This window comes from Acomys minous (assembly GCF_964271855.1).
Source record: "Acomys minous genome assembly, chromosome: 9".
NCBI lineage: Eukaryota > Metazoa > Chordata > Mammalia > Rodentia > Muridae > Acomys > Acomys minous.
Window position 1 is genome coordinate 70,103,037 of NC_140490.1, and position 72,089 is coordinate 70,175,125.

General features: G+C 40.1%; 5 protein-coding genes across 5 annotated transcripts; all 5 read left to right on the forward strand.

Annotated features, from left to right (window-relative positions):
- Nucleotides 1-9,201: 9,201 nt before the first annotated feature.
- On the forward strand, nt 9,202-10,206 carry LOC311605884 (olfactory receptor 2B2-like; the record flags this gene model as incomplete). Its single annotated transcript, XM_084796732.1, has 1 exon — nt 9,202-10,206. Exon 1 carries the CDS (start codon nt 9,250-9,252, stop codon nt 10,204-10,206), a length of 957 nt encoding a protein of 318 aa, XP_084652858.1. The 5' UTR covers nt 9,202-9,249.
- Nucleotides 10,207-19,724: 9,518 nt separating this feature from the next.
- Nucleotides 19,725-20,681, forward strand: LOC311605885 (olfactory receptor 2B2-like; the record flags this gene model as incomplete). The annotated part of the gene is made up of 1 exon (XM_084796733.1): nt 19,725-20,681. One exon carries the CDS (start codon nt 19,725-19,727, stop codon nt 20,679-20,681), a length of 957 nt encoding a protein of 318 aa, XP_084652859.1.
- A 14,359-nt stretch (nt 20,682-35,040) lies between these two features.
- Nucleotides 35,041-35,994, forward strand: LOC311604710 (putative olfactory receptor 2W6; the record flags this gene model as incomplete). The annotated part of the gene is made up of 1 exon (XM_084794779.1): nt 35,041-35,994. The coding sequence occupies one exon, from the start codon at nt 35,041-35,043 to the stop codon at nt 35,992-35,994; it is 954 nt and encodes a 317-aa protein (XP_084650905.1).
- Nucleotides 35,995-45,653: 9,659 nt separating this feature from the next.
- Nucleotides 45,654-46,604, forward strand: LOC311605886 (olfactory receptor 2B6; the record flags this gene model as incomplete). The annotated part of the gene is made up of 1 exon (XM_084796734.1): nt 45,654-46,604. The coding sequence occupies one exon, from the start codon at nt 45,654-45,656 to the stop codon at nt 46,602-46,604; it is 951 nt and encodes a 316-aa protein (XP_084652860.1).
- A 9,997-nt stretch (nt 46,605-56,601) lies between these two features.
- Nucleotides 56,602-57,552, forward strand: LOC311605887 (olfactory receptor 2B6-like; the record flags this gene model as incomplete). The annotated part of the gene is made up of 1 exon (XM_084796735.1): nt 56,602-57,552. The coding sequence occupies one exon, from the start codon at nt 56,602-56,604 to the stop codon at nt 57,550-57,552; it is 951 nt and encodes a 316-aa protein (XP_084652861.1).
- Nucleotides 57,553-72,089: the final 14,537 nt, after the last annotated feature.

The following is a 72,089-nucleotide window of genomic DNA, read 5'->3' on the forward strand; positions in this document are numbered from 1 at the left end:
CCTCCTATTCCTCCCTCCCTCCCGCTTCCCCCCTACTCCCCTCCCCTATGTCTGTGACTGAGGGGGACCTCCTCCCTATCATACTGAGTGAGTTCACCCAGAAGTAAAAAGAGTTAAATGGTATACACTCACTTATATCAAGACACTAGTCCAAGGGATACGTCCCATGAAAAACTTTACTTACCAGGAAAGTGGATCAGAGGGGAGGACATCCTATTGAGACTTTAGGCGAGAGAAGCATGGGAGAATGGGGAAGTAGAAGGATCCAGAGGGTCCTGGAAACCTACAAGAGGAACTTTATGACAGGCAGATCTGGGTCCTGGGGTCCTCCTCAAACTATGGCACCAGCCAAGGAAAATATAGGCAGTAAACTTCAAACCCCTACCCAGACTAGCCGATGGACAGGACATTCTCCACCGCTGAGTGGAGAATGAGATCTGACTTTCACACGAACTCTGGTGCCCCACTTCTGACCACATCTCCTGGATGGGGAGGCCTGGTGGCACTCAGAGGAAGGATAGCAAGTTACCAAGAAGAGACTCGATATCCTAAGAGCTTTTAGACATTTTGTGACTGTAGAGGTGGCAATGATGGCCGGGCTGTGGTGGCTCACTCCTTTAATCCCAGCACTCTGGAGGCAGAGGCAGGTGGATGCCTGTGAGTTCAAGGCCAGCCTGGTCTACAATGTGAGTCCAGGATAGCCAAGGCTACACAGAGAAACCCTGTCTCAACAAGCGAAGAAAACAAACAAACAAAAGAAATAGCAATCATGTAATGTATCCTTGCAAAATATGCATTATGTGTGCAGGACAACCAGGCCATCCGACATTTCTTACCTTGTGTGTGCGGGACAATGAGGCCATCTGACATTTCTTACTTTGCATAATTCACAGTCACTCTTCAAAGGGTTTTCTTTCCATTAATTTTAAATGCGACATTAAAACCTTAAGCTCACAGTGGTTGCTTCTTGGCTGAAGTGTGATCATTTTCCCCCCTCTAAATGCTGTTCTCCTTTCCTTTATTTCAAATTACTTTATTAGAACTAGTTCCATCTTTCATTACTTCTGAAAATTGCTCAATAGTTTAGTAGTTTTAGCACAAGACAGACAGAAGCTCTTGAGGTAGACCTGAGAGTGTAAATGTAAACAGACTCAGACTCAAAACCAGAGTTAAGGAATGTATGCATCCTGCTCTAGGCGAAGGGCATCCATGCCAGGACTCTGTACGAGGGCTGAGAAGACTTCTGTTTTAGAAAGTCTCCTTTGGAGGAAAGCGAAAGACTATTGCAAGTAGTGAGACGCAAGGACTAACAAATGAAGCAGGGCACTGTGTGCACATCTGCAGTTATCCAGCACTTAAGATGCAGAGGCAGGGTGGCCCTGAGGTCCAGGAAACCTGGAGTACAGAACGAGACTCTGTCCCAAAAGTTTACTAAAGAAAAGTAATTTACTTCCTGAAAATGCCTTTCTATCAATAGGGTAGGTAACAGGCTAGGATGAGAAAGGCAGAAAGGAAGTAGACGATGGAGTTTTGAAAGGCAAGAGTCATGGTAGATTTAGCATCTTAGTGAATATAAGTACTAAGGGGGAATGATGCAAAAAATATGTGCTATTTTAAACTGTGGTGTCTTTAAAAAGCACATAGAGGCCAACGTCATTCACAGCAGTTTGAGAAAATAAAGTTCAAAGAACTACTATGTGTTTGACATCAAATGTTTTGACTACATTTGATAAAAGTACCAAGGAAAATCTCTTCTTCTATGAAAGTTCCAAGAAAACAATTTGATGAAGTTGCATAAAAGAGAATGTGATTTAATATTATTGAATTTGTGGAAATGATGACTGTCGTGGACTTTGCTTCTTCTGAAATAGTCTATAATGTCAAATTTATTATACATTAAGCCATACTGTAGCTTGCAACACTTGGGATCTTTGGGTTGTATTACATTATTTCATCCAACAGAGATTTCCACAAGCATAATATTTTAATAAGTTATAAACATGAATGAACTTGTAATGAGTTATGGGTAAGTATGGACCATGTGTGAACACAAAGAATGGATGGGAACAAAATGGAGCAAAAAACCAAAGAGTGTGTTGAGTTTTCTTCCTTGGCTAACTTTCCTCAACTTTTATTGAGTTTCTGCCCTATGAGAACCCCATGTTCATTTCTCAGAAAGGCTCATTATCTCAGATAGGAAACTCTTAAGGTCATCCAACTCTCTAGGTATTTCTGCCACCTTCCATATCTAAGCTCAGATTCAATAACACCATCCAAACACTAACTCTGTGTAAGACCCAACTCTCTGAGGGAACTATCTCAAAGTCTGCTTGTTTGCCGATGGCATGATTCTATACACTAAATACTCCACTATGAATCCACAGCAAATTAGGATACAAAATGAGCACACAAACTTTAGTAGTTACTAATTACAAATGGCAACTATGCAAGGAAAGACATCAGGAAAGCAATTTCATTCACAAGAACAGAAAAATAAACCAGAACACTTAATATAACCAGGGAAGTGAAAGACTTGTAGTATGAAAATTTAAGAAACTGAAAAGGGAAACTGAAGAAGATACTAGAAGGGAAAAACCTCCCATGCTTATGAATTGATAGGTATAACAATGTGACAGTGGCCATCCTACCAAAAACAATTTCAATGCAATTACCATAAAAGGCCAATGAAATTTCCCCACACAAATTGAAAAAATTTTAAATTTTATATGAAAACACAAAAGACCAAGGGCAGTAAAAGCAATCCTGAGCAATAAAAGAGATATTGGAGGAATCATCATCCCAGATTTCCAGTCGTGCTATAGAGTTATGAACAGCATAGTACTAGCATAAAAACATACATGTTGATCAATGGAACAGTATTGAGGACCCACACATAAACCCACCCTCCTACAGTCACATGATTTTTGACAAAGAGGCTGACAATACACACTGGAAAAAAAGATGGTATCTTCAAACATGATTCTGATCCAACTGGATAGGTACATGGAACTACATGTAAGATGAAACTGGATTCTTATTTCTAACCCTGCATAAAACTCTACACCAAATGGTCAACATAAGACCTGATACCCTGAACAGAGGAAACAGTAAGGAATATGCTTGAACTACTAGCACAGGAAATGGTTTCTGAATAGGACCCTGATTGCATATGTGTTAAGACCAAAAATTAATGAATGGGACCTTAGGAAACGAAAACTTTCTATACAGCAAATGACTGTATAGAAAAATTCACTCAAGTGAAGAAGAAATTTTCAGAATTGACCAATATCTTTACCACTTCTATGTCTCACAGAGGATTAGTAGTTAGAATATACAAAGAACTACAGAAGAACCACACTAAACATCAAGAAAATAAATAATATAATTTAAAAACAGACCATGGAACTAAACAGTTTTCAAAAGAAGGAATACAAATGGACAAGAAACTTTTTTTCTTAATTTTCAACGTCCTTATGGATCAGGGAAATGCAAATTAAACTACTTTGAGATTTCATCATACTCCAGTTAAAATAGATAAGATTCCCCTCCCCAATCAATCCCCCACAAAAATACAATGACTGGAATGGATATAGAAAAGAGAAATATGTATTCCTTGCTGGTGCAGCACTCTGGAAATCAGAGCAGAGGTTCCTCAAAAATTGAGAAGTAGGTCCACCGCCAGATCCATATGCAGAGACCTGAAGGACCCTGCACACTGTTATACAGTTAGCTGCCCATCTGTGTTCACTGCTGCTTTAGTCATAGTAGCCAGAAAATGGAAACAGCCTAGGCACCTAGAAACGATGAATGAATAATAAAAGTATGGTACATTTATATAACAAAATGTTATTCAGCTCTTAAGAAATTATGAATGCCACGTGTAAGTGATGAAGCTGGAAATCATCATTCTGAACAAGATAACTCATACACACACAAAAATTATATGCTTACATTTATGGCTGTTAGCTTTGATTCCTCAGGTATCTGTAAAGGCCAGGAAATAGGAGGTGGATTTTAAGGGTAAAGAAATAGGAAGCAAAGACATAAAGGGTTAGAAGTGAGCGATGATACAGGAAAAGTTAAGGATCAGATGAGAGAGCAAGGTAGAGGATGGAGGTGGGAGAAACTGACACCAAAGACATTTTGAAAAGGTCATATGGAAACCTGCAGAAGCTTTCTAAAATAGACACAAACACACATATAAAGAGGTTGAATAGAGTTCCCTACAGCAGAGCAGCAATGCCCCTATTAGACCACAGCGGCAAGAATGGGTTACCTCTTTTTTTGAGTTGTTAGGCAATGAGGTCCCATAACCCACCCCCCAACATTACAAGCTATTGGTGATGATCTTGGCTACTCAAAACTTGACACTTAGACCCTGTTTCTGAACACACTACACACTTGAGTCATAGAACACAGAGAAATCAAGCTAGTACATCCCTGCAAGACTCATCTCTACCGGGTAGCTTTCATGGCGATACAAAGTGCTGTGCATACTACAAGAAGAGAAAAGTAATCATTGAGCTTACTCAGCTGTGAGAGATACAACAATGGCTGTCCAGGCAGGACATCACGCCTCCATGTGCAATAGTACCTAAGCATCACGGAAGTAATCAACCATCTTCTGACTGGATTTCAGGTCTGATCCACAGGTTGAAACCCTCATCTGGCCCTGTTATCAGGGCCCAAAACTTGTAGCTAGCCAGGTCCTAGGTCCTAGGGCAGAACCTTCCATGCCTGCTGAATGGGCATAGCATTAACCCAACTTCTAATGTAGTGTATTTCTCAACCCTCATCAGAGAAGCTTCTTAAAAAAAAAAAAGTAGATGGAGACTAACATAGAGACTCACAAATCTGTCAAGGGACAAAAAAATAAGAGATTGCAGAATTCTCAGTCCTAAATGGAGCATCTATATCACATCTCATCTGCTCAAGGCTCAGGAATCAGTAAAGAAGAGGGGATTGAAATATTATAAGAACCAGAAGAAATAGTGTTTTGTGAACATAGCAGAAACGTTCTACATATGAATTCATGGCGGTATTAACTCAGGTCAGACAAAATTGCAGCATGGGGAGGGAAGGCAGGCATTAAGTCCCATCCCTAGCTAAAACTCTTTTGGCAACTGTGGCTTCTGGAAGAGGAGGAGTCAGTTTTATTTTTATTTTCCTTTTTTTTTAATAAGAGGTTTATTTATTATATACAATGTTTGCCTGCATGTGTGCTTGCCCGCCAGAAGAGAACACTACATGTGATTATAGATGGTTGTGAGCCACCACATGGTTGCTGCGGATTGAACGCAGGACCTCTGGAAGAGCAGTCAGTGCTCTTAACCTCTGAGCCCTCTCTACAGCTCTCAGTTTTCTTTGAGAGCAGATCCTCCTGTGAGTTGGCTGCCCTCTCGTGAAGGCACAGATCCAAGAATGTACCTGAAGCACACATTGGAGTTGAAAGTTTAAATAAAATGAGAGAACACAGTTGAGTGGATTAGAGAGGGGAGATGGATCTGAGAGGAGTTGGGGAGAGGGTAAATACGATTTAAAAAATATATTGTATGGAAGTATCAGACAACTGGTAAAAATGAAAAAATAAATAAAAAGAAATTTTTTCTTATGTCTCTTCAGAAAGCCTACAACACTCAGTTCTCCTTTTTAAAACTGATAAGAATACAGAGTTTTATCATTTCTTTAATAAAGGTTTCCTTGTTAATTGGATCAGTTTTCTTACATTGGCTATTTGGGTTTGGACTTCTTAAGCCTGGCCTCTTTACATCAGTCTTTTAAAAATGTGATAATTTATTGGATTTTTCCTCCAAAATTGTTAAAAGTGTAGTTTTTTAAAACAACTATAAATATGTCTTCTAAATCTATCCTTCTAAATATTAAGTTGAAGTGATCCTGCACATCATAAAAATGAAAACACAAATGCATTTCTATTCTGATTAAGCTTAATTCTGTATTGCAGATAAATTTCACACAAAATAATCCCTGTTAAAAAATAACTTTGTCTAGAGATAATGAGCCCATGAAAGAATGCTGGATATAGATATATAGGTTTCAAAAGTCTTCTCATATAAAATATATCCTAGACAAAGTTAATAAACAATTTAAAAAGATAAGTTAAAAAAGAGGTCTGTTTCCTAATATGTAAATCAAGGCATGACAGCACAATTTTAGATAGCATTTTGGGGAACAGGAAATACATTTTCTTCTTTCTAATAGGACTGTTGGCCAGATGTGGTGATGCACACCTGTAATCTCAACACCTTGAAGACTGAGGCAGGGGGATCTTAAGATTGAGGACAACCTATGCTATATATCCAGACCCTTCTCAAAAAATATGAAGAAATGAAGAAAAACAAAAAGGGCAGGGGAGAAACAAAAAGTAATTAAATGCCTTTAGAGAAATCATTAAATAATAATTTACAAGTGTAAATAAATCTCTGCTGAGCACAAAATTCAGTTTTCAGTTATTAAGGGTTTTTTTTTTTCCCTTAGTCCCCATCGCCACTGCTGTAGTGTTAGAAAGTTACGGTTTGGTCCCTGGAGAAAGTTCTATCCTGAAACAAACAAGGATGAAAGAGTGACATCTCTCCTTCTCTTCCATTGGATCAGAAGGTTGGCTGGGCCCTAATGGACACTATAAAGGAGGGAACAGAGTTGAGATTTTTACCAGAAGCCAAACAAGTATTGGCTGAAAATATATTTTCCCCCATTTTTGTAAAAGCAATCATAAAATGTCTTTTACAAATAGTGCTTAGCTCACTGAAGTGGAATCCACATGACTCCAGTGCCACACTTCCTGGGCATGACCGGTAAGTCCTTCTCACCAGCCAGGTCACTCTGACGGGAGAGCTTGGGACTCCCAGCGAGCAGAACTGAAGAATCCGATTCATTTCACCTGAGCGAGCATATGCCCTCTTAGAATGTGGGAATGGCATTCTATTTGTGCATGTTAAATTAGTTCTGTTTGAAATCTGTTTGCCAGACTTCTTGGAAGCCAAAACAAACTTTTCTGTCTCTCATGCTTAAATTAGAGGTAAGTAGAATATATAAGAAATTAATAAATAAGCTCGCAGTAGCATTTGAGCCTTAGAAGTGTGTGATCTCAGTGGGGACCGTGAGCTTCAGAGCAAGTTGGCTCTTCCTTCTGTTTCCTGCTCAGGCAGATCTGGGCTCTTAGGAAAATAACCTGAGCTAGAAGAGCATACAAACCCCCGCTTCTGTTTCCGGCTTCATCTTTTCTTAACCGTAAGTTTTACCTAAAGCCTTTTGTTATTAGCTATGTGGGGGCGGGGAGACTCTAATTGTTTATCCACATACTTCGGAAAAATATTTGAAAGATCCTTTCATAAGAATCTGAGGTGAGCTGGGCATGGTGGCTGTAATCCCAGCACTCAGGGAGGCAGAGGCAGGTGGATCTCTGTGAGTTTGAGGCCAGCCTAGTCTACAAAGCGAGCCCAGTACATCCAAAGCTACACAGGAAACCCTGTCTTGATGGGGGGCGGGGGAGAATATGGAGTGATTTGAGAAAGCATAAAATAGCAAGGTATCACAGTAAAGGAAATGTGAGTTTGAGGCCAGCCTGGGATTAATGAGACCATATCTAAAAAAAAATATGTGGAGGTACTGAGAAAATGGCTCAGCAAACAAATTCCTTATCACACAAGTTTGAGGACCAGAGTTCAAAACCACAGGAACCACATTAGGCTGACTGCTCTTGTTCTTTGGAGTCCAGTGCTTCTAGCAAGGTGAGAGACAGAGGACTAGCTCTTGAGGGCCAGCTAGTCTGCCATATATAACATGAACCACAGAAGAAAAATACTGTCTCAAACAAAGTAAAATACAACAGGAGCCAAGGTGTCCTCTGACCTTCGTATATATGCTGTAGCATGCATGTGTACAAACTAGCACACGCGAGCATGCACACAAATGTACGCACAAAATACATTGAAATGCCATTTCGTCTCTTATTTTTATGAATACCTAACAGATGAAAGACACTGTTTTACAAAGAATAGAAGAAAACAAATGGGTACTAGCAATACCAACAGCCAATATTTTAATGAATAGGGATAGAATTGAAAAAAAAATACATTCACATATGTACAAATTAAATTTTGAAACAGCTTCTTGTTTCAAATCTTGAAACAGGTTTCTTTGGGATAGACAGTTTTTAGATGTTGGGGTTGCTATATTGCTACTTCCAAGATTCTGACTCATGTCTACCCAAATCATCCCAACACTCTGAAACATGTGCTGAGCATCTGTGCTCCTGGGGACCAGTCACTGCCAACAGTTTACACAAAAGGTAACACTTTTGTCATGTGTCATACTTAGCATGTGTTTCCTTGGCCCCAGGAGTGAGGCTGACTGTTGGGGTGGTAACACAGGCAAATGTGCTGCTGACCCCTAGGAAGTGAGTGCTGTAAATGCTCCAAGTGAATCTCCTGAGCGCCTCCGTCCTTCCAGCACTCTGCTTGTTTTCACACTCCAGAGGATGGAACCAGGCTGAGTGGGGTACACTCTTGCTTCTTAACAGGCCAGAAAATTCATCTGCATCTCTATCTCACAAATGAGGAACCCGAAGCTCAGAGGACAAGAAACATTGGCAGAGCCATGGCACTAGTTACAGAAGGGAGCTGGAGCTGGATGAGCCAAGCCTGCCAGCCTCAGGTAACTACATGAGCAGACAGTCCTGTGTAGATCCTGTGACATGAGAGAAAGAGGAAAAGCCTCCTGAGACTGTGTGAAAAGTTTCTATAGATTCTATAATATCTGGATTTATTTGAGGGAAGGACAGAAATAGTGGGTAAATGAGGTTTAAATAATTTTAACAAATGCCTACAGGCAGAGACTCTCACCGATTCTGGGAAGATATTAAAGTGAATCCAAATAACAGGAGCAATATCTGTATCCCCCTGACAGTAGATGCCTGAGCAGCAAGACCCGGGGACCACACATCCACACAACAGCAAACACCAAAGGAGAAGGTCTGCGACTGCAGAAACAGATAGAGTACTGTAACCTTGAAATCACACTGTGGTAAAAACTGTTAACAACACATAAACACCCCTGAAAGGTTTAGCAGACACTGAAGCTTTTGTTAATACATTTTTCACACGAACAGGATCAGTTTGTGAATTCATGCAACTCCAGCATCGTGACGTCACAAGTGACATGTCCAATAAACATGTTCACCCACTTCCTAAACCTTTGTGTTCCAGGGACCCGGAAGCTGTACCATTTAGCATGAATCTGGCGAATGAGAGCGTCTCGCAGGAGTTCATTCTCCTAGGGTTTTCAGATCGGCCATGGCTGGAGCTGCCCCTCTTCGTGGTGTTTCTGGTGTCCTATGTCTTGACCATCTTTGGGAATATGATGATAATTCTTGTATCCCGCCTGGATTCCAAACTCCACACCCCCATGTACTTTTTCCTCACTAACCTGTCTCTGCTGGACCTGTGCTACACCACAAGCACGGTCCCCCAGATGCTTGTCAACATATGCAGCATCCGGAAGGTGATCAGCTATGGCGGCTGCGTGGCCCAGCTTTTCATTTTCCTGGCCTTGGGTTGCACCGAATGTTTTCTCCTGGGCGTCATGTCCTTTGATAGGTTTTTAGCCATCTGTCGGCCTCTCCATTACTCAGTCATCATGCACCAAAGGCGCTGCCTCCAGCTGGCAGCTTCGTGTTGGATCAGTGGCTTCAGCAACTCAGTAGTGCAGTCGACGTGGACGCTTCAGATGCCACTGTGTGGTCACAAGGAAGTAGATCATTTCCTTTGTGAGATCCCTGCCCTGCTCAAGTTGTCCTGTGTGGATACAACGGCAATTGAAGCAGAGCTGTTCTTCTTCAGTGTGCTCTTTCTTTTAATACCCGTGACTCTCATCCTCATATCATATGCTTTTATTGTCAAGGCAGTGTTGAGAATAAGGTCGGCTGAAGGTCGGCGAAAGGCATTTGGGACATGCGGCTCCCACCTAATTGTGGTGATACTTTTTTATGGTGCTGCCATCTACATGTATCTGCAGCCACCGTCCCCTGCCTCCAAGGACAGAGGCAAAATGGTGTCCCTCTTCTACGGGATCATCACACCCATGCTGAACCCCCTCATCTACACACTGAGGAATAAAGAGGTAAAGGGGGCGTTCAAGAGGTTGATGGCGAGGGTCTTCGTGATGAGAAAACAGGGGATGCGCAAATAATAGTCCTGTTAGTGTAAGTGTTGTGTACGGCCTACTAAATTATATTATTTTGTTCTATATTGAACTATTGTGTTGGTTTCCATCAAATAAAACCTTGCTGAGAGAGAACTACACAGTGTTCTGCTTCCTGGATGTACTCACTTCACAAGCCTGAGAAGTGACTGTTCAGGATCCTCCCACACTGCGAACTCTATAAGCTTCACATTTTCAAACTTTATGATATTTGTGTGTTTGGCAAGGTTTCTTAGACATTTCAGAATCTAAAAATAAATGGTTTTGAATCTTTTCTCCAGAAATAATACATTTTATTGCACACGAGTAGTCTCATATATGTGCAAAAATTAGAGTTACCTCCTATTCCTTCCTCCCTCCTGCTTCCCCCCCCCACTCCCCTCCCCTATCTCTGTGACTGAGGGGGACCTCCTTCCTATCATACTGAGTGAGTTCACAGAGAAGCAAAAAGAGTTAAATGGTATATACTCACTTATATCGAGACACTAGTCCAATGGGTACGTCCCATGAAAAACTTTACTTGCCAGGAAAATGGGTCAGAGGGAAGGACATCCTATTGAGACTTTTGGTGAGTGAAGCATGGGAGAATGGGGAGATAGAAGGATCCAGAGGGTCCTGGAAACCTACAAGAGGAACTTTATGACAGGCAGATCTGGGTCCTGGGGTCCTCCTCAAACTATGGCACCAGCCAAGGAAAATATAGGCAGTAAACTTCAAACCCCTACCCAGACTAGCCGATGGACAGGACATTCTCCACCGTTGAGTGGAGAATGAGATCTGACTTTCACACGAACTCTGGTGCCCCATTTCTGACCACGTCCCTTTAGACATTTTGTGACTGTAGAAGTGGCAATGATGGCCGGGCTGTGGTGGCTCATGCCTTTAATCCCAGCACTCTGGAGGCCGAAGCAGGTGGATCCCTGTGAGTTCGAGGTCAGTCTAGTCTACACTGTGAGTCCAGGACACCCAAGGCTAGACAGAGAAACCCTGTCTCAAAAAGTGAAGAAAACAAACAAAAGAAATAGCAATTATATAATGTATACTTGCAAAATATACATTGTGTGTAAGAAACAATGAGGCCATCCAACATTTCTTACTTTGCATAATTCACAGTCACTCTTCAAAGAGTTTTCTTTCTGTTAATTTGAAATGCGACATTAAAACTTTAAGCTCACAGTGGCTGCTTCTTGGCTGAACTTTGATCATTTTCCCCCCTCTAAATGCTGTTCTCCTTTCCTTTATTTCAAATTACTTTATTAGAACTAGTTCCATCTTTCATTACTTCTAAAAATTGCTCAATAGTTTAGTAACTTTGCACAAGACAGACAGAAGCTCTTGAGGTAGACCTGAGAGTGCAAATGTAAACAGACTCGGACTCAAAACCAGAGTTAAAGAATGTGTGCATCCTGCTCTAGGCAAAGGGCGTCCACATCCTGCTATAGGCGAAGGGTTTCCACGTCCTGCTCTAGGCGAAGGGTGTCCATGCCAGGACTCTGTACGAGGGCTGAGAAGACTTCTGTTGGAGAAAAGCGAAAGACTATTGCAAGTAGTGAGACGCAAGGACTAACAAATGAAGCAGGGCACTGTGTGCACATCCGCGGTTATCCAGCACTTAAGATGCAGAGGCAGGGTGGCCCTGAGGTCCAGGAAACCTGGAGTACAGAACGAGACTCTGTCCCAAAAGTTTACTAAAGAAAAGTAATTTACTTCCTGAAAATGCCTTTCTATCAATAGGGTAGGTAACAGGCTAGGATGAGAAAGGCAGAAAGGAAGTAGACGATGCAGTTTTGAAAGGCAGGAGTCATGGTAGATTTAGCATCTTAGTGAATATAAATACTGAGGGGGAATGACGCAAGAAATATTTGCTATTTTAAACTGTGGTGTCTTTACAAAGCACATAGAGGCCAACGTCATTCAAAGCAGTTTGAGAAAATAAAGTTCAAAGAACTACTATGTGCTTGACATCGAATGTTCTGAATACATTTGATAAAAGTACCAAGGAAAATCTCTTCTTTCTTCTATGAAAGTTCCAAGCAAACAATTTGATGAAGTTGTAATAAAAGAGAATGTGATTTAATATTATTGAATTTGTGGAAATGATGACTGTCGTGGACTTTGCTTCTTCTGAAATAGTCTATAATGTCAAATTTATTATACATTAAGCCATACTGTAGCTTGCAACACTTGGGATCTTTGGGTTGTATTACATTATTTCATCCAACAGAGATTTCCACAAGCATAATATTTTAATAAGTTATAAACATGAATGTACTTGTAATGAGTTATGGGTAAGTATGGACCACGTGTGAACACAAAGAAAGGATGGGAACAAAATGGAACAGAAAACCAAAGAGTGTGTTGAGTTTTCTTCCTTGGCTAACTTTCCTCAAGTTTTATTGAGTTTCTGCCCTATGAGAACCCCATGTTCATTTCTCAGAAAGGCTCATTATCTCAGATAGGAAACTCTTAAGGTCATCCAACTCTCTAGGTATTTCTGCCACCTTCCATATCTAAGCTGAGATTCAATAACACCATCCAAACACTAACTCTGTGTAAGACCCAACTCTCTGACAGAACTATCTCAAAGTCTCCTTATTTACCAATGACATGATTCCATACATTAAATACTCTACTATAAATCCACAGCAAAGTAGGAGGATACAAAATGAGCACACAAACTTTAGTAGTTACTAATTACAAATGGCAACTATGCAAGGAAAGACATCAGGAAAGCAATTTCATTCACAAGAACAGAAAAATAAACCAGAACACTTAATATAACCAGGGAAGTGAAAGACTTGTAGTATGAAAATTTAAGAAACTGAAAAGGGAAACTGAAGAAGATACCAGAAGGGAAAAACCTCCCATGCTTATGAATTGATAGGTATAACAATGTGACAGTGGCCATCCTACCAAAAACAATTTCAATGCAATTACCATAAAAGGCCAATGAAATTTCCCCACACAAATTGAAAAAATCTTAAATTTTATATGAAAACACAAAAGACCAAGGGCAGTAAAAGCAATCCTGAGCAATAAAAGAGATATTGGAGGAATCATCATCCCAGATTTTCAGTCGTGCTATAGAGTTATGAACAGCATGGTCCTAGCATAAAAACATACATGTTGATCAATGGAATAATACTGAGGACCCACACATAAACCCACCCTCCTACAGTCACATGATTTTTGACAAAGAAGCTGACAATACACACTGGAAGGAAGATGGTATCTTCAACCATGATTCTGATCACATGGAATAGCTACATGTAGGATGAAACTGGATTCTTATTTCTTACCCTGTATAAATCTCAACACCAAATGGATCAACATAATACCATGAATCTTATAGAGGAAATAGTAAGGAATATGCTTGAACAACTAGCACAGGAAATGGTTTCTGAATAGGACTCTGATCGCATATGTGTTAAGACCAAAAATTAACGAATGAGACCTTAGGAAACGAAAACTTTCTATACAGCAAAAGACTGTATAGAAAACTTCACTCAAGTGAAGAAGAAATTTTCAGAATTGACCAATATCTTTACCACTTATATGGCTCACAGAGGATTAGTAGTTAGAATATACAAAGAACTACAAAAGAACCACACAAAAAACTAAAAATCTAGAAAATAAATAATATAATTTAGAAATAGACCATGGAACTAAACAGTTTTCAAAAGAAAAGTTACAAGTGGACAAGAAACATTTTTTTTTCAACATCTTTATATATCAGGGAAAAGCAAATTAAAACTGCTTTGAGATTTCATCATACTCCAGTTAAAACAGCTAAGATTCCCCTCCCCACCCTATCCCCCCAAAAAATACAATGACTGGAAGGGACATAGAAAAGAGAAATATGTATTCCTTGCTGGTGCAGCACTCTGGAAATCAGAGCAGAGGTTCCTCAAAAATTGAGAAGTAGGTCCACCACCAGATCCATATGCAGAGACCTGAAGGACCCTGCACACTGTTATACAGTTAGCTGCCCATCTGTGTTCACTGCTGCTTTAGTCATAGTAGCCAGAAAATGGAAACAGCCTAGGCACCTAGAAACGATGAATGAATAATAAAAGTATGGTACATTTATATAACAAAATGTTATTCAGCTCTTAAGAAATTATGAATGCCACGTGTAAGTGATGAAGCTGGAAATCATCATTCTGAACGAGATAACCCTTACACACACAAAAATTATATGCTTACATTTATGGCTGTTAGCTTTGATTCCTCAGGTATCTGTAAAGGCCAGGAAATAGGAGGTGGATTTCAAGGGTAAAGAAATAGGAAGCAAAGACATAAAGGGTTAGAAGTGAGCGATGATACAGGAAAAGTTAAGGATCAGATGAGAGAGCAAGGTAGAGGATGGAGGTGGGAGAAACTGACACCAAAGACATTTTGAAAAGGTCATATGGAAACCTGCAGAAGCTTTCTAAAATAGACACAAACACACATATAAAGAGGTTGAATAGAGTTCCCTACAGCAGAGCGGCAATGCCCCTATTAGACCACAGTGGCAAGAATGGGTTACCTCTTTTTTTGAGTTGTTAGGCAATTAGGTCCCATAACCCACCCCCCAACATTACAAGCTATTGGTGATGATCTTGGCTACTCAAAACATGACACTTAGACCCTATTTCTGAACACACTACACACTTGAGTCATAGAACACAGAGAAATCAAGCTAGTACATCCCTGCAAGACTCATCTCTACCGGGTAGCTTTCATGGCTATACAAAGTGCTGTGCATACTACAAGAAGAGAAAAGTAATCATTGAGCTTACTCAGCTGTGAGAGATACAACAATGGCTGTCCAGGCAGGACATCATGCCTCCATGTGCAATAGTACCTAAGCATCACGGAAGTAATCAACCATCTTCTGACTGGATTTCAGGTCTGATCCACAGGTTGAAATCCTCATCTGGCCCTGTTATCAGGGCCCAAAACTTGTAGCTAGCCAGGTCCTAGGTTCTAGGGCAGAACCTTCCATGCCTGCTGAATGGGCATAGCATTAACCCAACTTCTAATGTAGTGTATTTCTCAACCCTCATCAGAGAAGCTTCTTAAAATAAAAAAGTAGATGGAGACTAACATAGAGACTCACAAATCTGTCAAGGCACAAAAAAATAAGAGATTGCAGAATTCTCAGTCCTAAATGGAGCATCTATATCACGTCTCGTCTGCTCAAGGCTCAAGAATCACTAAAGAAGAGGGGATTGAAATATTATAAGAACCAGAAGAAATAGTGTTTTGTGAACATAGCAGAAACGTTCTACATATGAATTCATGGCAGTATTAACTCAGGTCAGACAAAAATTGCAGCATGGGGAGGGAAGGCAGGCATTAAGGCCCATCCCTAACTAAAACTCTTTTGGCAACTGTGGCTTCTGGAAGAGGAGGAGTCAGTTTTATTTTTATTTTCGTTTTTTTAAAAAAGGTTTATTTATTATGTATACGATGTTTGCCTGTATGTGTGCTTGCCCGCCAGAAGAGAACACTACATGTGATTATAGATGGTTGTGAGCCACCACATGGTTGCTGCGGATTGAACGCAGGACCTCTGGAAGAGCAGTCAGTGCTCTTAACCTCTGAGCCGTCTCTACAGCTCTCAGTTTTCTTTGAGAGCAGAGCCTCCTGTGAGTTGGCTGCCCTCTCGTGAAGGCACAGATCCAAGAATGTACCTGAAGCACACATTGGAGTTGAAGGTTTAAATAAAATGAGAGGACACAGTTGAGTGGATTAGAAATGGAAGATGGATCTGAGAGGAATTGGGGAGAGGGTAAATATGATAAAAAAATATTGTATGGAATTATCAAAGAACTGGTAAAAATGAAAAAATAAATAAAAAGAAATTTTTTCTTATGTCTCTTCAGAAAGCCTACAACACTCAGTTCTCCTTTTAAAAACTGATAAGAATACAGAGTTTTATCATTTCTTTAATAGAGGTTTCCTTGTTACTTGGATCAGTTTTCTTACATTGGTTTTTTTGGGCTTGGTCTTCTTGAGCCTGGCCTCTTTACATCAGTTTTTTTTTTAATGTGATAATTTATTGGATTTTTCCTCCAAAGTTGTTAAAAGTGTAGGTTTTTTTAAACAACTATAAATATGTCTTCTAAATCTATCCTTCTAAAAATTAAGTTGAAGTGATCCTGCACATCATAAAAATGAAAACACAAATGCATTTCTATTCTGATTAAGCTTAATTCTGTATTGCAGATAAATTTTAAACAAAATAATATAAGGGGTCATATATAATCCCTGTTAAAAAATAACTTTGTCTAGAGATAATGAGCCCATGAAAGAATGCTGGATATAGATATATAGGTTTCAAAAGTTTTCTCATATAAAATATATTCTAGACAAAGTTAATAAACAATTTAAAAAGATAAGTTAAAAAAGAGGTCTGTTTCCTAATATGTAAATCAAGGCATGACAGCATAATTTTAGATAGCATTTTGGGGAACAGGAAATACATTTTCTTCTTTCTAATAGAACTGACTGTTGGCCAGATGTGGTGATGCACACCTATAATCTCAACACCTTGAAGACTGAGGCAGGGGGATCTTAAGATTGAGGACAACCTATGCTATATATCCAGACCCTTCTCAAAAAATATGAAGAAATGAAGAAAAACAAAAAGGGCAGGGGAGAAACAAAAAGTAATTAAATGCCTTTAGAGAAATCATTAATAATTTACAAGTGTAAATAAATCTCTGCTGAGCACAAAATTCAGTTTTCAGTTATTAAGGGTTTTTTTCCCTTAGTCCCCATCGCCACTGCTGTAGTGTTAGAAAGTTACGGTTTGGTCCCTGGAGAAAGTTCTATCCTGAAACAAACAAGGATGAAAGAGTGACATCTCTCCTTCTCTTCCATTGGATCAGAAGGTTGGCTGGGCCCTAATGGACGCTATAAAGGAAGGAACAGAGTTGAGATTTTTACCAGAAGCCAAACAAGTATTGGCTGAAAATATATTTTCCCCCATTTTTGTAAAAGCAATCATAAAATGTCTTTTACAAATAGTGCTTAGCTCACTGAAGTGGAATCCACATGACTCCAGTGCCACACTTCCTGGGCATGACCGGTAAGTCCTTCTCACCAGCCAGGTCACTCTGACGGGAGAGCTTGGGACTCCCAGCGAGCAGAACTGAAGAATCCGATTCATTTCACCTGAGCGAGCATATGCCCTCTTAGAATGTGGGAATGGCATTCTATTTGTGCATGTTAAATTAGTTCTGTTTGAAATCTGTTTGCCAGACTTCTTGGAAGCCAAAACAAACTTTTCTGTCTCTCATGCTTAAATTAGAGGTAAGTAGAATATATAAGAAATTAATAAATAAGCTCGCAGTAGCATTTGAGCCTTAGAAGTGTGCGATCTCAGTGGGGACCGTGGGCTTCAGAGCAAGTTGGCTCTTCCTTCTGTTTCCTGCTCAGGCAGATCTGGGCTCTTAGGAAAATAACCTGAGCTAGAAGAGCATACAAACCCCCGCTTCTGTTTCCGGCTTCATCTTTTCTTAACCGTAAGTTTTACCTAAAGCCTTTTGTTATTAGCTATGTGGGGGTGGGGAGACTCTAATTGTTTATCCACATACTTCAGAAAAAATATATTTGAAAGATCCTTTCATAAGAATCTGAGGTGAGCTGGGCATGGTGGCTGTAATCCCAGCACTCAGGGAGGCAGAGGCAGACTGACCTCTGTGAGTTTGAGGCCAGCCTGGTCTACAAAGCGAGCCCAGTACATCCAAAGCTACACAGGAAACCCTGTCTTGATGGGGGGCGGGGGAGAATATGGAGTGATTTGAGAAAGCATAAAATAGCAAGGTATCACAGTAAAGGAAATGTGAGTTTGAGGCCAGCCTGGGATTAATGAGACCATATCTAAAAAAAATATGTGGAGGTACTCAGAAAATGGCTCAGCAAACAAATTCCTTATCACACAAGTTTGAGGACCAGAGTTCAAAACCACAGGAACCACATTAGGCTGACTGCTCTTGTTCTTTGGAGTCCAGTGCTTCTAGCAAGGTGAGAGACAGAGGACTAGCTCTTGAGGGCCAGCTAGTCTGCCATATATAACATGAACCACAGAAGAAAAATACTGTCTCAAACAAAGTAAAATACAACAGGAGCCAAGGTGTCCTCTGACCTTCGTATATATGCTGTAGCATGCATGTGTACAAACTAGCACACGCGAGCATGCACACAAATGTACGCACAAAATACATTGAAACGCCATTTCTTCTCTTATTTTTATGAATACCTAACAGATGAAAGAGACTGTTTTACAAAGAATAGAAGAAAATCAAATGGGTACTAGCAATACCAACAGCCAATATTTTAATGAATAGGGATAGAATTGAAAAAAAATACATTCTCATAATGATAAATTAAATTTTGAAACAGCTTCTTGTGGAGGTTTCTTGGGGATAAACAGTTTTTAGATGTTGGGGTTGCTATATTGCTACCTCCAAGATTCTGACTCATGTCTACCCAAATCATCCCAACACTCTGAAACAAGTGCTGAGCATCTGTGTTCCTGGGGACCAGTCACTGCCAACAGTTTACACAAAAGGTAACACTTTTGTCATGTGTCATACTTAGCATGTGTTTCCTTGGCCCCAGGAGTGAGGCTGACTGTTGGGGTGGTAACACAGGCAAATGTGCTGCTGACCCCTAGGAAGTGAGCACTGTAAATGCTCCAAGTGAATCTCCTGAGCACCTCCGTCCTTCCAGCACTCTGCTTGTTTTCACACTCCAGAGGATGGATCCAGGCTGAGTGGGGTACACTTGTGCTTCTCAACAGGCCAGAAAATTTATCTGCATCTCTATCTCACAAATGAGGAACCCGAAGCTCAGAGAACAAGAAACATTGGCAGAGCCATGGCACTAGTTACAGAAGGGAGCTGGAGCTGACTGAGCCAGGCCTGCCAGCCTCAGGTAACTACATGAGCAGACAGTCCTGTGTAGATCCTGTGACATGAGAGAAAGAGGAAAAGTCTCCTGAGACTGTGTGAAAAGTTTCTATAGATGCTATAATATCTGGATTATTTGAGGAAAGGACAGAAATAGTAGGGAAATGAGGTTTAAATAATTTTAACAAATGCCTCCAGGCAGAGACTCTCACCAATTCTGGGAAGATATTAAAGTGAATCCAAATAACAGGAGCAATATCTGTATCCCCCTGACAGTAGATGCCTGAGCAGCAAGACCCGGGGACCACACATCCACACAACAGCAAACACCAAAGGAGAAGCTCTGCTACTGCAGAAACAGATAGAGTGCTGTAACCTTGAAATCACACTGTGGTAAAAACTGTTAAGAACACATAAACACCCCTGAAAGGTTTAGCAGACGCTGAACCTTTTGTTAATACATTATTCACACGAAAAGGATCAGTTTGTGAATGCCTGCAACTCCAGCATCGTGACGTCACAAGTGACACGTCCAATAAACATGTTCACCCACTTTCTAACTCTTTGTGTTCCAGGAACCCGGAGGCTGTACCATTTAACATGAGTCTGGCAAATGAGAGCGTCCCGCAGGAGTTCATTCTCCTAGGGTTTTCAGATCGGCCATGGCTGGAGCTGCCCCTTTTCGTGGTGTTTCTGGTGTCCTATGTCTTGACCATCTTTGGGAATATGATGATAATTCTTGTATCCCGCCTGGATTCCAAACTCCACACCCCCATGTACTTTTTCCTCACTAACCTGTCTCTGCTGGACCTGTGCTACACCACAAGCACGGTCCCCCAGATGCTCGTCAACATATGCAGCATCCGGAAGGTGATCAGCTATGGCGGCTGCGTGGCCCAGCTTTTCATTTTCCTGGCCTTGGGTTGCACCGAATGTTTTCTCCTGAGCGTCATGTCCTTTGATAGGTTTTTAGCCATCTGTCGGCCTCTCCATTACTCAGTCGTCATGCACCAAAGGCGCTGCCTCCAGCTGGCTGCTTCGTGTTGGATCAGTGGCTTCAGCAACTCAGTAGTGCAGTCGACGTGGACGCTTCAGATGCCACTGTGTGGTCACAAGGAAGTAGATCATTTCCTTTGTGAGATCCCTGCCCTGCTCAAGTTGTCCTGTGTGGATACAACGGCAATTGAAGCTGAACAATTCTTCATAAGTGTTGTCTTTCTTTTAATACCCGTGACTCTCATCCTCATATCATATGCTTTTATTGTCAAGGCAGTGTTGAGAATAAGGTCGGCTGAAGGTCGACGAAAGGCATTTGGGACATGCGGCTCCCACCTAATTGTGGTGATACTTTTTTATGGTACTGCCATCTACATGTATCTGCAGCCACCGTCCCCTGCCTCCAAGGACAGGGGCAAAATGGTGTCCCTCTTCTACGGGATCATCACACCCATGCTGAACCCCCTCATCTACACACTTAGGAACAAAGAGGTAAAGGGGGCGTTCAAGAGGTTGATGGCGAGGGTCTTCGTGATGAAAAAACAGGGGATGCGCAAATAATAGCCCTGTTAGTGAAAGTGTTGCGTACGGCCTACTAAATTATATTATTTTGTTCTATATTGAACTATTGTGATGGTTTCCATCAAATAAAACCTCGCTGAAAGAGAACTACACAGTGTTCTGCTTCCTGGATGTATTCACTTCACAAGCCTGAGAAATGACTGCTCAGGATCTTCCCAAAGTGCTAACCCTGTAAGCTTCACATTTTCAAACTTTATGATATTTGTGTGTTTGGCAAGGTTTCTTAGACATTTCAGAATCTAAAATAAATGGTTTTGAATCTTTTCTCCAGAAATAATACATTTTAGTGCACACGAGTAGTTTCATATATGTGCAAAAATTAGAGCTCTTGTATTTGTAGATCTAGCAGAAGTCTGCAAAACTATCAATTACTGCTCCCTAATCATAAATACAGAGTTATGAGACCAGAGTGAAATTTCATACCACCTAAGAAACGGCACTATACTACAAACTACAATGATAATTTCTACAATTTTAATCAAATCTTCGATTCTTTTATTTTTGTAGTTTTGCTTCTCTTAAAGTCTTACTCTACTTAATATGCCAAACAACAATATGGCTGTATTTTAAAAATCAAAATCAAACTTCTTTGGGGGATTTTAATCAATTTCCTCTGTACATATATTTTTCTTCTCTAACCATTAAAGCCTTTTAAATTTCTCAAAAGTTCATCATACAATGATGTCTGTCACATTTAATTACCTTTTCTTATGTAAGAAGAAAGCTTATTGAATCCTTATTAGATCTCGTGAGGAAAAACATTATGATTTATACATCTTCCATATGACTTTCAGAACTCAATAAAGTGCTGAAGAAATATTATTTTTTTATGTATACTGGTATTTTGTCTGCATATATGTCTGTGCACCGTGTACACGAAGCTAGAAAAGGCCACTGAATCCCCTGGAACTACAGTTACAAGCAGTTATAAGACACCATGTGGATGGTGGAAATTAAACCCCTGGAAAAGCAACCAGTGCTCTTTGATGCCTAGTGTCCACCTGGCTGCTCACAAACATCTGTAACTACAGTTCCAGGAGACCTGATGCCCTCTTCTGGCCTTCTGGCCTCTGTGGGCACTAGGTACATGTGGGATGCACAGTTAACAAGCAGGGAAAACATGAATATACATAAAAATAAATGACACAAAAAGGATACTGGAATGAGAGAAAATGATTCTAAAGATGTAAGAAATAAAAATAAAAGCAAAATCAAGAAATAGGCTGATGAAATTTAACAAACATTAATATAGATATATCTATTACATTTTATATACTAGAAGATACTGAAATATCAATAAATCCATAGGAACTTCGCCTGGGAGAACATACTGATAATAACAATGTGCTGGTTGGTTTTTGACGACTTAACAAAACTTAAATGTATCTTGGAAGGGGTAATTTTAATTGAGAAAATGCCTCCATAAGATTGGTTTGTAGACAAGTCTGTAGGACATTTTCCTGAGTCATGATTGGTGTAGAAGGACCCTACCTAGTGTGTGCAGTGCCATTCCTGGGCAGGTGATCCCAGACGGCAAAAGAAAGCAGGTAGAACAAGCCATTAGGAGCAAGCCTGTAATACATGTCCCTCCATGGCTTCTGTGTTAATTCCTGCCTCTAAGCTCCTGTCTTGTGTTCCTGCCATGAGTTCCCTGGATGATGGACCAGTTGTAAGATGAAATAAGCCCTTTGACCCCCGAGTTGCTCTTGGTCGTTGGGGTTTATCACAGCAATAGAAACTAACTAAGACAAACATTAATAAATGATTGGTTGTAGCTCTGAGATTTACATTTTAATCCATCTATTTTATGACTAAAATGCTTTCATAGCATAAGGAGTGAAGAATTGAGGAATCAGAATATCAAATGTCTTGGAGTTTTCTGAGGCATGGATTCCCTCAGTACAGCATGGGAAGTGCTTTGTTCAGATGTCATTGACACCAGCATTGGAAGGCTGCTCAAGAAATGTAGTTTCTTTAATAAAGAGCAGAATTATTGCCACTGGGTAAAAAAAAAATCAACAAATTGATTTTAATACAATGGAAGAAAGAAAGAACTCAAATATATCAACCATTATACAATGTTGATAGATTTGACTATTTCTGACAATCTTGGAAAACAAAGATTTACATAAAATAAAGGTCAAATCTAAAACTGACTTAATGATTGCTTATTTCAGTTCTGTTTAAGGACATTTTTAATAGTGAAATCAAATTTGATACACCGATTCCTGTGAAGAACCAAAACATAAAAGCAGATAGAGAAAATGGCAAACATGATGTAGGAAGTGGCATGATGGCTGTGTCTTCTGAGGACAGAGCTGCTCCTTGGAAGCTTTTCTGCTTCTGCTTCTGAGTGTCACACTATAACATATGCAGATACGTGGATGGTTAGAATCTCCGACATTTACAAATACTGGAGGGAAGTGGGGCCACACAGCTTGTAGGATCCCTGCAAGTCTACGGTTCTGGCAATCACAGTATAGGAAGAGTTTGGTTAGACACAGATAAGAGTTTCCAGAAGATAACAGTGGATACAATGAAATAATCAGTCATGTTCATCTCCTAGGGCCACCATAGCATGTTGCCATGTGCTTGGTTAGTTGAAACAACAAAACTCTGTTTTCAAAGTTTTAAAGGCTGTGGGTTTGAAATCACAGCATCAGCCAGGCCTTCTCTCTGGAGTGATGGGAGAGAAAAAGAGAGTGGGGAAGTTGCTCGGTGCCTGTTTTACGCAGTGGTCACTGTGGCCATGTCTTAGTGATTGACTCAGGCACTTTGGGTGCTATGTCCCCCATCTCTTTTCTCTCCGTGTGCATCACAGTTAGATTTCTCATCACCAGTCTCATGAGGATTCATGATGGCATTTGGGATTTGTATGAATGATCAGTAATAAATGTCGCCTCTTAGAGTTTTTGTTCAGGGGTTGGAGAGATGGTGTCCCAGTTAGATTTTATTGTCAACTTGATGCAAACCTATAGTCACTTTGAAAGAGAAAACTCAACTGAATAATTTTCCGGGTCAGATTGGACCTTGATTGATGATTGACTTGGTGGGGGACAGTCCACTCTGAGTGTCACTATCTTTGGGCAGGAGGGCCAGGGTTGTATAAGAAAGCAAGCTAAGCTCAGACAGAGAGCAAGCCAGGAAGCAGCATTCCTCCATGGCCTCTGTGTCAGCTCCTGTCCTGACTTTGCTTGGTGATAGACTGATTCCTGAAAGTCTAAGCTGAAATAAACCCATTTCTCCTCAAGTTTCTTTCAGTCATGGCATTTATCATCGTAACCCAAAGAAACCTATAACAGATGGCTCAGTGGTTAAGAGTACTTGCTGCTTTCTCAGGGGACCCGCCTTTGATTGCCACAACCTGCAATGGGTGGCTTACAACTACCTGTGATTCCAGCTCCAGGGATCTGACACCTTCTTCTGCCTTCTGCATGCACCTGTACACAGGTGACATAAATACACAGAGGCATATAGTACACATGTGACATAAATATACATAGGCATACAAATACACAAAAACTAAAATGATAAAAGTTAATCTTTTGAAAAATATTCCAGTCGCATCTTTTGCCATATGAGGTATCATAAGTTACAAGGAGCACCTACCTGTAGATCTATGTTATTAGGAGGAGTAGGCTGCTGTTGTTCAACACATCAAACCATCTCATCATTCTGGGCCATCGAGCCCCTTATCCTCTGAAAAAGCAAAACGTTTACTTAAGAGCCAAAATTCTTTTCTATGTTCTTGATGAACTGGTGAACATGTACTTTAGTTTCCCTTCACTCTTAGCGTGATGAAATTCTTATTGCCATTAAAATTCTTCAAGGCACACACAGTTTGAAATAGTAGAAGATTTCTGGTAACACACACACACACACACACACACACACATACACGCACATGCACATGCACACACACATGCACACACATGCATACACACACACACACATTGAGGTAACATTGGCAGAAAAATAATACCTTTTTGTTCAGACCCAAGGAATAAGTAGTTTGTAAAAATTATTTGCACATACATAGTTGTAGATATTAGTGAATTGAGTGTGGTATCCCAGTGTGTGCAAAAAGCATGGTGTCATAAGAGGCCATCTTGGAGCAGTCACTACAGATAACTGACTAATTCATGTCATCTAAAAGCTGTGTAAGCATAAATCAGCACCACATGGGTAATAGGATTACTAGAAGCAATAGAACTTTTCAATTTGTATTTAACATCAACAAACACACCAAGTACCCTGTCTGATTTATCACTTTCATTAATCTGCATAATTTGTGTCACAGATAATAATCACACCATGAAAATATGCCATATTTTACTCCATCTGTACAAAAACTTACCTCGTGTTATTAAAGTCCAGTGAAAAGACTAAGATTGCCATTGCATTCAAAAGATCCAGAAGAAATATACCTTATAAGTTAAACTTACTTTAGCAAATGTACAAAAAAATATGTTTTTTCATATTAATGTGTGGTGTTTAAACAGACATAGATACGGAGTGATGCTTAAACCAAATTGGACATATCCCAAGTTGTGCCATGAAAACATTCAAGACTCTTTCTTCTAGCTTTTTGCAATATACAGCACGAAACTATTATCTTCAGTCACCTTCCCATGTGCCACACACCGGAACATCTTACTCCTGTCTAACCATAGTGCATCATCCTCCATCTCTCCTGTGTTTGGTCAACAGTGTTCTACCCTTGCTTTCTCAGACCAGTGTTTTATATTGCACACACGAGGTATTGCATTGCCTGTCCTCAGGTGTTTGGGTCACTTCACCTAACATAATGATCGCCAGTTCCATCTGTGGCAAGAAGACTTCCATTGCTTTCATGGAAGGGTAACACTCTATTGTGTATGCTGAAAGATATTATTCAGCATTTTCTTTGGCATTCATCCCTTGGCCACTTCTGCTGCTTTCTCCCGTATTGTAAGTAGTGTTACAGTGAGCAAGGACTCTTCTACCTGTTGACTATCCAGTAGTGAAAGTTCTGGGTCTTCACGTCCCCTGGATGGGGAGGCCTGGTGGCACTCAGAGGAAGGATAGCAAGTTAAAAGAAGAGACTCCATACCCTAAGAGCATATATAAGGGGAGGAGGTCCCCCTCAATCACAGACATAGGGGAGCAGAGTAGGGGAGAAGCAGGAGGGAGGGAGGAATAGGAGGATACAAGGGATGGGCTAACAACTGAGATGTAACATGAACAAATTAATAAAAAATTAAAAAAAGAAAATTTTGGGTCTTATGTTAACTCCATTGTTTATTCTTTGTAGACTTAAAACTATTTTGTATAATGTCTTGCTTACTTATTGTGCTCTGTAACAGCATCTATTGTTTCCTACACCCTCACCTGTCTTATCTTTTTGATATCATCCATTCTTGGGGGTTAAGTGATATCCCACTATGGCTTTCATTTGCATTTCCCTGATGATCAATAACTTTTGTTTTGTTTTACCAAGACAGGGTTTGTGTGTGTGTGTGTGTGTGTGTGTGTGTGTGTGTGTGTGTGTGTGTGTGTGTGTGTGCACGCGCGGGCACGTGTGCGTGTGCGTGTAGCCTTAGCTGTCCTGGCCTTTCTTTGTAGACCAGCCCTGATTGGAACCCACAGAGATCTGCCTGCCTCTGTTTCGCTGAGTGCTGGGATTACAGGCCACACCTGGCTCCAATAACTTTTAGAGAAATCTTCTGGCCATTTTTATGTCTTCTCTTTAGAAATGTTTGTTTAGCTCTATTGTCCATTTTTAATACTTTAAAAAGCTGTATTGTGCATTTTTACATGTTTGGAAATGCTTAATGGTGTTATAGTAGTTCTAAAATTCACAACCCATGTTTTAAAGTTTGTTTTCCTTTTCAAAACTAAAATATAATTACACCATCACTCACCTTTTTTATCCTTCCAATTCTTCCCATGTCCTCCACCCTGTCACTCTCTCTTAAATTCATTTCCCATTTTTAAAAATTTATACATGCATAAATATATAAATACAATGTGTTGAGTCTGTTTAGCATTTCTTGTACATAAAATATTTCAGGACTGACTACTTACTTGATATTGGATAACCAGCCAGGGAGCAGAGCCCTGGGGAAATTCTCTCCCTTCAGCATTCCTCATTTGCCTGTAGTTCTTTGTTTAAAGGGAGAGTCTCCTGAGACTTCCTGCTTCCATGTTAGGATGCCTGTTGGCATTGTCCTTGCTCTGGTCTTGTTCAGGAAGCCATATTGTTGCGCTGTCATGGGTAAGGTAGCCTTGTCATTTCTAGGAGTCAGTCACAGTTTCACATCAGATATCTTGGTAGTCTGGTTTACTGGCTTCCCGACCCCTCTTCATCAGTGTTCCTGGTCTTAAGTCCAGGAGTTGCATTGTAGATGTACAGTTTGGGCTGTGTACCCCAGGATCAGCTGTTCTCTGCATTTTGAACAGTTGTGGGTTTTGTAAAGGTTTCTGTCTGTTACAAAGAGAAGCTTTTAGATGAGGGGTGTGTAAATGTCTCCTTTATTTCCTCTGATAAAGAGGTGAGATGACAGCCATACCTAAGCTGTCCAAATTACATGACTTGGGCTGAACCCAGAGCATTTCTTTCTCTGTTCTAACTGCGCCTAGTCTTAGGCCTGGAAGCTTCTAGCCTCTGCACAATCTAATCTTCCAAGCTGACTGATTCCTCTTCCAGCTTCTCTCCACTTCTGACTGAATTTCTCTGCTGGACCTCATACTAACTTTTGCAATGTGGTCTAATCTTGCACCTTCTCAAGTTCTGGCTCATTCTGTATTCACCTGGGTCTACTTTGTTCTCTGCAACTGCCTCTGTAAAACTGCCATACACACACCACACCATATGCTACCCTTTTCTCTCTCTCACTACTCTTAAGAGTTGGGTGTATCCTATCTCTTTCTGTCAAATCTTTCTCTGATTTGTTACTTTGTCTGCTCCTCAATTTGATGTCACTTTTAGACATGTGTGCTTCCTTCTGCAAACTAACCTTACTTTCATTGTTAGGGATTAAATATGCGTGCTAAGGGTGTGTCTGTGTGCCATCCAGATCACATAGACCTAGAAGGTCTTTGGATGTAATCCCTTACCAAAGCAGCCATGTTGCTGGATTAAAATTCCTCTACACAGGTGAAAGCTACATCTATCTGGATATATGGATAAATATATGTAATGCTGTTAAGAATTATACTGGATTAGTTAAGTGGCAGTAGTAGATTCCTTTTTAATATCCATGACCTTTGGCGAGGTTTGCAGTACCAGGATGATTTCCTTTGTGTTGAGCAAGACGTAAGTCCAATTAGAGGGCTGTGGGTTACCACTGAGATGTAAGTATCACGTCCTTAGTGATATCTTGCCGTGGTAGTAACTGTTGTAGACTATAGGCGTCACAGGTGGGTGGAGTCACTGGTTGCTCTCCCCGCTTGGCACCTTGGATAGCATGTTCCAGCACTATGAAAGCTATTCCTCAGCAGGAGGGCTTACAGGTCAAATCCAGCTCAGATCCTCCAAATTCTGTGTCTAAAGTGCATGATATCTTCAGCACCGGGGACTTACCTTCGACCTCTAAGAAGCAACCAAGAACAACAGGAATATTTCACCGGACTGGACCAGACTCTCTTAACCAACAACTTGAAAAGGAATTTCTTGTAACTGCACTGAGTTTCTTTCCTTTCTTCTTTCTTTTTTCTTTTCTTTTCTTTTCTTTCTTTCTTTCTTTTTTTTTTGTTAACTTTAGCTCTTGTAGCATTTTCAGCTCAAACGGTATAACTTCACTTAGTCTCCGTATGTATATGTAAACACATGCATTTTATGTATTAGATGGTATGGTTTTATAGCGTTTTAAAACATTCTTAGCATTTTCCCCTCTTTCCGCCCTCTCCTTCTGTAATGACTTTCCGCTGATAAATCCCTTGACCCTGGATTTTCCCTTTTCCACTCATGCCACTTGCATCCTGCTAGTCCCCTCTCTAGCATTCACTCTCCTCCCTGCCCATTGTTCCCCCTCCATCTTGGTACCTTTTGCTTCCTTGGGTTTTGCAGTTACTCAGGGCTATGTACTCAGAGCTCTTCCATCTGGGAACCACAAATGAGAAAGAATATATACTTGTCTTCCTGGGTCTGGACTGCTTCAATCAATATAATATTTTCTACTTCCATCTGGGAATAACCTAACCAAAGGGGTGAAGAACCTGTACAATGAAAACTTTAAGAGGTTGAGGAAGTCACTAGAAAGTGGAAAGACACCCAAAATTCACCAAGAACTGCAAAAGATTCTGAATAGCTTAAATAAACCTAAACAAGAGCTGCAACAACAACAACAAAAACAAGCAATATTGGAGGAATTTCTATTCTAGATCTCAAGGTATAATCACAGAGCTTTAGTAATAAAAACAGTGTGGTAGTGGCACAAACATGGACATATAGACAAATGGAACAAAATATAAATCCTAAACATGAGAAAACATAACTATAGCATGTAATATTTGACAAAGATGTGAAATATATTTTAAACACTGGGGGAAAATATAGCATTTTCAACAAACAATATTGGAAAAACCCAATGTCCATGTGTGAAAAAATGAAATTAGATCCATATCTATCACCCTGAACAAAAATCAGTATGGAGAATTTTTTTTTAATCTAGAAGGAAAAAAAAACCCTTCCCATGTGGCCTAGCTATACCAGGCCACATCAGGACACTGAAGCAGAAAGATTGTCATGGGTTCAAGGCCGCCCTGTACTACAGAGTGAGACTCTCCCTCAGAAAATAAAAAAGTTCAAATTAAGTTTTTTAATGAAGAAGCATTTATAACAGTAGAGTTGCAGCCCAGTGCCAGAGATGAAAGAAAGAAGTCAATTCTCCAAGGCAGATACCACGATGAATGTAGCAACTTAGTGAGATGAATTAGGGAAAGACACACAAGATCTGTGCTGTTTTACAACTTGGTGGCCAGACATGTGGCAGTGAGGCAAAAGTCATTAAAAGCAGATTTAAGAAATAAAATTCAAAGAACGAAAGGATCCTTTACAGTAGCCTTCCTATTACACATAATTAAAGTTGCATTAGTGTCGTTGTCTCTTCCCCAGTGCTGCTGTGGTCACAGACCAAGTTGCAACATGTCAGAATGTGTCTGAATGCAGCTGCACTTAAGAGAGAGAGCATGACTGACAGGTCCTGAGATGCTCTATGATGTAACATTATGTGATATTAACATGTTAACACATAATCTTTGGGTTGCATTGATTTATTCCATACCAAGTTTTACATGCTACACTATTCCCATCAATTATAAACTTGAATGTATTTGAAACGAGTTATGGGTTATGATAGGCTAAGTGTGAACAAAACAGAGGTGAAGTGGGGAAAAATAAAAATAAGACAGTTCTGAATTTCCCCCCTAGTTAGCCATTTTTATGCTTTCACGGTCCTCTATGGATCTCATTTTTTTTTTTTCATTTCTCAGAGGGACTCATTATCACAGAACATTCTTGAGAGCATCAAATTCTCTAGGTTTTTCTTCCTAGTTTCCATAAGAAAATGCTAAATTAAGAGATAATTACACAAGCCAATAGGTAGATCTAAGTGTGAAATGGCTCACACGTGCCAAGAATTAAGTTGAAAAGCAAAATTCCTGTGATTCACTTGTAATGGCTCACCTTTGTATTCAGTTTCAGCTGACAACAAAAACACTATATATTCTTTATAAAATAGATGTGGTAATATCATCATTGTGTCCTGTCAAAATCCTCATCAGGATAATTAGTGGTGCTAAGGTTAAGTTACACCACTTCAATAATGCTTATATTTAAGAAATGGCACCTAGCATGGTGATTGTCCTGTGTGTTTTATCTCTACTTGACAAAAAGTACCCAGAAATGGTCAGTAAGGCTAATAATTTACTAATAATGATTATTACAATTTAAATACATCTCAAACATACAATGCATCGTTAAACATGTTACCTCTTTTATACCATTTAAAACATCTGATGTTAAGGAAGATATATGAGACTTACCTCCCTTAAAAGTCACTGACAACTAAGTATAGAATACATGCTTGTAATCTGCATTTGTTCGATATTGTTTCCTTATGACCTTAACAGACAGTAAAATGATCTGACACACCTATTATTGCTTTTTAACCTAAATGGGTTAATTTTCTCTAAGTTGAAGTTATCAGTGAGATCACAACTTTCTTGAGATAATTTTAACCTTTTTATATCAAATTACAAATGTGGAAGTAAAATAATTTAAAATATTTTGTATTAATTTTAAATGTGAAATGGAATCTTTTTCTCTTCTTAGCCCCCTCCTTTTTGATAGATATGTTTTAAATAGTAAATAGTCCATTAAACTTGTTGCTATGGATCTTAAAACTGCATAGAAATTTGACTAAATAAATCGGTGAGGTTAGCTAAATAACAGTGCTTCTTTATTTGCGTGACTGAGCAAACAGTATGGGCTATTGTCACAAGAAGAAAATGAGACATGTATGTAGCCCTGTGCTTCCGTTCCTTGACTCTCTAGGTTCCATCCTGGACCAGATATGGTGTGGTCCCTTCCTGTGCCTAGTGCTTGTTATAAACTACCAGTCTTGATCAAAATAGACTCCACCATCCATCAGGAAGACTGACTCTCACTCTCCCCCCGACACACACACACCAAATTTGAGGGGAGGGGGTAGTAGTATTTCCTACGAGACCATGCACTCTCCTAATTCTTGTTAGCAGTAATTAGCTAAGGGAATTTGGGCAGGAGTCCCTCATAGACTTTCTATATCAACTCAGACACCCAGAGATGTTCTTCCTTGTTAGACACGAGTGCTTAGACACCACCCATGCTGGTGATCATCAGAGTCCTCTCAAGCTGCACTTCCTCTGGCTTCTCACATGGCCTGGGAGGCTGTAGATGGCTTCATGTTCCAGCGTGGAGTCTGTGAGGCTGGTGTACTCACCAGCAGGCTTTCTTCATCCAGACCGATTCCACTATACTAGGTCCTAACGGTCCTTGATTTAGCTCCTTTCTTAATTTCCCAAAGCTAGCGATCTCCTCTGCTTGTCTACGCTCTGGTAATTTCACTAGACTCCCAAGTGAGGATGGAGAAGGAGCTGTAGACAGCATGGCAGTTCTGAGGGTGCCGTTAAGTTTGGTGAGTTATTGATCCTGAGACCTGGGCTTCTAAATTACCTATGATCTGATGTTTGACAACCGCAGGCCGTGATCAGTCAGTCTAATTGTGACTAAATATCACTTATTCTGTGTAGAGACTGGAGAAAAATTTGTGAGTGCTTTTGTGAAGTTCTTCTCCTCAAAATAAATTTAGAGAATTTTGGCATCTACTGAATTGTAAAATCTTAGGGATAAAGGTACTGAATATAATCTTGTATCGTGTGAGAATTCTCAGTAAGGAACACTGAGTGATGCTGTGACTTTGAACTTCAGCATGGAGGACTTGTAAAAAGAATACAAGATATTCGTATTGGGTCCTGTGGCTTTGCGACCGATGCATGCACGGAATGAGCAGTGGGTTAACTCTAAAGCACCATCTCATTCGTAACTCTGGGACTTCTTGCTGGTGCCTGCCCAGGTAATTAGACAGCAGCTGATATCAAGGCATGATTTGATCTGTTTATAGTATGTCAAATTTGGATTATTTGGTCAGGGATCCAGAAATCACAAAACATGTAAATATTTATACTGTTTTCAAAATGAGGGGAAACATTTAAATTCTAAAAATGACAAATTGCATTACTAAAGCTAAATAGGCAATGTAGTGGCCCTTGTGAGGGAATGTTCTTGTCCGTGTTTAGAAGGTATTCATTTACATAGATTTAAAATAACAGTTTAAACCAATAAAAGATGTAATCATGTCGTGTGCTGAAGTCTGAAATGTAAGGAGACAAGCCTTCCCTGAGGACAGGGCTGGGTAAAAAACAGAAGGCTAGGCCCATGAATTAGAATGGAGCATTGATGGCAGTAATTGTGTCTGTGTGACCCCTGCTTGATTTAAGAAGCTAGGAAAAGGAGAGGACTGTGGTTCAAGTTCTTTCTCCAACAACAAAACACTCATGTGCATGTGAATGACATAGGAGGGTTCTAAGAATGGTAGTCGTGGAATGAGGTCACTTCCAGTCACGGTCACTTCCTCCTGCTATCCAAGGCTTCATTAAGCTTTTTTTTCCTCCAGAGTTCTGGGTACAGTGTGCTTAGTGTCAACACAACACGCAAAATTTATTGTTTCTCATTTCCTGAAAAACAAAATTATGCTTTTTTGCTACTGTGTTAGGATAGCTTCTTACCTTATTGAATTTATAAACAAGACTCTTTATTAAACATGATGCACTAAGTCAAAGCTCATAAGATGATGTCTCAGCACGACGATTCAGGTTTTGGGTGTGCATCATTAGCATGATTGCTGTGCTGCCTAAGTTTATGTTTAGAGTTCTTACTGACAGGATGATGATAAGGTAAAACTGCAGGTGGTCTATGTACTAGCTATATGAGTCAAGACTGGCTATTTGTTTAGTCTCTTGGCATCAATGGCTTAATCAATACTGTTGAGCGATCAAACTGCTGAGAGAATGAAGTGAGCTAGACTATATCCAATCATTAACATTATGTCTAGTTCAAAACAGCTAAGTGTAATTTTTGGGTCATCATTAATTTTTAAGTGGCGTGTAACTCATAATTTATTTTGTTATATTTTAAGATGTTTATGAAGAATTTGCAAAGACTAAGAGAAAAAACATGCATTCTATCATCCAGAATTAATTGTTATTTCCTTGTGGCCACACATAGCTATTTAGAAATAATAAGCACCCCAAATCCCAGAATTTGTTATACATTTTTCTCCATCAGTTGGTATCCATGTACCCCCTGCCACCTGAGGTTATTTGTAATGTTCTAAATTTTCAGTTTACAAGAGGAAGCAGTAAAGCCTTTCTGTCCTCATCATAAGCATTGACTATCAACTCTCAAAGCAATCTCTGTCTCCCCAGAGACTTTTGAAATTATCACAACCACCCATTACAACTGGAGAAACTCATCACAGCCTCTACTGGGCTGTAACTTGGACAAAATTTCATTTCCAATATGTGTCAATGTTTAATGGACAAAATATTTTTGTGTTCTAGTGTACCTAATGAATATATTGGCTTCTAATAAAACACATAATCTTATGGCTCTTTGCTAGCTGCTTACAAAAATATGAAAAAATATTATTAATTTTCAGCACACAGAACATATTCCTTAAGACATAAAACCACTGCCAAAAAAAAAAAACCCTGAAAATGTAAATCATTATGGAAGATACACAATCTTTTAGTGCTATGAAATCAGGACAGATAAAGAAAACGTTCTGTGTAGATTCCCTGGAAGCAGGGTTAGCACTATGTATAAAGGAGAAGAGGAGGGAAAGGCTGCTAAGTGGATGCTCGGTAACCACTCAGAATGGGTTCTGGGGCTTTTCTTTTCCTTTTAATCTTTGTGGGAAGCTTTCCCAATGTGAGAAAAGCCACCCAATCCCACACCATAGTGATGTAAGCTATAATTTTAACGTAGAGGTACAGCACTAGGGAGAATTCTGAAGTAGTGACATAAATCACTTGTTGTCTTGTTTGACACAGGGTATTAGGATCATTTTTCAGTCAGCAGGATGGCTGGACCTTGTGGGTATAGATACGAATAAAGACAAGATAAGCTTCTTTCTACCATTTTTCTGGGTCACTTCTACCCTCTTAGGTTTGGATCGCATTCTAGACTTCTCAGGGATGTTGAGAGAGTTTTCACCTGATAGGAAGTCCATATCTTTCATCTAGGAGCAAGCCCCTAGCCTGTCCACAGGGTATAGACTAGTAGGACAATTTCATACTCCCTTGGTTTTAAAAGTGATGGGAAAATTTTAAGTGTTAATTCCTTTGTAAAAGAATCAGCGTTTTTGGAGACAGGTTTTTGTATAGCTCAGTCTGGCCTCCAACTCACTGGCCTTGACCTCCTGGTCCACCTGTGTCGGCCTCTAGGGGTGCTAAGGTAACAACAGGTTTGCACCACCAGGCTCGGCGTCAACCACCTTTTGCAAACAATATTTACAGTCCGGTAATGAAAAATAGTATTCAAAATGTTGACAAGTCATCACAAGGGGGAGCTTTAAAGTCTCCAATTTGAGTCTTTTCAGACCGAACGAGGACTTCTCTCGGTGCCTATTGAAACTTTAGGTCCGATAGCCAGCATTTCTGAAGACGTTCCCACCGTACCACTTACCAGTCTTTTTATTTTAAGAAACCCCATCTGCGATCTTCACCGACACTGGTCTTTCTCCTCCTAGGTGACATGCGGTTGCAGGGGATGGAAAGGGACAACACGAGTTCTTTTGAAGGCTTCATCCTGGTGGGTTTCTCTGACCGTCCTCGCCTAGAGCTGATCCTCTTCGTGGTAGTTCTGTCCTTTTATCTGCTCACTCTTCTTGGCAACTTGACCATCGTCTTGCTTTCGGCTCTGGACGCCCGGCTGCACACACCCATGTATTTCTTTCTGGCCAACCTCTCCTTCCTGGACATGTGTTTCACCACAGGCTCCATCCCACAGATGCTCTACAACCTCTGGGGTCCAGACAAGACCATCAGCTACGTGGGGTGTGCCATCCAGCTGTATTTTGTCTTAGCCTTGGGAGGGGTAGAGTGTGTCCTCCTGGCTGTTATGGCGTACGACCGCTACGCAGCCGTCTGCAAGCCCCTGCACTACACGGTCATCATGCACCCTCGTCTCTGTGGGCAGCTGGCTTCAGTGGCGTGGTTGAGCGGCTTTGGCAATTCTCTCATCATGGCACCCCAGACGTTGATGTTGCCCCGCTGTGGGCACAGGCGGGTGGACCACTTTCTCTGTGAGATGCCAGCACTGATTGGCATGGCCTGTGTGGACACGATGGCCTTGGAGGCGCTGGCTTTTGCCTTGGCGATTTTTATCATCTTAGCACCGCTTATCCTCATCCTTATCTCCTATGGTTACATTGCCCGAGCTGTGCTTAGGATCAAGTCAGCCGCTGGGCGAAAGAAAGCCTTCAACACCTGCAGCTCCCACTTAATTGTTGTCTCTCTCTTCTATGGTACCATCATATACATGTACCTGCAGCCGGCAAACACTTACTCCCAGGACCAGGGCAAGTTCCTCACTCTTTTCTACACCATTGTCACCCCCAGCGTTAACCCCCTGATCTATACTCTGAGAAACAAAGATGTCAAAGAGGCCATAAAGAAAGTGCTAGGGAAGGGAAGCACAGAAGTATAGCAAAGAAAGATTATATTTGGGCATCATCTTTTTGCTCACCTTCTTTATATACTATTAGGCCTACGAATGGTCTAGGATTACAGAAGAAGAGATACTTAGTGGGAAAGGATTGGGCGAGAGAATACGATACTCCTCCAAAATGGAAAGCTATTGTGCCCTCTCATGCTCCTCTGCCTCAGCATTCTTCACTCAGGGATTCTAACTTGGATAAAACAATAATCCACCTGGGAAGGGCATCACCACTTTTTCAAAATCACAATGACTATGCCTAGTAGGTACTTAACAACTCTGAAAAAGGAAGATCTTAGAAGTAATACAATAGAAACGCTTGTTTGCTTTTCCTAGAAAACTCAAATGTGCTTTTCTAGTGCCAAATGCCTACCCAAGAGCCAAAACGAATAGTTCAACTGTGTAGCTTTAATGTCTCCAGCACCATACTGACTCGTAGAGCCTGCGTGTTTTGAGTCACATGACTGACCTTAATGATTCATGTTTGACTTTCAAGCAACAGAGACTAAAGGAGAAAACATGTAAGGCAGGATTAAGAGGAGAAAGTTTTTGCTGATATTTACTCTACCTGTCAATGCCAAAAAGAAGGCACAGGGGTCTTTTTGCTTTGGATGTTTGGTTTCATTTCTCCATGGCTTGCGTATATTATGAAAATGCCTCGGACGGAGCAAGAAAGGAATGAGATGAGATGAGCTGCCGGGGTTGTTGTAATATCTGTGACTGGTTGTTCTCTGGATATTGTGTTAACATGACTGACACCAGTGCCTCCCTGCTGTCATGGAAATCAATTTGAGCAGTGGACACTGCAGCTACTTAGCTCTCCACCCTGTACCCCAGTGCCTGGACACTAGGTGCCCAGCTGGTGGCACTGCGTTGGAAAGTTGGGGAACCTTGTGGGAAGTGGAGCCTCACTAGAGGAAGCAGGTCACTGAGAGCTCGCCTTGAGGTTTCACAGACCTACACTGCTTTCTTGTCCACTTTCTGCCTCCTGTCCCGCAGGCGTATGAGGCGGTGAGGAGCCCCAGCCGCACACCCCTGCACTGTGCCACAGCTACCAGGCTTTCCCATCTGTGCCGGAGTATTGACCCCTTTTAAACTATTAGCCAAAACAAGCTTGTCTTACGTTGCTCTTTTATTTACAACAAGGTCACACTATGTGGCAAGGAAGAAATTAAAAGACAAAGTAGATATATTTCTATAAAGACACAAATTTTGCAAGCCCTTTAATGAATTCATTTCCCGTGAGATTTATTTTGTTTTTACCTCATTCCTGTATAAAATATTTGCTACTGCTGTAAAAGGTTATAAAGACTGACAATATGAGAACTCATGGGGGAAGCACCACTGTGCCTGACTAACATTCATGCAGCCCAACAATTTATATAATAATTTACAAAGAGTGCTACTTAGACATAAAGTAGGATGAAGTAAAAATACTCTGATCGTCCTATTCTCTTATGAGCGTTGTAGAATGTCACTGAAAATAAAATATAGATGAAATATTTTATCTTATGTTTTATGGATCCTTTGTTTCAGTGGTCATGAGCCATCCTCACCAGGTGATGCGTTAAGGAGGTAAGCATTTGGATCAAAATACAGTTTTGCATATTACTTTGCTCAGCTCTTGAACCTCCTCTAAGAGAAGTGAACGTTAGCCTGAATGCCTCTCTGTGCTTGTGCTTACATTCACAACGGTCAGAGATAGTTTGTTAACTGTTTACCATCTTATTTTCTTTCTCATCCTGTAGGAGGTGCCAAAGTCCTGAAAACAAGCTCTAGGTACTGGAACAAAACATTAACATAGCACACACATCATCACTGCAATGACCTTCCATTCTCTAATAGGGAGAAAAGGATGAATAAATAAGGGGAATCCCTCTGTGATGACATCTGTGTGTATGTAAACATGGCAGAGCAGAGAACAGTTGGCCAGAGGGCAGGGCCACATTGAGCAAGACCTCAGAAAGTGCATCCCTGGGAAGATCTCCCTCTGATGAGAGTGTTCCCAACAGAGGGAGCAAGTGTGCAACCCTTAGAGCAGGATGGTGAGAAGGAGCCCAAAAGACAAAGTAGGAGGGGATCAGAACAGGGTCCACCCTGGGAGGGGAGGTGTTTCTAGAAGGAAACTGTGAGCAGTGCTGTAAAATGTGGCTAACTGACCAGGTGAAGCAGGACTGAAAAACCAACCCTTAGACTTAGTCACGTGAGAGGCAGCAAATGAGGAAGAACAGAGTGGTCGCCTGAAGTCTGAGTGGAGAGTTATGTAAGACAGAGAGGGGGACATCTGAGAGCCAGGCAACCAAAGTGAATCATCTGGTGGAGGAAAACTGCAAAGGAGAACCGAGGATGGGAGTTGTAGAAAAGGATTGTAAGATTAAAAAAAAGAGAGAGAGAGATTTTTTTTTATGATGAGAGAAATTGTAACAAGTTTATAAGATAAAAAGAAAAGAATGACCTAGTTACAAAATAATTACATAGGAAGGAAAGAAAATTGTGAAAATGAAGATTTAAGTAGAGTAATGGGGAAAAGATCCAAGAATTGGTCTCTGCTCCACCCCTCTATCACGCTGATCTGAGCTGAATGCAGATCTTAGCCTGCCTGGTAAGCAGGTGCATGCCAGCTTGCAGCAGGGAGCTGGGCAGGGCAAGTGCAGTAAGATGTGTAGTAATAAGGAAGATCTAGCTACCATTTGTCCCTCCTTGACTCCAGTGGGGCCACATTGCTATGCAGACGTCATTACTGGGCATATGGGAGAAGACAGACTTGTTCATTCTGCATATGTGAGAAGATTGAAAAAATGTGGTCTAAAAGTCCTGGAGGGCTTCTGAAAAGTCTGCTTTACTAGTGCTTGACCAGTTCAGAGCACACATTAGAGAAACAACAAAAACAGATTTAAAGAGGTGAAGACTCATCTAGCTGTAACTCCTGGGGGTCTTCCCAGCCAGCTGCGACCTCTTGGTGGCTCAATAAACAAACCATATAAAGTCTTTACACGAGAAGAGTGGAACAAATGGCTGGCTGCTGGGAATCATGATCTGACTCCAGCGGGACAAATGAAGAGACTCACTATCACTCAAGTTTGTGAATGGGTTAAAACATCATGGCAGCCAGTGAAGGAGGAAATCATTGTACGATCATTCAAAACATGTTGCATTAGCAATGCCTTAGATGGAACTGAAGATAATATCATATATGAAAATGGCGAAGAAAGTTATACAAGTGATTGTCAGCAACTGAACTTCCTAATTCTGACAGTAGCACTGATGAGTTTTTGGGGTTTCCAGAAAACTAGAAAAGTGCTTGAGTCTCTAAGTCTTTCCCCCTATTGAGTTAACACTGTTTAATATTACCATATTTTGTTATATTTAAATAAATATTTTATTATACTAGTACTAATTTGGTTCAGAATCTTTTTTTTTCTTGTGTTACTGCTCTAAAAACTGGGTACATCTTACGGTCCAAAAAATATGATACTAATGGAGAGATTTCCACTCCAGATTTCAAGATACATTGTAGAACTATAATAATAAAAACAGTATGATGCTAGCACAAACAGAAAGTTGTGTTGACCAATGGAATATGACAGATGACCCAAACATAAGTACACATAACTATAGCCATCTGATATTTTACAAAGATCTTGAAACCATAAGCTGGAGGAGGAAACATCTTTAACCAAGGGACCTGGGACAACTGGCTATCCACATGGAGAAGAATGAAAATACACTCATACCTAACCCAGTTCACAAAAATAAACTGCAACTGGATAAAAGGTTCCAATGTAAACCTGAAACACTGAGTCTAAAAGAAAACATAAGTCATACTCTACAAATATGTGAAAAAAAAGACTTGCTGAATATTTGCCCAGGAATGAAGACCAACAATTGACAATATTTCATATTGCCATTATTTTTAAACCCTGAATATTCATTCCCAATATAGACCCTTAAGACCTAGATATCTGGACGTTTAAGAACTATTAAATTGCTGTCCCTGGAAGCACAGGCTTAGGAGAGCAGAAGAGCTGGCCCTGCCTCTCTCCAGCCACTGAGGTATGTATGGAGTAAAATTGTTCCAGCTGCTCAATGGAGCTGTGCAAGAGAGCTGGTCCTGGATGGCCCTGGCCCTCACATGCTGCCTCATATGGGAAAGCTGGCTACAAGGGTGTCACAAGAGTAGTGTAGGAGAGCTGGCCCTGATGGTATGGGCACAGGAGAGCTGGCAAGCTGACAAACTCAGCTACCACCCAAATCCAGGGCTTTGAGCTAGGCTACCCCAACATCTCCCCCATCTGTGAGTTGCTGGAGAGAGTAAAGGTCCTGCTCTATGGGTCCATAGAACAGCAAAATACCCAACACTCTCTATGGGGATCCAGTATTGATGGTATAGCAGAAGCCAGAGGTCTCGATTTAGACTAATCACTCACGGATAGGACCATTGGCAAGTAAAATTGTTTGGGCAGTGACCCACTGCAACTACCAATGCTACTATGACAAATGAATATGTGATAGAAATGGAAAAATGGCGGCACAGAACGGTACATGCAAAGAAGGCTGCAGTTGATGGAGAAGCAAGTCTATGCCCAAAGTGGTCAGAGAGATGTTTTGTTTGTTTCTTTTTCTTTTTCTTTTCTTTTCTATGCTTTATTTTTATTTATTTTGTGGGGGAATAGGTTATAAGGGTGGATGGCAGATAGGAAAAAAAATTGGGAAATGACTGCAATTGACTGAATGAGGTGAAGTTCCCAAAAATTCAATAAAAATTATGTTTTAAAAAAGAACCATTAAATTTTAAAAATGTATTCATCCTCTTCCATTCTGCACATGAAAAGCTTGTCATCCTTTTCTTCTCCTTTAAAGATTGTACTTCTTGGGCAGTATGTACAGTTCGCATGGTTGAGTGCTTACCTGTCAGGCTGGAAGCCCTGGGGTCAACCTTAGGACCACATCAAATGAACGTGCTGATGTGCGACTAATCTCAGCCCAGGAGGATCTCAGGCAGGAGGATCAGAAGCTCAAGACCAACTTCTAACTAATTTAAAGTGAAATAACTTAATAAATATCCACAATTGGTTTGGCTTAAATTATCTAACTATTGCAAGGACTTGTAGGAGTAACTAAGAAAGAGAATGCAACTTTCTGAGTGCCATCTTCCTGTGGCCAACTCCTCCCTCAAGTCTCTTATATCCAAAGTGAGCATGGTCAATAGTTTGGAGAGCATTAAAATATTATTGACTAGCTATGTTGGGATGAGACCATTTTTTCTCATTTTGCTTCTATATCTGCTCTATTCACAGACATAAACCTCTGTTCCCTTCAGATTGCCCTAGGAAGTATCCAAGAAGAATCCTTTACTTTTCTCTACTCTTAAACAATCATGAAGAGGCATAAAATACTTAAGATTATATCTAGGTCATTTGGGTTGCTATTTCATAATTGACATGTTTTTTTTTTCTTTTATAGCTATGTTCTCACTCAACAATATCACACTTGAGTACTTCTGGCTCCTACTGTTTATAATTTGGTCTTTCCCTATGGAGAGAGTTTAGTTCTTCCATATTTTCTCATTATAAATAATTTTTTATCCCATCTTTAGATACCAGAAATTCATTTAACAAGTTAGATTTCCATAATCAAGAATTGCTAGGGTAATGAATATGCTTTGGAAGGATTTTTCTATTTTCTCCCAGAATGGCTGTAACCAATATTTTATGAGTACTCTCTTCGTCAGCAGCACTGGTAATGAGGTATGGCTGATTAATTTTCCTTATGTGATAGCTTATTTCTGATTATTACTTAACTATATTTCCTTGGATATTTAAAATATGAAAACCTGTTCATGTAGACTTGCAATTTGAATTCTATACTCATGTTGTCAGCCATTTTATATTACATTATTTACAGTTTCTATAGTAATAAGACAGCCATATTTTATGTGTCTCATACCTATTCATTTGAAATACTGACGTGAGTTTACACAAATATGTATGCAAAAGATTATTGAAAAATACAAATCAAAAATTTAAGCTTGCAAAAACTGTAAAAAGATGTCATTGAATGGAGAGAGAATTTAACTATGCAAAACCAATGAAAAGAAATAATTATTTGGCCATGTAAGAAACAAAAGTCTCCTCCTATGAACTCAGGTAATAAACTCATCGCTATAGGAAATTCATGGATGCTCACTGTATAAACATTGCTCTCAGATCCAATTGCAGAGCAAATATACAGTTCTCAGTGGCTTCACAGAAAAGGAAACAAATTCCTACATTGATGGCTCAAATCTGAATCTTTACTCCATGAACTATTTCAGTCCCTATTGAATTCCCTTTTGTCTTGGACACAGTTGGGGAGAGAGTCCCCAGGGAAAGAGCATTGCAGAACAGAAAGTGGGAGCAGAGGAAGGGGTGACTCACAAAGAACCCCCACTGGGTATCACCCTTGGTTATAACAAGGCTTGCTGCCCTTGTGGACAAGCCAGAGCCCAGAGCAGCATGAGGAATCTCCCTCTAGTGTCACTGTGCAGCCCTGATGGGAAGGACTCTGAAAAGAGCAGTGAATGTCCCCTCTGCAGTGCAGTGCCAGAAACTACACACTCCAGCTGCCCTCAGGAATCTTATTCCCCTGTTTTCTGATTTACTCCCAAATGAAGATCTCCTAAGTTGTTCCTGAAGAGTGGAATTAGAACACTTCCTCATATCAGCTGATGTGGAAGACTTATGAAGCCGTTATCGGATCAGCATTCTATCAACAAGTCTATTTTGAAGTCGAAGTTCCTGGAACTAGCAAGCAGACACAACCCATCCTGTCCTAAGGCTCCAAGTAGGGTATGTAGAACACTTTCTTAAAACATTGTGGAAGACATGCTGGAAAAAGACAAACAGAAACGTGGGGGCTTGACCACGTGTCACATGGATTGCTTACAGCATTTAGAGAATGTTGACTCGGTCTTAGTTGCTTCATTTCCATTTACTGTCCTAACACTGGGTGTCCAGCAGCACTCGTTTATTGTCTCCTGGAAAAGAAACTTAGGAGCAGAGCAGCTTTCTGGTCTAACCCAATTGCTACCTACAGCTCAGTGCACCAGTGAGCCTTTCAACTTACTCCTGAACACAACCTGGTCTTACTGAAAATGGAAAACACACAGCCAACTTTGAGTTTTCTTAAAGCTTAATTATTTTTTCTTTCTTTTTAAAAAATTTTTATTAATTTATTTTTGTTACATCTCAATGGTTATCCCATCCCTTGTATCCTCCCATTCTTCCCTCGCTCCCATTTTCCCCTTATCCCCCTCCCCTATGACTGTTCCTGAGGTGGATTTCCTCCCCCTGTATATGCTCATAGGGTATCAAGTCTCTTCTTGGTAACCTACTTTCACCCAACATCATAATTAAGTGTTAAGTATGATGTAGGGTGAAAATACAGTCTTGTCATTTACTCTTACACTCAAGCTGGGAAAGAGAAGTTCAGGCTAGCATTTTCACAGTTTTCCTGCTGGGAGTCTTGAGAAAGGCTGTCTCTGGACATGCTGCACAGACCCCACTCAGGAATAGAGACATGGCTTGTGTGTCCTTTCAGGTTGTCAGGTCACACCGTGACCTGCCTTATAGGAGCTACCAGGTAGATATTAGCAGGCCAGTGTCTGTGCTAGAATTTCAGAAACACTGAGTTCTGAAAATGCTTTAGCTGTTAACAGGTCCTTTTATTTTCACACACTGATAATACTAACAATTCAAGATGTTTAAACTTGCTCAACGCAAATAGGCACTTCAGTTTTCTATTGAAACAGTTTCCTTTTTGTAACAGATTGTTATCAAGATCACCAAGTCTTTGCAGAATGGAAATGCTTGACCCTAAGAGAGAAAAGTTCAGTATAACACTTAGAGGCACTGGAATCTCCTCTGCCTTGTCTTCAGCCCATTATTTTTATCTCTGCGTCCTGCCCAGCAATGACCTGTGCCTTTTTAGTTCTCTAACTACTGAGGGCAATGGGGAGATATTACTGCACTGGCAAATGCCACCACACAGTGCATTCAGAATGACTGGAGAAAGATCATTGCTTCTGTAATTTCAGAAACTTAATGTGAGTGAGAAGTTCATTGTTTTTTTATCAGTCTGGGCTTCTGGGAGAGTCTGTTTGGGACTAAATTCTAGCAAATAAATGTCCCACTGAGGACTGGCCTGGAAACGTCACTGATCCAGGACATGTGTCCTTTTAAAGAGACACTTTCTGAATATTTGAGACTATGTCACTCTTCAGTATTAAACATAGGGAGAACCTACAGCTTTGCATCTAAACAAGAACACCTCTAAGGTTGGATTGGTTTTATTAGTTATGGGACAGGATAGTGGAATAAACCCAGCAGTCTGGAGAAACTGCAGTGTAGTATCACCTTAGCTGTATGAGTTCTACAGCACAGAAGCCCCAAGAAATCCTGAAGTTGTGACACCTCTTCTTATCCATCCATTCTGATTAAGAATTCCTTTCAGTAGCAGTATTTTCCTTCCTTCCTTCCTCCCCTCCTCCCTCCCTTTCTTTCTTCCTTTCATCAGTCCTCCATTCTTCCTTCTTTCCCTCCTTCTCCTCTTCCTTCACTCATCTTTCCCTTGCTTTTCCATTTTTTTTAAATTTCATATCCATTTTTATTTTCTTAATGTTTACTCTTTATTTCTTTGTATATTTAGATACTAACCTCTCAGATGTATATATGGTTAAAAAATAAATTCACATTATATAGGCTACTTTATCGTTGGAATGACAGTGTCCTTTGTTATATAAATGCATTTTAGTTTCATGGGGTCACATTTATAATTGTTCATCATAATTTCTGTGCCATCAGGGTCCTGTTCAAAAAGTCTTTTCTGATGCTAACCAGTCCAAGACTATTCCTTACTATCTTTTTTATTAGTCAGGCTCTCATGTTTTCTGGGGAGTTCTTCATGCATTTGGAGTTGAGTCTTCTATAGGGTGAGAGATAAAGGTCAAGTGTCAGTCTACATATAGCTGTCCTGTTTGACCAGCATCACTGGTTGAAGATGCTCTATCTCCTCCAATGTGCATGGTTCTTCTCTTTAACACTGTAAGAGTGTGGGTTTCTGTGTGGGTCCTCAGTTTAGTCTATTGATCAACATGTCTGTTTTTATACTAGCATCATACTCTTTTTATTATCATAGCTGTGCTGTATAACTTGAGATCTGGGTGACAACAGCAGGTTTTATATTAACAGTGAAAAAATGTGGTGGGAATTATGACTGAGTTTTCCTGCTAATAGCTATATGAGAAGTACCACAAAAAATTAACCAGTGTCAATGAGTAAAGACCAATACTTACAAATTTTTCTTGGTCAGGAACTAGCATTTTAAATTGTAGCTTTGAGTTTAGAGGTGTGGGTATGGACACGGAAACTTTAGAAGTACCCAGGGACCTGGGTCAACTGTAATTTGAACTGTGTAATCTGTTTTATCTTACAATAACACCAGTTATGTAAATGTCTTCAAAGCCATGGTAAAATGAAAATATGTAATTGAAACAGTTAATAACCATGTGGTTTTGAAGAACTGAAAAACCAATAAATGCCTGTTAAAAATACAAGTCAATATGTGTGAATTGACTGCCCAGATTTTTATGTTTCAGGAAACCATTTGTTAAAATGTTGATCACGAGTTGGGCCAACGAGAGCATCACTGAAGCATTTGTTCTCTTAGGTTTCTCGGATCAGCCATGGCTGGAGTTCCCACTCTTTGTGGTCTTCTTGACTTCTTACATAGTGACCATCTTTGGAAATGTCAACATCATTGTGCTGTCCCGTTTGGACCCCAAACTCCACACCCCCATGTACTTCTTTCTGACTAATCTATCAGCCATAGACCTTTGTTACATCACATGCACAGTTCCACAGATGCTGGTCAATTTACGCAGCATTAGGAAAGTAATCAGTTATGGTGGCTGTGTGGCCCAGCTCTTCATGTTTCTGGCCTTGGGGGCTACTGAGTGTGTTCTGCTGCCAGTCATGTCCTTCGACAGGTTCGTAGCCATCTGTCGGCCTCTCCATTACTCAGTCATCATGCACCAGAGGCTCTGCCTCCAGTTGGCAGCTGTGTCCTGGATCATTGGCTTTGGAAACTCAGTGTGGCTGACCATCCTCACTCTCCAGTTGCCACGCTGTGGCCACTATGTCATAGATCACTTTCTCTGTGAAGTGCCTGCACTGCTCAAGTTATCCTGTGCTGATACTACTGCAAATGAGGCTGAACTATTCTTTGTTAGTGTGCTCTTCCATCTTGTACCTCTGACTCTCATCCTCATATCCTATGCTTTTATTGCCCGTGCAATCTTGAAAATCCAATCAGCTGAGGGCCGACAGAAGGCTTTTGGGACCTGTGGCTCCCATCTCATAGTGGTGTCACTGTTCTATGGCACAGCTGTCTCCATGTACCTACTGCCACCTTCACCACACTCTAAAGACCCAAGAAAAATGGTTTCCCTTTTCTATGGAATCATTGCACCCATGCTCAACCCACTTATCTATACACTTAGGAACAAAGAGGTAAAGGAAGCCTTTAAAAGGTTGATCAAGAGATTCTTCTTAACCAAAAGCTAAGTGATGTGGGAAAGTAAGCTAAGGACATTTCCAGGATGATCTCCTCTTTTTGTTTTGGTGATGGTGAAAAGGAGTCCTCTGACTGCAGGATGGTATGTTTCTCTCCAGTGGTTTGTACCCAAGGCAAGGCCCTGAACATTCATTCCCTAGTGTTGATGATGGTGTTTAGATTGTTTTTGAAAACATTTTTTAAAAGACTATCCTGGAGCCTAACTCTTTACATCACGTTATAAGCACATTCTACTCCCTTTGATGAATGTAAGAAGAGAGTGGACATTGTTCTCTCACTGTTCATCAGGGGAAAGCTCCCTTGGCAGCTTGCATAGCTCCTTCATTCACGTCTGGAAAAGGAATAGGGATACTGGACATTCCTGTCCTCTTCCTGGACTTAGTGGAATTTTTTAGAGCTTTTCTCCTTTTAGGGTGATGTTGGCTGTGGGTGTGTCATACGTACCTGCGATTTCATTGCACATGATCCCTCCACCTCTGTTCTCTCTAGGTCATCTACCATTGAAAGTGTATTGGACTTTGCAAAAGGCTTTTTCTGCATCTATTAAGAAGTTCATTTGACTATTTCTTCCAGTTCAGTGATATGCTTTATTGCATTTATTGACTTACATATGTTGAACCATCCCTGCAGAAATAATATGTCAACTTGATTATGTGAGTTATGTTTTTAATATATGCCTGTTTTTGCATTGCAAGTATTTAGAAATTATTATTTCCTCCATGCTCATGAGGGATATTAGCCTTCAGTTTTTGTGGGGAGTCTTCACATTGGCTTGGTTTTAGAGTAATACTTGCTTTGTTGAGGGCATTTGGAAGTGCTCCACCTGTTTATGTTTCTAGTAATTTAAGAAGTGTTCTTTCTAAACATTCTTTGAAAGTTCTCTGGAGTTTTGCTATGAGTCCACACGGACCTGAGATCTTTTTAATCAGAAGGCATTTTCATTACTATCTCAATCTTTTTGTTTTCTTGAGTCTGTTTAAATTGTTGATCTCTTCTTGGTTTAACTTTCACGGTTTGGATGGGCCTAAAGTGTTTTCATTTCTCTTAGATGTTATACCTTAATTTAGTACAGGATTTTGAAGTTTAACCTTCTCCTATGCTGCGTTCTTTGGTGTCTCTTGTAATGTTTCCCTGTTCATATCTAATGTGTTAATGTGTGTCGTCTCTTTCTTTCAGTTAATTAGTCCCTTGTCAAAAATATCTAATAGCTATTTCCTCTCAACATATGACTTTTTATTTTCTTTTAATAAGCTTTTGCTAACATATAATTAGGACACAATATAATTTTCTCATTTACTATGAAAATTTCAATGATTTTACTTTGTTCACAGAATAGAATCAATATCATCACAGTCTAATTTTAAGACACCTTCATTGTTGCCAGTGAGACCAAGCACACATAAACAGACATGCTCTATTCCACCTCTGTACAGGAGTGGCTGAGGTGAGACAAGAGAGTCCAAGAAAGAGAGTCCAAAGGCTTTTACTCTAGGTCTATGGGGCGGGGAGCTGCTTGCTTCTAGCATTACTCTCTGTACTTTACTTCTTAAACTTCCAGGCTATATATGGCCCGCTGGTCATAAGGAGAAACTCTGAACTTTCTTAATTCTTAATTGTCAGGCTGATGGCTCTGGCTGCTGCACTTTAACTCTTAAATATTCAGGTTGGTAACCTTGCTACTTGGAGCCACTGGTCACAGCCAGAAACTCTCTCTTATCTATACTTTAACTCTTAAACGTTTAGGAAGGTAGCCTTGCTCTTTTGAGCCGCTGGTTGTGGTGAAAAGAAAGAGAAAGCCATATATTCACACAAAGACAAGGAGCTTGCACAGGTCATCCATAAACATATATAAAGACATGGACAATCAGATAGACAGACAGACACATATTTGATGGATGGTGAGTGGAAGAAATCTCCAATCAAACAACAACAACCTTATTTCTTCCCTGGACTTTATAACGTCTATTAAAAATTACCTCATTCAAAAATAGATACAGTCCTTACATTTAAAAAAGGAGTTACAGGAGGACTATTGATTCTAAGTTCTTTCATTAGAACTATATCTAACTAGATACATTTGTTTATTATAAGCTTAAAGCAGCACATTTATCTATATGCTTATTATGAGGCAAAAGCAGAACTTTAATCTTGTTCTTATTTTAAATGTATACTATGTGTTCAAAGCAAGAATTTTTTATGTCAAGGGTTTTCTAAGCAACAGGTGTCTATTTTGTCTTGTAGATAACCATTTATTTACTCTTTGTTTCTATATTTAATTGGTCTTTATCACAGTGTACACCTGGGCCTTATCCTTGGACTAAACCTAGAATGAATGTATTTCCTTGATTATTGATTTGTTTCAGTTTTGTCTTCCTTCTTGGTGTAAGCCACATGGAAGTTCACAGAGCTCCTAACAGTTTTTGCTATATTGTAGGTGGGTTTTTTAATTACCTGAATCAATTCAGAAACCATTATCAAGAATTATAAAATCATCTGTAGGAAATGTATTATGCTTTAGGCACTGAGGGTCTCTGCCATGCCAGATACATGAGACAAGCATGGGAAGGCAGTGTAGCAACAATAAGCAGTCCTTGAGGCAAAACCCTTGAGGTTTGCCTAAACCACAGCCCTTTGCTAGCCACGCAAAGCTGAGTGGGCTGCCTCCAGGAAGCTCACTTGCTTGCTATTGCCAATCTAGCATGCAATTGCTGCCAAGACACCTCCCAATGGCAGAATAAACCCCAGACAATTTACTAAAGAAGACACCATCTGTGAATCAGATGGTGATTCTGTCCTCATCTTGACCTTGACCTTGACCTTGACCTTCTGAATCTCTAGGATTTGATGCATGGCATTTGGATTTAACAGACTGGCTTGCCTAAACATTTGCAAATGTTCCTTGAATGTTTGAAAAGAATGTATGGTCTGGAATTCTGTGAAGAGATCTATAAATGCCAATTAGTTTCTCTTGATTGGTTGTCATTGAGATATTCCATATCAATGGGTTAGAAGACTCAATATTGCTAAGACACGGCTTCCCATCTTTACTTGTAGATTCCCTGTAATTCCAAACAAACCTCAGTAAGATATCTCAGTGATAGAAACTGTATAATTCTAAAGATTAGGCAGAAAAATAAAAATATATAGGCTATTAGAAATACAGATAAGGTAAAAAGTTAGGAGGTTATCTTAATCAATTTGAAGACTTATTATAACATTACCGATAACAAGTCTGCCTGATGGTAGCAAAATAATAAACCACATATCAACAGACCAGAATAAGAAGTCAGGACTACATTCATACAGCACAATCAACTGACTATTGACAAAGAAATTATCAGTTTTTCAATCATCAGTGCTAAAATAATTGGTCAGTCACATGTAAAAATATGAAACTACATATAGGCTGTCTATTCAAAATTGACCATAGATCTAAGTTAAAATATAAAGACAATAAAAATTTTTAGGAGAAACCATTTCTTAAAATCTATGTCATCCTGCCTTTAGTTATGAGTTCTTAAATATATCACCTAAATCACAGTGTAAGAAAGAAAATTGATAGTTATAATAAAAACTAAGCACTTGTACTTTGCCAAAAACACATATGAGGGAAAATATTGTAATATATATGATTACATATATACATCATAAAGACCTTATGTTCAAACTATACAATAGCCCTTTCAGTCTACCTTACGAGAGCACATTCCAAAATTAACAGACAAAATAGCTGAATATGCAACTTAGCAAAGCAGCCATGACATAACAACAAACTATAAAGTGATGGGGTCATTTTTATTAGCAAATTACAAATCAAAATGACATGAAACAATAACATATATACACCCAATGATGTAAGGAGTTTCAGAGAAAGATGTTGATAATGGTTACATGACACTTGGAATACACAATGACACTGACATGCACTTTTAAGTGGTTTCAATGGTAAATGTTATATGAATGTATACAATAAAAATTAAATACTATTAAATCTGTTTAAATAACTTTTATAATATTAATTTAAAGATAGAGAACATATCACTGGTTTCTGCAGAATGTATATATCAGTATATAACTGTGTGTACATATGAACATTTGGTGCTACATAAATGAACATAAAGTACATGCAGTCATTCAACTGATAGAAATGAACTTATAGGTTGATTATCTTTCATATATGAAAAAACAATTTAATGATATAACAAGCTCAGAATTAGATTTCTTTTCAGGGTGGCCTGCTTTTTTTTTTTTAATTAAAAATAAATGCTTCTCTCACTCAATATATTTTCACCACAGTTTCCCCTTCCCTCTGTTCTTTTCACACAACCCCCAGAACAACTGCCTTTCCATTTTCTTTCAGGAAAGAGCCAACCTCCAAAAGGCAATGACCAAATGTGACAAAACATGATACAATAAGACAAGGCAAAAACCCTCATACTGAGGCCGAGCAAGGCATCCCTATAGGAGGAAAAGAGTCTCAAGAGCAAGCAAAAAAAAAAAAAAAAAAAAAAAAAAAGAAGTCAGATACACACATACTCCTGTTATTAGGGGTCACACAAAACACCAAGCTAACAGTCATTACATATATGCAGAGGACCTGGTGCAGAGGTCCCATGCTTTTGATTCAGTTGCTGTGAGCCCATATGAGCCATGTTTAGTTGATTCAGTGGGTGGGGTCCTGGATAACTCCATCACTTCTGACTCCTACAATCTTTCCTCCCCCTCTTTTGATAGGTTACCTTAGCACCAAGAGGAGGTACCCAATGGAGACCTCCAATTTAGACTTGCTCTTGGCACAATGTCTGGCTGTGAGTCTCTCCACCAACTCCCATGTGGTCCTGAAGGAAGCCTTTCATGACAAGTGGAAAAGACACAGATCTCTCAGGAGAGCAGAATATGATTAGGAATCATTTCATTGATTTTTATCTTTGCCAGTCATGTTTGGTTCTTCCCTGGGTATCTGGGCTATACAGTCTCCAGCTCCTGGCCCTCCAGCACAATTAGATTGCTCAAGCTCACATAAATTATCACAATCAAAATTTATTACTTAATTATTAAAGAAAGCAAGTATTTTTCCAGTGTACTGTATCTATCTCGTTCATTTATAGATTCAAAGTTTCTGCAATTTGAGCAATAGGACCATAGGGTCTGTGTTTTCATTGATAGCAAGAGACCCAATGTGTTGTAATGCTATGATTATTGGGAAGCAGGGTTCGGGAGCAAGGTAGTAAATGCAGTCCTTGGGCCAGTGAGGTGCCTTTTGCTACCAAGTCTCATGACCTGAGTTGGATCTGCAACATCCGTAGAGGGGAAGGACATGCCTAACTGCCACAAGTTGTCCCTGACTTCCCCCATAGAAGTAATAAATGTATCCCGACTGAGTCTGTCTCAGCATAGCTCAGAAGGGGCCAGAAACCTACCTAGTGGTTGTTTCTCCAAATCTCAGATCTATAATTGGAGTTCATGGACTTGATATTTGTAATAACACTGACCTTAAGACCTTGGTGTATGGGATAAAGCCATCACAGTGGGAAGCCCAAGATATACCTTAGAATTTGCTGTTCTGCCACCCTCCATCATAGGTTTTAAGGATTCAGTTTAAGTATTCAGTACTGCCATCAAAAACATACAGTATACAGAATTTATCTCTATACTCTCCACTTAAACTCTCCAATCTGACTCCTTCAGAACTTGGAAAATCCTGCAGAATGGGTACAGAAAACTGCAATGGTGACCAATGACAAAACCAAGCACAACTTCTGAGCCAAGCATAGTGGTGGGGGTGAAATTAACAAGACCTTGGAAGTATGATGTGCAACCACTGGTCTGCCAAATAATATGCACATATATTTTGTCACACACGTATATATATACACAAACACATATATATACACACACATATATATATATACTTAAACACACGTATGTGAGTGTTACCAGTTGAAAATTTATTACAGTGAGTTGAGTTTTTGCTATATTCATCTTCTCCTCCCACTTCTCTCTGATCCAATGCCAGCCAACCTACTGTCCTTTTTCAATCAGCAGTCAAGTACAAATTGTGCAACCCATATATTAATGAATGTTTGAGTTCTGGTGAAAGAAGCATGGTCAACTTACCAGTAGCAACACTTTAAACGATTTTCACAAATTTTAATTTATTTTAAAAATATTTTTCTTCTCCCAAAACTCTTCTAGATCTTTACCATCTCCCTACCTACACATCTTCATATTTTCAAAAACAAAAAACAAAAAACAAAAAACATAACCAGCAAATAAAGAAGCAGAAAATATCAAAATATAAAAACAGAAATAGATGAAAAAACTAAAAATAGGAGATCAATACAACAAAAAATCAAAACATGAGCCTATGCATAAAATGAATCTTGATTAGAGAAGACTGAATAATATATCAAAATGGAAGTTGGCAAAAACTATAAGAAAATGTCATTGAATGGAGAGAGAATTTAACTAGGCAAAACCAATGAAAAGAAATAATTATTTGGCCATGTAAGAAACAAAAGTCTCCTCCTATGAACTCAGGTAATAAAATCATCGCCATAGGAAATTCATGGATGCTCACTGTATAAACACTGCTCTCAGATCCAATTGCAGAGCAAATACACAGTTCTCAGTGGCTTCACAGAAAAGGAAACAAATTCCTACCTTGATGACTCAAAACTGAATCTTTACTCCATGAACTATTTCAGTCTCTATTGAATTTCTTTTTGTCTTGGACACAGTTGGGGAGAGAGTCCCCAGGGAAAGAGCATTGCAGAACAGAAAGTGGGAGCAGAGGAAGGGGTGAATCACAGAGAACTCCCACTGGGTATCACCCTTGGTTATAACAAGGCTTGCTGCCCTTGTGGACAAGCCAGAGCCCAGAGCAGCATGAGGAATCTCCCTCTAGTGTCACTGTGCAGCCCTGATGGGAAGGACTCTGAAAAGAGCAGTGAATGTCCCCTCTGCAGTGCAGTGCCAGAAACTACACACTCCAGCTGCCCTCAGGAATCTTATTCCCCTGTTTTCTGATTTACTCCCAAATGAAGATCTCCTAAGTTGTTTTGAAGAGTGGAATTAGAACACTTCCTCATATCAGCTGATGTGGAAGACTTATGAAGCCGTTATCGGATCAGCATTCTATCAACAAGTCTATTTTGAAGTCGAAGTTCCTGGAACTAGCAAGCAGACACAACCCATCCTGTCCTAAGGCTCCAAGTAGGGTATGTAGAACACTTTCTTAAAACATTGTGGAAGACATGCTGGAAAAAGACAAACGGAAACGTGGGGGCTTGACCATGTGTCACATGGATTGCTTACCATTACAGCATTTAGAGAATGTTGACACGGTCTTAGTTGCTTCATTTCCGTTTACTGTCCTAACACTGGGTGTCCAGCAGCACTCGTTTATTGTCTCCTGGAACAGAAACTTAGGAGCAGAGCAGCTTTCTGGTCTAACCCAATTGCTACCTACAGCTCATAAAGTGGCACCAGTGAGCCTTTCAACTTACTCCTGCCCACAACCTGGTCTTACTGAAAATGGAAAACACACAGCCAACTTTGATTTTTCTTAAAGCTTAATTATTTTTTCTTTCTTTTAAAAAAATTTTTATTAATTTATTCTTGTTACATCTCAATGGTTATCCCATCCCTTGTATCCTCCCATTCTTCCCTCGCTCCCATTTTCCCCTTATCCCCCTCCCCTATGACTGTTCCTGAGGTGGATTACCTCCCCCTGTATATGCTCATAGGGTATCAAGTCTCTTCTTGGTAACCTACTTTCACCCAACATCATAATTAAGCGTTAAGTATGATGTAGGGTGAAAGTACAGTCTTGTCATTTACTCTTACACTCAAGCTGGGAAAGAGAAGTTCAGGCTAGCATTTTCACAGTTTTCCTGCTGGGAGTCTTGAGAAAGGCTGTCTCTGGACATGCTATACAGACCCCACTCAGGAATAGAGACATGGCTTGTGTGTCCTTTCAGGTTGTCAGGTCACACCGTGACCTGCCTTACAGGAGCTACCAGGTAGATACTAGCAGGCCAGTGTCTGTGCTGGAATTTCAGAGACACTGAATTCTGAAAATGCATTTTCACACACTGATAATACTAACAATTCAAGATGTTTAAACTTGCTCAACGCAAATGGGCACTTCAGTTTTCTATTGAAACAGTTTCCTTTTTGTAACAGATTGTTATCAAGATCACCAAGTCTTTGCAGAATGGAAATGCTTGACCCTAAGAGAGAAAAGTTCAGTATAACACTTAGAGGCACTGGAATCTTCTCTGCCTTGTCTTCAGCCCATTATTTTTATCTCTGCGTCCTGCCCAGCAATGACCTGTGCCTTTTTAGTTCTCTAACTACTGAGGGCAATGGGGAGATATTACTGCACTGGCAAATGCCACCACACAGTGCATTCAGAATGACTGGAGAAAGATCATTGCGTCTTTAATTTCAGAAACTTAATGTGAGTGAGAAGTTCATTGTCTTTTTATCAGTCTGAGCTTCTAGGAGAGTCTGTTTGGGACTGAATTCTAGCAAATAAATGTCCCACTGAGGACTGGCCTGGAAACGTCACTGATCCAAGACATGTGTCCTTTTAAAGAGACACTTTCTGAATATTTGAGACTATGTCACTCTTCAGTATTAAACATAGGGAGAACCTACAGCTTTGCATCTAAACAAGAACACTTCTAAGGTTGGATTGGTTTTATTAGTTATGGGACAGGATAGTGGAATAAACCCAGCAGTCTGGAGAAACTGCAGTGTAGTATCAGCTTAGCTCTATGAGTTCTACAGCACAGAAGCCCCAAGAAATCCTGAAGTTGTGACACCTCTCCTTATCCATCCATTCTGATTAGGAAATCCTTTCAGTATCAGTATTTTCCTTCTCTCCTTCCTTGCTTCCTTCCTTCCTTCCATTAGTCTTTTATTCTTCCTTCTCCTCTTCCTTCACTCATCTTTCCCTTGCTTTTCCATTTTCTTTTTAATTTCATATCCCATTTTTATTTTCTTAATGTTTACTCTTTATTTCTTTGTATATTTAGATACTAACCTCTCAGATGTATATCTGGTTAAAAATAAACAAATTCACATTCTGTAGGCTACTTTATCATTGGAATGACAGTGTCTTTGTTGTATAAATGCATTTTACTTACATGGGGTCACATTTATAATGGTTCATCATAATGTCTGTGCCATCGAAGTCCTGTTCAAAAAGTCTTTTCCTATGCTAACCAGTCCAAGCCTATTCCTCACTATTTTTTTTTTAATCACTCAGGCTCTCATGTTTTCTGGGGAGTTTTTCGTGCATTTGGAGTTGAGTTTTCTATAGGGTCATGTGTCATTCTACATATACGTATCCTGTTTGACCAGCATCACTGGTTGAAGATGCTCTATCTCCTCCAATGTGCATGGTTCTTCTCTTTAACACTGTAAGAGTGTGGGTTTCTGTGTGGGTCCTCAGTTTAGTCTATTGATCAACAGGGCTGTTTTTATACTAGCATCATACTATTGTTATTATCATAGCTGTGCTGTATAACTTGAGATCTGGGTGACAACAGCAGGTTTTATATTGACAGTGAAAAAATGTGGTGGGAATTATGACTGAGTTTTCCTGCTAATAGCTACAAAAAATCAACCAATGTCAATGAGTAAAGACCAACCCTTATAAATTTATCTAGGTCAGGAACTAGCATTTTAAATTGTAGCTTTCAGTTTAGAGGTGTGGGTATGGACACAGAAACTTTAGAAGTACCCAGGGACCTGGGTCAACTGTAATTTGAACTGTGTAATCTGTTTTATCTTACAGTAACACCAGTTATGTAAATGTCTTCAAAGCCATGGTAAAATGAAAATATGTAATTGAAACAGTTAATAACCATGTGGTTTTGAAGAACTGAAAAACCAATAAATGCCTGTTGAAAATACAAGTCAATATGTGTGAATTGACCTTCTGAATTTTTATATTTCAGGAAACCATTTGTTAAAATGTTGATCACGAGTTGGGCCAACGAGAGCATCACTGAAGCGTTCGTTCTCTTAGGTTTCTCGGATCAGCCATGGCTGCAGTTCCCACTCTTTGTGGTCTTCTTGACTTCTTACATAGTGACCATCTTTGGAAATGTCAACATCATTGTGCTGTCCCGTTTGGACCCCAAACTCCACACCCCCATGTACTTCTTTCTGACTAATCTATCAGCCATAGACCTTTGTTACATCACATGCACAGTTCCACAGATGCTGGTCAATTTACGCAGCATTAGGAAAGTAATCAGTTATGGTGGCTGTGTGGCCCAGCTCTTCATGTTTCTGGCCTTGGGGGCTACTGAGTGTGTTCTGCTGCCAGTCATGTCCTTCGACAGGTTCGTAGCCATCTGTCGGCCTCTCCATTACTCAGTCATCATGCACCAGAGGCTCTGCCTCCAGTTGGCAGCTGTGTCCTGGATCATTGGCTTTGGAAACTCGGTGTGGCTGACCATCCTCACTCTCCAGTTGCCACGCTGTGGCCACTATGTCATAGATCACTTTCTCTGTGAAGTGCCTGCACTGCTCAAGTTATCCTGTGCTGATACTACTGCAAACGAGGCTGAACTATTCTTTGGGAGTATTGTCTTCCATTTAACACCTCTGACTCTCATCCTCATATCCTATGCTTTCATTGCCCGTGCAATCTTGAAAATCCAGTCTGCTGAAGGTCGACAGAAGACCTTTGGGACCTGTGGCTCCCATCTCATAGTGGTGTCACTGTTCTATGGCACAGCTGTCTCCATGTACCTGATTCCCTCTTCACCACACTCCAAGAACAGGAAGAAGATGGTTTCCCTTTTCTATGGAATCATTGCACCCATGCTCAACCCACTTATTTATACACTTAGGAACAAAGAGGTAAAGGAAGCCTTTAAAAGGTTGATTAAGAGATTCTTCTTAACCAAAAGCTAAGTGATGTGAAAAAGATAAGCTAAGGACACTCCCAGGATGATCTCCTCTTCCTGTTTTGGTGATGGTGAAATGGAGTCCTCTGACTGCAGGATGGTATGTTTCTCTCCAGTGGTTTGTACCCAAGCCAAGGCCCTGAACATTCATCCCTTAGTGTTGATAAAGGTGTTTATGTTGTTGCTGAAAACATATATCATATATGCAGAGAATCTGGTTCAGACCCTTGGAGATCCATGTTTCTTACTTCAGTCTCTGTTAGCCCATGTAAGCCATGTTTGGTTGAATCAGTGGGTGGTGTCCTTGTGTCCTCCATCTCTTCTGACTCCTACAATTTTTCCTCCTCATCTTCCTCTTGGTTCCCTGAGCCCTGAGAGGAGGTACTCAATAAAGACTTCCAACTTAGATTCACTCTTGGCACAATGTCTGCCTGTGAGTCTCTCCACCCCTTCCCATCTGCTCCTGGAGGAAGCCTCTCTGATGACAAATGCACAAGACATCATCTATATGTATAACAGAATGCATTTAGGAATCATTTCATTGATTTTTTTTTGCCAGTCATGTTTGGTTCTTCCCTAGGTATCTGAGCTATACAGTCTCCAGTTCCTGGCCCTCCAGCACAATATCATTTCTTATATCTCGTATAAAATTATCACAATTAAAATTTATTATTTTAGTATTAACTAAAGCAATTATTTTTGTTCCAATGTACTGTATCTATCTCATTCTTTTATGGATTCAAATTTCTGAGATTTGAGGAATAGGAACATAGGATCTGTGTTGTCATTAACAGCAAGAGACTCAAAATGTCAATATGATACCTTTATTGAGAGCAGGGTTGGGTAGCATGGTAGGATAAACAGTCCTTGGGCCAGTGAGACGCCCTTTGCTACCAAGTCTCATGGCCTAAGTTGGATCTGCAAGATCCACAGAGGGAAGGATATGTCTGTCACAAGTTGTCCTTGACTTCCCCATAGAAGTAATAAATGTATCCCGACTGAGTCTGTCTCAACATAGCTCAGAAGGAGCCAGAAGCCAACCTAGTAGTTGTTTCTCCAAGTCTTAGATCTACAATTGGAATTCATGTACTTGATATCTTTAATAAGAATGATGTTAGGACCTTGATCTATGGGATAAAGCTATCACAGTGGGAAGCCCAAGATATATCTTAGAATTTGCTGTTCTGCCACCCCCCCCACTATCATAGGTTTTTAAGGATTCACTTTAAGTATTCAGTACTGCCATCAAAGACATACAGTATACAGAAGTTATCTCTATAATCTCCACTTAAACTCTCCAATCTGACTCCTTCAGAACTTGGAAAATCCTGCAGAATGGGTACAGAAAACTGCAATGGTGACCAATGACAAAACCAAGCACAACTTCTGAGTTAAACGTGGTGGTGGGGGTGAAGTTAACAAGACCTTGGAAGTATGATATGCAACCACTGGTCTGCCAAATAATATGCACATATATTTTGTCTTTCTATATGAATGTGTGTGTGTTTATTACCAGTTGATTATTTATTACAGTGAGCTGAGTTTTGACCACATCCACCCTCTCCCCCAACCCCTCTCAGATCCAACTGCAGCCAATTTTGCATCCTTTCTTATTCATCGATTGAGTCCAAATTGTGCAGCCCATATCTTAATGGATGTTTGGCTTCCAGTGGAAGGACCCTGGTCAACTCACCAGTAGCAACCGTTTATATTTTTTTTCACAGATTTTACTTTACTTTTTTAACTCTCAATTTTTTTCATGTTTTTTGATCATATTTTTCTTCTGCCACAATTCTTTCCATATCCTCCCCATCTCCCTACCCACCCAACTTCATGATTTTTTTTCTTTACCCCCTTTCCCTCCCCTCTTATATATGTTGGTTTTTCTAGTCAGTGTTTCTCTTGGTAGCTTGGCTGTCCAGGATTTGCTTTCTAGACTTAGGCTGGCCTCAAACTCTCAGTCATCCACTTGCCTCTGCCTCCCTGAGTGCTGAGATTTCAAGGCATGCACCATCATGCCTGCCTCAACTTCATGTTTTCTAAAACAAAACAAAAAACAAACAGGAAAACATCAAAAATGAAAATTAAAACAAAAACTTATAAGATGAAATTAATAAGACAAAAAATCAAAACAAAACTAAAAACATTAATACAGTGGTATCCATTTTGTATTGACCAATTATTTCAGGGAATGTGGTCTGTCCTAGAGTATGGATTATTTACTCACTCTACTGGAGAAAATAGATTTTCGCTTTCCTAGCAGGTATCGATTACAGATACCTTGGTTAGGGGTGGGACCTTGTGTCTACTTCCCCTTCTTGATGCTAGAATTTTGTCTGGTCTAAGGTTTTGCAAGTCTTCATGCCAGCACATTCTTTGTTAATTTGTCTCTCAAGTCCTATTGTTTCACAAAGGCACTGTTTCTTTGATATAACCCATCACCTCTGGCTCTTACAGTCTTTCTTCCTTCTCTTCTGTAAAGATCCTTGGACTTTGATGTAAGGGATTTGATAAAGACATCCCATTTAGGGCTGAATATTTCAAAGTCCTCACTCTCTGTACATTGGCCAGTTGTTGGTCTCTTTATTAGTTCCCATCTACTGCAAAAAGAAGATACTCCAATGAGAGTTGAACGATGTATTGATCTATAGGTTTAGCAATAAGTCACTAGAGGTCATTTTATTGCTATGTTCCATTAGCAGAATAATTGTAGTAGGTTTTCCTTCAGGCCTATGGTCTAGCTCCTTCCTCCTCTTTCTCCTTCTCTCACTGGATCAGGATATCCCGCCCTATTCTCTGTTATTGTTCAACTCTGGTTAACTTGTTTTTATTGACAAGGCAGAGAACAAATAGTGACATGTTTATACAAACTTGAAACTGGAGATACTTAAAATAAACATCACAATGCAATTGATCCAGAGGGTGAGGTGGAGAAATCAACATTTGAATGAACAAGGGTAAACTGTACACAGTGACCAAGAACATTGTGCCAACAGTCTACTCTCAGGCTCCTGGCCATTTTAGCAGTGTCATGCATGGGCTTATCTCATGGAGTGGATCTTACATTTTAAAAAAAAAGTAGTTCATAACTCTCATAACATTTGTGCACTACTATGTCTTATGGGTAGGTCTCTGTTTTAGGTCACATGATTTATAGTTGAGTGATAGCCATGATTATTTTTCTACCCTAGTAGCATACATTGTACCTTCAGGCACAATGAATACCAGTCTGTAGGGGTGAGGCATCTAGTGGGGAACCAGCTTGATTTCTCCATGTTCAATAGCATAAGAAATTTCTGTCTTCTCAATAAGGCCTTAATTGTAAGCATAAGTCTATTGTGTAATTCTAATGCTGATTTTGGTTGTAATCTTTGTGCTGAGAATCTCCTGTTTCAACGTTGTGTAAACTCTGTTTCCCTTTGTCTCTTGATATGCCAATAAAGAAGTTTACAGCAAATTGCTGAGCAGGGGAGAGAATAGGGCTGGGCTTCCTGGGAAGAAGTTAGAAGAGGAAGTAGGGGATTCAGCTTCGAGATTGAGCCATGGGAGAGGTCCAAGAAACATCAGGAGAAGGAACTGGATCTGGAAAGCTACAAAGTAGAAGTGCCTCTGGGGTGCATTCTGGGGGAAAAAAACAGATTAGCTTAGAGGGATAAGAATAGAGTTAGTAGTGCTCAAGATTGTGCTGTGAAGCTTGTTTAAATAATAGTCTTAATTATTTGTATGATAGCCACATTAAGAGAGAAACAAACACAGTTTTATAAAAACAACATTAATATTTTGGCACCCTATGTTAGGTGCCACCTGTAGACTTAGATTTTCAAAAACCTACTTTATTTAGGGTTCTTGAATGTTTCTACCTCCCTTCCAAACTATCGGCCAGAGGTAGGGGAGAAAGAAAAAAAAGAGGGTTGTGGACTTTTTAGACTTAGTTCTTTGGGGCGATTCCACTCTTTGTTGTCAGGACACCAGCAGTCCAGTCAAATAGCAAACACCAAGCAACAACACAAATCAGTAGCAGTGACAGCAAAACTCAGCAGAAAACAGACTTATGATCTTTGTTAGCTGAAAACAGACACATGAGAGGGTGCATAATGTTTTATGGGAAGCTGTCTTTTGTGAGGGGCATGGTTTCTGCCAGGAGAAACATCCTTCTGTGGACATTTAGAAGGGATCAATAGAAGCCCACAGACAGTGAGACGATGCTTTTGCTTGACCATGCTTTGTAATGGTTCACATTGCTTCACTGGTCTTTGTTTGTTTGTTTGTTTTTGATACTTTGCAAAGAGAACTTCTCGGGGCACTCCCACTGAGTCCTGCCACTTGTCATGCTGATTCAGCAGAGTTCTGTCATGTCTGCTGGATCATGTTGTTACATGCTGTTTAGTGTTTGCTAGTATACTGACAATGAAGAATGGAATCACCCCAAGGAACTACATCTAAAAAAGGTCCACAATCCCCTTTTCCTACTAACCTTCTTTCTCCCTCTACCTCTGGTCGATGGATTGGAAGGGAAGTAGAAGCATTTAAGAACCCTAAATGAAGTAAGTTTTTGAAAAAAAAAATCTAAGCCTACAGTTGACCATCAGGTTATAGATAGTAATCAATAGCCTTGGCAATAGTCTGTGACTTTAGGGGGCATTTATTAGACTATAGGCATCTATCTATTGGCTTTTGGCCAATGGCTCAACAAGATGTAACTTATTTCTAAGACTGTAATTTTTACTTGTTGGCATAAAATGTCTAGTTGGGGCATTGTCTTCTCCACTAAATGGTGACTCTTTCAATTTTCTTTTATATATTCTTTAGGAAGTTTCTACAGTAGTAAGTTTTTATACAGTGTTTTAAGAGGCCTTTAATGCTAGCTTTCCTTCCCCATATTTCCCCCTTCCCCAACACCGTTTAATCTTCATATTCTAACTTCCCCCTTTATCTCTTTATGACACTAATATTCAATTTCCCCCTCCTTGGCAGGGGACCCCCACCCAGGTCCCTTGATATCTACATACACTCTGTGGTTATTCAGATTAAAACACACATATCTAAAGCTTAAAAGCTAATGTCCACATGTTGTATATCTTATAAGAGAAAAGATACAGTGTGTGTCTTTTTTGAGTCTTGGTTATCTTCCTCAGGATGATTGCTTCTAAGTCCATTCATCTACCCACACATTTCATGATTTTGTTTTTCTCAACAACTGAATAATATTCCATTGTATAAAGGCACTGCATTTTCATTACCCATTCATCAGCTGATAGGCTTCCAAGCTGTTTCCAATCTCTGGTTAATATCAACAGTGCAGTAATGAACATGGATGAGCAAGTATATTTGTATTAAGATATAGCGCTCTTTGCATATATGCCCAAGATTTGTATATCTGCATCTTGTTTTGGATCTATTCACACTAATTCCCATGGGGGATATACTAGTTTATTCCAACAGCAATAAACAAGTGTTTTCCTCTGTTTGTTCTGTATCCCATTTTAAATAGGAATATTTGTCTTCAGTTTTTATGTTTTGTAGATACTATTAGATGTATTTGATTGTTATGTTTTTTCCAATTCTGTGACTGCCATTTTATTGTTCAGAATTATTTTTAGTTTCATGGGGACCCATTTGTTAATTTTATTTTTTACTCTGACTTTATGCTGTCATTCGGCATCCAGCAGTAGTCTGGGATGTCTTGGGGCACAGCTTTTGTTCTGTATTTCCTACTGCCAGGTGGGAATGGACATAAGCATTTCTCCTACAGGCCAGTCAAGGAGATATTTGTTTCCCAATGGGTGCAGAGGAACCCCCAGGATCAAAGCTTCTGTTTCTCTCAGGAATGATTAGAGTGCACAGGGCGAGGTCTGCTCTCTAGGGAAGGCTCCCAGACTTACTGGGGGAGATGGAAATGAATTTTCTACTGGGTATTACAGTTAGCTCTTTTAAAATGAAATGCTGGTATCAGACAGCAGTGCAAACTTGGGCTTTCCAAAACCCTGTGACGATACTACAATGTTACAGCCCTTCTATTAAGCCACTGTACTAATGGCAAGGGTGTGGGTGAAAGCCCAAAACCAACAGGAAGGCAGGTCTGGTGCAACACAGTTCCAGAGGGACACAGTTCAGGTGAGCACAGAGCTCACAGTAATGGGGTGGGCTTCGGCAGCTGCCTGATGGTGATACACCAGTGAACAGTGGACATTTACAGTGGCCTTCAAGGAGAGGGGAGCCCTTCCTTTCCCAGAATAAATGGTGAGTCTCAGCAGGTCACGGTGGAGGAATGGAGTGAGAGATCAAGCAAAGCTTTATTCCATGAATCACTGACATAAACCTTGGGCCGTGGGAAGGGTTTCAAGGGTGATTGTGTTCGGCATGCTAGGGTTAGCGATACGTGATCTACATGTAGCAAAACAGCCCTATCATAAGAGGGGGAAAGCATCCTGTGGGTGAGGGGAGATCTCCGGGTAGTTAAAGGTCAGTGGTTGAAAACCAAGACACCAAGACATCTTATTAGGGTGGGCATCTCCAGGAATCCCCATGAGCTTGGTGCACTGGCTTCTTATCAGGAAGGAAATGGGCTTTTAATCTCCCTGAGGGTTATGGGATGCTCCTTAGAGGTTCTGGGATTCCCCAGGTTAGGCGGAGGGGGAACCCCGCTGAGAAAGGAAGTCCATCCTCTTATACCGAGCTGAGCGTTTACCTGAAAACTCCAGACTTCGACCTTAATAGAAGGGTCCCACATACCTAAATTTTATTCAGTAGTGAGTTGTTCAGCTTCCAGGAGTTTGCTCCATGAGAAACACTTTCTGCTGTTTCTGCTGCTGTTAATCACTAGCTTTAATCCATGGTAGCCAGATAAAATGCAGGAAATTATTTCAGTTTCTTCTTGTTCCTGAGACTTGCTTTGTGTTCTAATATGTGGGCAGTTTTGCAGAAAGTTCCGTGGGTTACTAAAAAGAAAGCATGTTCTATTGTGTTTTGGTGGAATGTTTTGTAGATGTCTGTTGGACCTATTTGATTTATGACTGTTGAGAGCCACAAATAGCAGCGCCCCCTGCTGCTTCCCCAGCGCAATGCGCCCTTGAGTGAGCCCCTTATGCGCATGCCTGAAGGCATAGCGTGAGGTGGCATGATCCAAACGCACCAACCAAGAGTGACAACGTGGCAGTCTCTCATAGGACCAGGCACACTATAAAGGTTCTGTGGGAGCTTTTCCCAGGGTCACTCTGGTAGTCAAGGTTCCTGAATAAACTGTTGCAAGAAGAGTTCCCGGTGTTGGTGTCTTTCCTGCTGGTCGGGGACGGCATCGACATATGACGTTATTTAACTCCAGCATTTCTCACTTTAGTTTTTGTCTGGATCACCTTTCTATTAATGAAAGTGGGGTGTTGAAGATTCCAACAAACCATGCGTGAGGGTCAATATGTGATTTAAGCTGTAGTAGTGTTCCTTTTATGAATTCGGGTGCCCCTTTTTTGATGCATAAATGGTTAGAATTGTGGTATTTTCCTGGTAGCTTTTCCTTTAATGAATATTTAGTGCCCTTTCCCATCTCTTCTAATAAATTTTGCTTTGAAGTCTATTTTGTCAGACGTTAAAATAGCCACACATCCCTGCTTTCTGGTTCCCCTTGAAACATCATTTTTCAATATTTGACCCTGAAGTGATGTATGTCTTTTGTGGTAAGGTGTGTTTCTTAACTACAATAGAAATATGGATAATGTTTTCTAATGCAACATGTTAGTCTATGTCTTTTTATTGAGGGAATTGAGACTGTTAATACTGAGAACTGCTAATAAGAACTGTTTATTATTTTCCATTATTTTGCTGTGCTGATGGTGTAGGTTTTTCCTCCTCTTTTGATTGCTTGTACTGGGCTTATTTCTTCCTTCCTTGTATCTTGTTCTTGTTCTTCTTCTTCTTCTTGTTCTTCTTGTTGTTGTTGTTCTTCTTCTTCTTCTTCTTCTTCTTGTTCTTCTTCTTCTTCTTCTTCTTCTTCTTCTTCTTTTCTTCTTCTTCTTTTAGACAGGATTTCTCTGTGTAGCCTTGGCTGTCCTGTACTCCCTTGTATTTTCTTTGGTCTAGTTAACCTTCTCTTCAGACTGAACTATATCTTCTAGTTCCCTCTTTGAGCTGGATTGGTAGATGAAAATTGCTCAAATTAATTGAAATTGTTTTCTTTCCCCATTGGTTAGTAGTCTTGCTGGGCCTAGTAGTCTGGTCTACATCTGTGGTTTCTTGGAGCTTATACAACATCCATCCTGGTCCTTTTGGAGTTCAGAGACTCTACTGAAATGTTAGGTGTTATTCTAATGGGCCTGACTTTATATATGACTTGGCCCCTTTTTGTAGCTTTAAATATACCTTCTTTGTTATGCACATTTAGTATTTTGAATATTATATATTGTGGGGAATTCCTTTTCTGGTCCTACTTTGTGTTCTATATGCCTCTTGTACCTTGATAGGCATCTTTTTTTTTAGATTAGGGATTTTTTTTTTTTTTTGTCTTTGATATCACTAAAAGTATTTTCTGTGCCTTTGTCCTGAGTTTCTTCTCTTTCCTCATTCCCAGTGTTCCTCAACCAAGTGTGTGGTGACTGTGAAGTCTCTGGTAGAAAGCAGCTCTGAGTCCCAGAAAATTATGGTAGGGTAGTATCCCTGATATAGTAATGTTCTGCAGGTCAGTTGGGACTCAAAAATGAATGAATTTGGGCTAGAAAGATTGAAAGAGGCAATAAGGAAAAACTAGAAGGAACCTGGGTCCACACAAGAAGGTCTAGTCCCAAGAAAGTGGAATTGGGTTAGGAGGAAGAGCTTAGTCAGGCAAGCTGCATGTCTAAGGTAATTATGGAGATATCAGTGGCAAAACTCTTAGAGAACACTGACTTTCCCTCTCCCAGAAGTTATCAGTTGCCAGTAGTTGCTTGGGTGGAGCAGGACATGATGCTCTTCTCCTCTTTATACGCTGATATTTGTCTGCTTTGAGTTTGCATAAAGCTTTTACATACTGTCAGAACCTTGGTGAGTTCCTATGTGCAATGGCCCTGTTGTGTGCAGAATATACTGTTTCCCTGTTTTCATTCACTGCTTCTGGCTCTTATAGTCTTCCTAACCCTGCCTCCCCAAAGATCTCTGAGTTTTGGGAGGGAAGGATGCTACTGACAATGCTACTGTTTACCATCCAGAACTAGATGGCAATGCCCTATAACTGAAGACTCCACATATCTGAGTCACATATCATGGAGATATATTAAGCTAGTATTGACCCAGAAGATTCTCCCTTACTGGCTAGCTTTCCCAGTGCTGAAGGTACTATGTGTGCTACCACATGGAAAAATAATCATTCATCTTATTCAGCTATGAACCCTGCAAGCCAAAACAATATCTATCTTGGCAATACATACCTACTGGTGCAACAGTGGCACAAACATCATTGGAGTAAATCAACTAGTTTTTGATGGAATTTAAATACTGATCCACAAGATGAAACCTATTTTTGACACCATTATTATGCTAAGAACTTGTGACAAGACAGGTTGTAAGTCTTGGGAGAGGAGAGAATCTACTATTGTTATTCTGCTAAGTGGAGATAATATCAATCTGACTCCTAGTGACTTATAATATCTACAGACTAATGCATCTCCCAACCCTCGTTAGAGAAGCTTCCATTTGCAGTGGATGGTAACTAACACAGAGACCCACTTCTGGCCAAGGTACATAAAATAAAAGATTGTGGAATACTCAGCTTTCATTGGACATCTCTACGTTCCCATAATAACAGTTTTATTTATTTATTTATTTATTTATTTATTTATTTATTGAGGAACAGTATGTTCACTTATCTTAGTGCTACATTAATATATCTGGGTTGCCAAAATTTGTAGTGGAAATTTTGGTAAGTGTGTATTTGTTTTAATCCCAAGTATAGGATATGGGACTGCCTTAGTTTATCAACAACTGCTAACTGCAGGCAGAAGGTTATTGTGTAATTCAAATGCTGATTTCTGTATCCCCCATATCTGGCTGTAAGCCTTGTTGTAAGAATCTCCTGTTTCAATGTTTTATAAACTCCTCTCCCCAACTGTCCCCCTGATATGTCAACAAAGCATCTTACAGCCAATCGCTGAGCAGGGGAGAGAATAGGGCTGAACTTCCTGCAAAGTGAGGGAGGAAGAGTTAGAAGAGGAAGTAGGGGATTCAGCAGGGGACTCAGCCACAGTCAGAGGGGCAGCAGAGGTAAAGAAGATTCAGCCAGAGCAATGAAAGAACTGAAAAGCAAGTAAAGTGGAAATTTTGGTAAAGATGGGGTCAGGATAGCATAGAGGGTTAAGTACAGACATAAACTGCTCAAGATTATGTTGTAAAGCCTTATAAACAAATATAAAAGAGTCTCAATTTTTTGTGGGAGACCCATGTTAAGAAATAAACTAAGAGAAACAAACACAGTTTAATAAAAATAGCCTTTAACAGTTAACTATAATTGCCTTGTGTGGGGCTGTGGTCTTTGCCAGTTGATAACAGCCTGGTGCAGCTCAGAGAGTGGATGTGGTCATTGCCAGATGCAGATAGTTTAATTCTGATGACTCGGAGAAGGTACAAATATCAAAGAGGAGCAAGAAAGAATAACATTTCAAAGGATGTTTCAAGGAGATGGTCAAGGGAGGAAGAAGGCTGCTGGTTCTTCCTGCTGCTGCATTTGCTGTTTGCTGTTTGCTGATTAGCTAGACTGCCAGATATCCTGACAACTGAGATTGGTATTGCCTCAATGAACCCAGTGACCCTAAATAGCCAGAAGTAGCCTAAGAAACCTATGCCTCTTTCTCCCCTCTAACCTTCTTTCTCTCCTACCTAGGGTTGGGGACTTGGAAGGGAGGTAGAAGCATAAGAAACCAAAATGAAATAGATTTTTTAAATGTCCACCTACAAAAATTCCTGCAGAAAAAACACAGCATGTCTGTGACATGCTGATGCCAAGTGTTTTAGTTAGGGTTTCTATTGTTTTGCTATAAGAACATGACAAAAAGCAATTTGGGAAGGAAATTGCTTATTTCAGCTGGTAGCTGTAGTTTGCTATGAAGTGAATTCAGGACAGGTACTGAAGGCAGAAGCCTGGAAACAGAAACTGAAGCAGAATCCATGGAGAAATGTTGCTTACTGGCTTTCTCCCATGGCTTGTTCAGGACCATAGGCCACATAGCCTTCAGCAGGATGGACCAACATCAGTCATGCCCCACATGGTTACCTACAGGCCAAGCTGAAAGGCATTTTCTCAGTTGGGGTCACCTCTTCCTAAATCACTCTAGACTATATTAAGTTGACCAAAAAAAAAAAAAAAAAAAAAAAAAGACTACCCAAACCACGCATGGCACAGTAAACATATACTTATACTCTCAATTGGAACATTAAGGCTCTGAATTTGAAGCCAATTTGGGACACCACAACCTTGTCTCAAAAAGTCAAATAAGCAAATATAAGTAAAAAATCAAGTGTCTGTATAAATGGGAGGAGCCACCAAACACAGTAGTCTTATGTCATATCTCAATTCTCACCAGTGCCGTTCAGTGTGCATGAGGCTCCACTGGGCAAAGTAAATAAGTTGACATCAGCTGGTCTTCATTTTTAGCTCCTGAAATTGGTACAATGGATGAACAAAAGAAGAGGCTGTGGTGATATACCACAGACCCACCCCACCAGCCTAGCCTGGCCTCACCATTGATTTTGAATGCCAGCAACCAGTTGCTAAGACCCTGGTATGGTATCACTTCCCAAGAACACCTTGAAATATAGTAATGTATCCTCTAGTAATGTGTCCTTAAAAGGTGTAGAATCCTTTCAGGTATGTGTCTTTACTGTTTAAAAACATAAGTGGCCATGGGGATCGTGTGCAATGCTTTTGGTGGACAGCATAGTATCCCATGTGGCCTTGAAACTAACCAGGCTACCCACTAAGGAAAATCAGGTAAGAGAATGAACCAACCCCGAGAGTCCCACTGCCTATGTTAGATGCAGTATCATACGGAAGCACCTCATCACGGAATGTTTGGATAGCCTTCTCGAGGCTCAGCAGTAGCCATCTTGAGACAACATTCAAAGAATCTATTCCTCATGGTATACAATAGTCACTATAAACATAAAATCAGTCACTGTGATTGATTGTGGTCCCTAATAGTTTGTGCGGTGGAAGCTTGGTGATGTCAAAAAAAAAAAAAAAAAGGACAAACCTTAAAGTTGGCTGCTGGTGCAAGATAATTATATCACAGGAGTTGAGAGCTTCCACAAAAAGTTCCCACAGCAGCAAGTTGTTGTAAAAAGAACAACTCTGGACTGTAAACCCTTCTTGCCTTCCAATGCAACCTATGATCATTCCAGCACCTCTTGACACCGTGTCCCCTTCAACTTTGAGACACAAAAGACTGAAACCTCGCCAGAGTCCAAACAGATAGGTCTGCACGACCAAAACTCTGTGCTAAAGAAAACCTTTTATAACGGTCCTAGCCTCAGTTATTGTGTTATAGCCCCAGGAAAAACAGAATAATCCACACCCTAACGAGGGTGGGTAGGATTATTCTACAGAACTTGCAATGACAAGAAAGTTAACAGGGTGGAAGTTCCTGGAATGTAAAAACTACCAAAAGGCTAATAAATCAAAATATGCAAATATGCTGTGTGTGTGTGTGTGTGTGTGTGTGTGTGTGTGTGTGTGTGTTTGTGTGTGTGTGTGTGTGTCTGTATTGTCAATGTGTTTGTTCTTTCCTGATTGGTCCTGATGTGGAAGAGGAATATAGTGATTTTTAACCAAATATTTACTATGTTGAATGGGTTGCTGCCAAGGCTACGGTTTGGCTTCCCAGAATGGTTGAGAATGTTTCATATAAGATCTGATCTGACCATTATAAATTTGTATTCAGCCTTTCATAATTAAATTATAAATCCATCTACTGTGCTGTGTCTCTACTGAAAATGGTACGTTGGTAGGTCTGGGAACCCAGAGATAGGAACAGAAGTTCTTCCACATATTCTCAAAAATGTACAGGGGAATTTTCCCAACTTTGGGCTTTGATGTTCTAAAATGGCATTCAAAGAGGTGTCTTAATGAAAGTATAAGCTGTGGCCGCTGCCAGGCTTTGGAGATTTCTTGTGGCCCAAATCAGCAGATGAGAAGAGAAGCCACAGCATGTATATGACAGGCATTCTCTGATACGACACGTATGACCCACATTTTTTGGTTTTTCACTCCCTTTGTAATTGTCCTTTGCATATGAGGTCAAGTTACTGACTGGTTCCCAATAAAAAAAATAAAACAGAAATATAGAGAATGTTGTCTCTTAAGACTTTCTTTCTTATTGATGAACTTTCATATTGAATGCTTGCTCATGAATCATCCACTATGGAGAAAAGCAGCTGCCATGTCGTGGAGGAGTCCTGGATACATGCTCTAATGAATCTCCTTGTAGCAAGTCTTCTGGGCCTGTCAGTGGACAGTTGGTGGACTTGCAAACTCAGTTAATGTTAATTAAACAAGACCTTGATTGTAGCCAAAGGAACAGTGCTAGTCACTGGCCAGATGCCTCTACGAAATAATACATGCAGTTTGTTTTAAGCTGCTAAAACTTAGGGCAATTTGTTCCACAGCAGCAAGTAAATGCTCCCTCGCCTACCGTCAGCATGAATGGGCACCCACTAACAGGAGAAAACGGGCACCTAATGGATGTTCTCTTGATTCTAAAAGGTCAAAACACTATCCTGGGAGCATACCTGCATCTTCTTCTCGTCATCTTCTCAACATGCAACTGATAAAGATTCATGAGGTTTAATTGTGTGTGCATGTGGCATTGATCTACTTTGCTTTGTCCACTTGGGCAATCCATTTCAACCCATACACAACCCTAAACTCTTATCTTCAAGGGGGTCGATTTGAGATTTGCTGTCTTGTCCCTCACTTAGCTATAGGATGAGCAAGCCCCCTTTCCCTTTGTTAATTCCTTGCTCTGTGGTTGAAGCCTGTAGCATCACTGTAAACAGGCCTGGCTTAGTTACACTGGCACCTGCTGTGGGTCAATACTTTCTCATCACTGGCATCAAATGTATTCTCTCATGACACTTGCTTCCTCTGTATCTATATTTATTTAATTGTTATTCATTTCCACCTCTGTCTCTCATCTGTTACCACAGATAATGTCCCAGTTTGTCTCTTGACTCCTGGACTTAATCTTCGCACAAGCCTTAGTTGCTTAAAAGTTCATACTACAACACCAGCGTAAACCTCATTAGTAACTTGTCCTATCCCCAAACTCCCACAGTTCCATTGCAATGTTTCATGCCATCAATACAAAACCTTTCTCACTTTCCATTAGTTGTCACATGACAGTCACTAATTTCAATTCAGCCTATGTGCTGTGCAGTGTATTTCTGTACGGATTGATGTTAGTCGTTTCATAGAGTCTGATGCTTATACCCCTCTCAGTGTTTTCACCTTTTCTGCTATTATGAAGTTGTTAGCCATATTCTTTTCTTTTTACCCCTCTTTCTCTTCCTTTCTTGGCACAGGGTAGCTTA